The sequence below is a fragment of the Hyperolius riggenbachi genome, chromosome 6 (genome assembly GCF_040937935.1).
Source record: "Hyperolius riggenbachi isolate aHypRig1 chromosome 6, aHypRig1.pri, whole genome shotgun sequence".
Taxonomy (NCBI): Eukaryota; Metazoa; Chordata; class Amphibia; order Anura; family Hyperoliidae; genus Hyperolius; species Hyperolius riggenbachi.
The window spans coordinates 314484854-314556942 of record NC_090651.1 but is presented as its reverse complement, the minus strand read 5'-3'; the positions used below and the strand labels follow the sequence as shown (position 1 = coordinate 314556942).

The following is a 72089-nucleotide window of genomic DNA, read 5'->3' as shown; positions in this document are numbered from 1 at the left end:
GTAGAAAATCGGTGCTGCCAAGTGCAGGCCCGATCGATAATACAACCAATTTCTGGCCGAAATTGGTCACGTTAGTTGATGGCGCCTGGTGCAAGATGTCGGGCTGAAGTTGGTTGCTCGGGTGTGCGGCGGTACGGCGGCCGATTTCAGAACAAGCGATGAAACGATGAAACCCCTGCCACCATAATGTATAAATGTGCCCCCTGTGTGTACATTATACATTACCTGTCCAGTGTCAGCCTCCACGCGGCATCAGTAACCTCTGGGCGGCCTCCGTACATGCCACTTGCGCATAGCGTCTAGCATCAGTGCATAGCATCTGACGTCAGGCGCTATTGGCCAGTGGCGTGTACAGAGAGCCGCCCGGAGGTTATGGACACCGTGTTGAAGTCTAACACAGGACAGGTAATGTATAAATGCACACACTTTGGGGGGCAAATTTATACATTAGGGGCAGCGGCAGGGCGGACGCGGTGGGCACAGCTGAATCCCTTAAAGGGGAACTTCAGCCTAAAACATACATATTGTCATTGATGCTGGGAATACACGGTTTGTTTCTGCCTCAGATAGATGGCTCGATAGATAATTTCCGACATGTCCGATCTCCCATTCGCTCGTTTTGCCACTTGATTTCTGATAAAAGTGAATGGAAAAAAGATAAGAAAAACGAGCGGAAGATAAGAAAATCGAATGGCAAAAACGATCTAGCGGGGAATCGAGCGGGAGAAACGAACTGTGTATTCCCAGCATGAGTTACATTAGTTATGTTAAATAAAATAGATAGGTAATATAATCTCTTATCCACCCTGTTTTAAAAGAACAGCCAAATATTTGTGATTTCATGGGGGCAGCCATCTTTGTCATGATGGCAGCCATCTTTTTGGTTGAAAGGAGGTGACAGGAAGCATGAGACACAGTTCCAACTGTCCTGTGTCCTGATCATCCCTCCCAGCTGTGTGCGCTAGGCTTCAAATCTTAAATTAAAAATTAAAAAACAATTGTGCCAAAACAGCAGAAGGAGAACAACAACATCAAAAATCCCATCATGCTTTGCAGCGCATCAGGGGAAAAATGCCTGGGCAGTATTCTTATGTGCAGCTAAAAATGAAGCTTAGGTAAGAAAAACAAAGTTCTGATGCTGTGAAACTGTTGAAGAAACACCAAGCCTTTTCAGTACTGCTGAGTAGATTTTTAGTCTGGAGGTTCACTTTAAGATTTCATGCTGAAATTGGGCGGGAATCGGCCTGCAGTATATAGGCAGCTTCGACAAACAGACACAATTATCTCTAATCAGATTAGATTAGAGATACATTTGTCTCTCTGTTGAATCTGCCCATAATCTCCTGATGTATGGGCACCTTTAGGGGGTGTGTAGATATTGAATTAGCAGTACACTTTTGGGATGCGAGAGGAAATAATGTTGAGAAACACTGCTGTAAGCTACACAGTAGCTTGTAGCTGCAATTGTATCAGTTATATCATTATGAGATCATGTTTGGTTAATCCTAGATACATGGCAGTGCAATAGGCACTATAGGAAGCCCATTGTTCCATCACTTGACAAATGTTTGTAGATAGTCTGTGATTATAATACTTATTATTAAGATACAAGTAGCCCATGCAGATAAGGACTGATACAGCCATTAGATAATAGTTGGCTGTGCAAAGCAACTACTGTACAGCTGATTAGCAAGTGCTATGTGACATGCAAACTTAAAGAGAAACTCCGACCAAGAATTGAACTTTATCCCAATCAGTAGCTGATACCCACTTTTACATTAAAAATATAATGATTTTCACAAACAGACCATCAGGGGGCGCTGTATGACTGATTTTGTGCTGAAACCCCTCCCACAAGAGGCTCTGGTACCGTATGGTACTCTGGGCAAACTGCCACAATGTAACAATGACACACACAGGAAATGGCTGTTTATAGCTGTCTGTTAAAGCCAGAACAGCTACATAATCTGCCCACAGTAACAATGTCACCATGTAATACATGTCAGAATGTGAATCTGGGAGAGGAAAGATTTTACAATGAGCAAACTCTGACTAAATCATGTATACATAATTATTGTAAAAATTAAGCACCTTTTTATATTAAATTATTTTCACTGGAGCTCCTCTTTAAAAAGGAGATGTCAGCCATACTATGTCAGAAAAAAAACACTCATATAAAAAGATAAATACTTGCTCTACTCTAACATATGTATTGCACTGTCCATGTTTTGATTTTAGTGATTTTTCTACAGTAAAAAAAGAAAAAAATCATTTAACTGTGGCTATGTTGAAGCCAATCCTGCTGTCATTTCCTACCTTACTCTCCTCTGCCCGATTTGCCTGCCCCTCACTATAGAAAGAGCATTGTCTCAGCATGAGAAATATTGGCCAATCAGAGAAGAACAGAGGTGTGGGAGGGGAAAACAGGAGGGAAAGAGGCTTCAGCCAATCAGGCTGCATTATTTAAGTCTGAGGAGAAGTAGAGAAGCAAAAAAGGACAACCCAGCATACCCTGCAACTTCCTTTTTGTGTACAAAATAAGAGTCAGGTAAACTGGGGAATGATCATTTACCAACAAGAAAAGTAATAGTGAAAAGTCCATAGAATATGGCACCAACGGGGATCACCTGATGCCGGATACATTTGCTTGCCGGTTGCTTGAGCAACCCCCCCCCCCCCCCCCCCAGCCCGTGCGCCGAGCCTTCAGCAATGTCTTCTAACCTTCCTGTGGCTCCTAGGGGCTTTCTGACATCCTCCCTGCGCGGTTCTCGCCGTGTCACCTGATATGTGTCGGGTCACATGACACGTTGGGAGCCGTGCACGGATGCCGGAAAGCCGCTAGGAGCTTCAGGAAGGCTAGAAAACATCACTGGAGACTTGGTGAGTATTTTATGCCCCCTCCCAAAAACCAAAGCACCATCCTTGTTATCACCTCAGGCATGCTGGTTAGTTCAGACGTCCAGTTGCCTGAATTCTGGATAATGGGGACTTTCCTGGACATTGAATCAGTGTCATCTCTCAGGACTGGGTTTGATCCAGTGCAAAAGCGGTGTGCAAACAAATACCGTAGCTACAGCCAAAGGATGTGTCTGATGGAGAAGGCAGGAGGGAAGACAGTGGGCTTGATTCACAAAAGAGTGCTAACTGTTAACACTGCCGTTTTCGCGTGAATTTTCGCATCGCGAGCGATCGCGAATTTTCACGCGAAACGATATCGGTTTCACGCGCAAACGCGAATTTTACAGCAAAATTGATAGCGTTTTCGTTTAGCGTGAAAATTCGCGATCGCTCGCGATGCGAAAATTCTCACGAAAACGGTCGTGCTAACAGTTAGCACTCTTTTGTGAATCAAGCCCAGTGAGGTGGACAATGGATTGGTGTACAGTGGGTGCGGTGAGGAGGAGGACAATGTGCTCTGGCGTGGCTCGAGCATCGCTCTTGCTAGAGATTCAGCATGCTGGATGTTGGGGGACACCCATACTCCAGATTCTTGACCAAGACAGTCCTGAATGGTCGCCTTAAGCTGTGTTCCTACTTGAGCTGAGAACTGAAACTGAATTTGTCCGTTCTCTGCTCATCGCAAAACTGACAGTGAACGGCTCCTATTTTATATATTACTCCATACAGCCTATGGAGGTAACACATCTGCCCAGAGCAGGGACAAGGTCCTCCAGCACCCAAGGCTGAGACACCAAAGTGCGCCCCTCCATCCCTCCCACCCCAGCCGTCACACACTGATTGCTATTAGACTAAGAGGGCCACAGGGCCCACAACCTCCCCAACACCTTAATATCTAGTTATCTGGCTTGCAATCACTGCTATGTATCCCCTTTTCTTATTTCTTTCTGCTTCATACACAATTAGGAATGAAAACTGAATGAATTGTGCGCCCCTCCTACACTGCGCCCTGAGGCTGGAGCCTCTCCAGCCTATGCCTCGGCCCGGCCCTGCATCTGCCCCAGGCTCCTGTCAGCCGGGTAGCAGGGGACCATAGGAGCGAACACTACAATGTCCGCTCCCGCTGGCCACACGTGATGCAGTGGCGGATGGAAAGCCTAAGTCAGTACATGGCTTTAGGATTAACAAAATAAACCTAAAAAAATGCAATGGAGATCTAATAATTGCTAATTGCTATTCACCCAAACAGGGTCAGCTAAGGATGACAGACATTTCATTGTTGCCCCATCTGATTGTAAACAATTGGACTGTCTGTCAAATATGTGACTGTATAGAGCTTAACCCAATGCATGACCTCTTTCTGTGTTAGCTATGTACACACGCTATACTAAACTCGCCTGAGGTGGCCATTTCGGAACCTCTCAGCCGAGAATCTAGCATCTTTAGAGGTGTCCCTTAAGGTCTCTTAAAGATCCGGCATGTCTGATCTTTAACTGGCAGCATCACTGTCATAGCTAGAGATAATGGGGCCCCATAGCAAAGCTTTCCTCAGTTGTAGCAATGTCACCTGCCCCTACCTTATGTATATGAGTTAATGGGGCAATTTACATTGCCATGCAATCAACACTGCACATAGTTCATAGGCACTAAGACAAAGTTTGAGGGTGGGGGGGACACAAGAAAGTTAATGGTGAATACATTGGCCTCGATTCACAAAGCGGTGATAACCCAGTTATCACGCCTAAAAGACTTTAGGCGTGATGACCTTTTCACCACTGAGTTATCACCGATTTTTCCTGCTCTTCGCGCGAAGTTACCGCGCGTAAGCGCGTTCGCGCGTACGCGCGTGAGAGCACGCGCAAAGTCCCATAGGGCGTAATGGGAGCTTCGCGCGAAGCGTCGGGTGTTGCGCGCGCACTTCGCGCGAGTTTCTTCTTATCATGCCTAAAGTGACTTTAGGCGTGATAAGGGCCTTTTCACCACGGTGCTAACACTTTGCACCGCTTGGTGAATCGAGCCCATTAAGTACCACCTGGGCTTCCTATGCTCTGGGGCCCCATAGCAGCTGCTATGGCTATTGCTACACCCCTGGATAGCATTATTGGGCGCATTGTTCCCTTCCTTAGCCCGCCGTGGCAGCCTGGAGTAACGAGCACTACTTGATGTACCTTAGCTTCCTAGCTTGTCATCTGTATATGCTCCTCCATATTCTCCAGGGAGACCCATAGCTGCAGAAGTTTGAAGTGCTTGCGGTGGTGGTGGTGGGGCTGCATTTCCCAGCAGGCATTACAGTGGTCGATGGAGCACAACACTGCCGCCCGACCTTGAAACTATACCACCTCAGGGTCTCTCTAAGGCAGATGCAGGAGATGGGGGGGGGGGGGGGTGATTGGGAGCAGCCCTACCAGGTAAGTAATGCCTGCCATCCCCTCCGTAGGACAGCCAGGCAACTGGTATTGTTTAAAGGAAAAGATATAGGGGAGCCTCCATATTCCTCTCACTTCAGGTGTTCTCTAAAGTGTACCTTAGACCACCTAAAAGAAAAAAATATACACCCCCCATCACGCTCCCGCAGCCACCACACAGAGACAACAGATGCCCAAATGATGCCATAAGTAGTAGCACCAGGGGCATTGCTAGCGCCAAACATCAGTTGCACATGCTCCAGATCTATTCTGTGATGCCCCTGATGTCCCCCAGGCAGAGTAGAGCCACCACAGCACCCAGCATGGCACCACACTGTACCCAGCATGCCCCACAGAGGCACCACAGCACCCAGCATGGCACCAGTGCACCCAATATGGCACCACAGCATGCCCCATAGAGGCCCCATAGCACCTAGCATGACACCATAGCACCCAGCATGGTACCAAAACACACATCAATGGTGGGTATGCTGGTGCTATGGTGCCTCTATGTGACCATATTGGGTACTGTGATACCATGCTAGATGCTGTGATGCCTTTATGGGGGCATGTTGGAAGCTGTGGTTCTTCTATGGGAGCATGCTGGGAGTTGTGGTGCCCCTATGGGAGTCCCGTGGGAGCATGGGAGGGGGTCCTCTAGAAGCTCAGAAAATGCTATGGGGGGACTGGCAGCAGACCAGCTCATTCAGCAGAAAGCCAGACCAGACAGCATAGATGTCAGATAACTCTGTTATGTGATATGCTGCTTTTTTGTTTTGTATTAATAGAGGGGGAGCTTCAGCCAACATTTTACAGGGTAGGCCTACTTAGATCGCTGTTAAGTTCATGTAAATTTGGCTCCACCCTTGACCACACCCACATTTCAGTGCATGGCCACACCCATCTTTCAGCTGGAGTGCCCAAAGGTGCCCAGATCTCTTAGAATCCTAGGAACGCCCCTGCGTAGTACTCACAAAATTTGGTTGCAGCAAGGGCAACCAACTGAGCATGCAGGTAGAGATTATGGCTGCATCTCCTCTTGGGTGATCCCAGATGTTCCTGGCATGTTGTAGAAAATACACGGAGTAAGTCACCTAAAATAGTGTGTTGCCTAAAATAACCATTCTTGATCTTTCTTTAGTGGCAGTGTAGGGTACAGATATGCTGCTCAGAAGATATTGAGGGGAAGTAAAAGTGAACGGTGTGCTACTATAGAAACTGAAAGTACAAGACAGTCCAGTCCAGAGACTCTGATCTTTCCCACTGGATCTGAGGTCCACCAACGTCAGGGCCTACCAGTACATACTTTCGATTTTGGCTATGATGATCAAAAACAATTACGGTAATACAATACGGCCAAAAAAAAAAATTATATTGTGCTGCACTGCCAATAAGCTAAAATAGTTTCTTCTTCGCTTATTCAAATGAAAGGACCACTGTCGCAAAAATCGTAAAATTTAAAATACATGTAAACAAATAGAAATAAGAAGCATGTTTCTTCCAGAGTAAAATGAGCCATAAATTACTTTTCTCCTATGTTGCTGTCACTTACAGTAGGTAGTAGAAATCTGACATTACTGACAGGTTTTGGGATAATCCATCTCTCCATAGGGGATTCTCAGCATGGCCTTTATTCCTTATAAAGACATTCCTTGAAAAAGATTTATAAAAACATGCTGGCCAGCCTCCGTGCTCGCTGCACACTTTTTGGCATTTGTACAGAGCAACTGCCATTTACTAAGTGCTTTTGAAAGTAAAGAAAACCCTGAGAATCCCCCATGAGGAGATGGGCTAGTCCAAACTTGTCAGTTCTGTCAGATTTCTACTACTTACTATAAGTGACAGCAACATAGAAGAAAAGTAATTTATTGCTCATTTTATTCTGGAAGAAACATACTTCTTATGTGTATATGTTTACATATATTTAAAATTTAAAGATTTTCACGACAGTGGTCCTTTTAGTCTGCACCTTTAAAGTGTACCAGAGACAATACTTACCCGGGGCTTCCTCCAGCCCCATAAGCCTGTCTGAGTCCCTCGCTGTCCTCCCGTGGTATGCTGTTCAGCCACAATCAGCCCTGGTAATTTGATCATTCAGGTCAGTCAGGGTCTTCTGAACATGCGTGGACCTCCCACGCAACTGCGGACCAATAGTAACTAAGAAGCCAAAATTTGTGAACGGATGTTTATGGACTAACTCTGCTCCACATCAATACTACAACCTACCGTGGAAGCTAGGCCCCCTGCACCCCATCTAAGGAGCAAGGCCCCCCTGCATTCCCTCCGCTTTTACGACTATGTATGGACTGTTGCTGTTACTAGCATTGCCCCCATTTCCTGCGCCACAGAAATACTCCAAGGCCACTGCTTACCTTGACTGCAGCCCGTCCTGTCAGCACCAGCTGCACTGACTGGAATCTAACTGACTGTGCCCTGCCTGCACTAGTGGTTCTATCCCTCTGCCCCACACTAGATGCAGCCCCATCCCGACTCCACGCAACCTTGGTGCACCCTCACCTACACCAAAGTGGAGCTGCTGGTGTGGGAACACCGGGCCCCGGGCACTACCTCTGTGGGACATAGTCTGAGCTCAACTTGATAAATGGGCCCACTGGAGTAGACACCGGCCGAGGGGGAGGAGAGCGGGCGCTCAAGTGAGACTTAAAGGGAAAGGACTGCGGTCACCTATACCAGCCATTGTGCTAGCGAACGTTCGCTCGCTCCCGAACAGGTTAGGCGAGCTGTCTCTACTGCTCGGCAGCAAACCCTCGCTTGGCAGTAACTCCCCTGTACTCTGCTTCACTGAGACCTGGCTGCATGAATACATCCCAGACAACCCCCTCCACCTACTAGGCTTCAATCTCTTTCGCGCAGACCGTGACCAGGCACTCTCGGAGAAAAGCAAGGGAGGAGGTGTCTGCTTCTACATCAACTCCTCCTGGTGCTCCAACACCACCATCCTTCACAAATGCTGCTCCCCAGACCTCGAACTCCTACTCATTAATTGCAGGCCTCCGTATTCTCCCAGGGAATTCAGCTCCTACGTCCTTGTTGGCACCTACATCCCCCCAGATGCCGACACCAGTAATGCTCTGCGCACACTCAGCGATGTCATCTCAATGTGGGAGACATCCCTCCCAGACTCCTTCTTCATCATCCTAGGAGATTTCAACAGGGCAAACCTTCGCCAGGAGCTGCCCCGATACAAACAACACATCACCTGCCCTACAAGGAACCAGAATACCCTGGACCACTGTTACACAGTCCTCAAAGATGCGTACAAGGCTACCAGCCGAGCTGCTCTAGGCAGCTCGAATCACTGCATAATTCACCTGATTCCCACCTACAGAAGGCATCTTGAAACCTCGAAGCCGTCAGTCAGGACCATCAAAAAATGGACGGAGGAAGCCAAGGGGCAACTTCAGGCCTGTTTCGACAGCACTGATTGGTCAGCCCTGGAGTCTTCCTGTCTGGAGGAATGGTCAGAAAATGTCACCTCCTACATTAAATTCTGCGAGGAAACATGCATTCCAGCGGCGACCATTAGGATCTTCCCAAACAATAAGCCCTGGTTCAATGGCAGACTACGCAAGCTACGCAAGTCAAATGAGGAAGCCCACAAACCTGGAACTCCAGAGGAGTTCAGGGAGGCCAGGAACACCTTAAAACGAGAGCTGAAGGCGGCAAAGAGAGAATACTCAAACAAGCTGAAAATTAACCTTCAATCCAACAACGCTCGAGAGGTTTGGAAAGGCCCAAGGGCTGCCACAAACTTCAGGCCCACTCCTCAACACATACTTCCAAACACCGCATTAGCCGAGGAGCTCAATAAATTCTATTGCAAGTTCGAGGCCATACCAATCCACCCCGCAGATCAGGCGTCCACATCCTCTCTCAGGCATCCACTACCCTCCTCTCCTCCACACTCTGGTCTGCATGCCCCCCTCCAAGCACTGGCTACAGTCCAGGAGACCAATGTTCTAAAGCACCTCCGGAAGCTAAAGACAAGGAAGGCCTCAGGCCCGGATGGCATATCCCCATCCTGTCTGAAAATCTGTGCGGGTCAGCTAGCCCCGGTCCTCACCTCCATTTTCAACAGATCCCTGGAGCTGGGCAAAGTTCCTTCCTGTTTCAAAAAAGCTGACATCATTCCAGTCCCTAAGAAGCCAGGAGTCACGGATCTAAACAACTTCAGACCCAGGGGCGTAGCAATAGGGGTTGCAGAGGTAGCGACCGCATCGGGGCCCTTGGGCCAGAAGGGCCCCGAAGGGCCCTCACTCAACTACAGTTTTAGCTCTCTATTGGTCCTGTGCTCAAAATAATCACTTCTATAGATACTTTGAATAGCAGTAATCATTAACAAGCTGTTCCCCATCCCCTACTTTCACCTCTGACTCTGTAGTTGCCATTGGCAGGTTTTGGTGCGCTGTACCAATTGTTATGTATAGAGTGCTTGGGGGGCCCCAATGTAAAACTTGCATCGGGGCCCACAGCTCCTTAGCTACGCCACTGTTCAGACCGGTGGCCCTAACTCCAATCATCATGAAGACCTTCGAAAGACTGGTCCTATTCTATCTGCAGAACCACACCGATCCACTACTGGATCCTCTCCAATTCGCATACAGGGCCAACCGATCTGTGGATGACACCATCAACATCATTCTTGCACACATCACTGAACACCTGGATAAACCCAAGTCATATGCCAGGATCCTCCTCCTGGACTTCAGTTCCGCATTTAACACCATCTGTCCGAACATTCTGCATGACAACCTGGAATGTCTTGGTGTTGATCCCACCCTCCGTGCCTGGATCAAAGACTTTCTCACTAATAGGACACAGCTAGTTAGACTTGGCGACTGCTCCTCCAGTGCAAGAACCACCAACACTGGTGCACCGCAAGGGTGTGTACTATCGCCGCTGCTCTTTTCCTTGTACACAAACAGCTGCACCTCATCTGTGGACACGATCAAGGTCATTAAGTTTGCGGACGATACCACCATTCTAGGTCTCATCGGCGAAGATGGCGAGCTTGAATATCACCGCGAGATTGAGCGGACCCTCGAGTGGTGCTCAAACAACAGACTTGTACTAAATGCGGCAAAAACTGTGGAACTGATAGTGGACTTCAGGAAGAACGCTCCACCACCCAGCCCAGTCTTCATCAATGGCACGGAAGTCACCAGGGTACAAACTGCGCGGCTCCTAGGCACCACCATCACCGAGAAATTGAAATGGGATGTAAATACCTCCACAATACAAAAGAAAGCCCAGCAGAGACTGTTCTTCCTGAGACAGCTGAGGAAGTTTGGAATGCCAAGGGAACTACTGACCAGTTTTTACACGGCGACCATTGAATCTGTCCTTTGCTCCTCCATCATCGTCTGGTACTCGGGTGCAAACGCAAGGGACAGGCTCAAACTCCAGAGAGTTATCAACACTGCAGCGAGGATTATCGGGTTCCCCCTGCCTCCACTAGACCTTCTCCATACTTCCAGAATGAAGTCCAGGGCCAACAGGATCATACATGACCCCTCCCACCCTGGAAATCACTTCTTCACACTCCTCCGCTCAGGGCGTCGCTATAGGTCTATCCCCACCAAAACCACCAGGCGCAGAAATACATTCTTCCCACAAGCGATTACCCTCCTCAACTCAGACCATCTCTCCTACGCCATTTCCTAGCACCCTCCAAGATCCTTGGCACCCCAGAGCACGAGCGCATGCCCAATGACTGATCCCCATATGCTCACTCTTGGCATAATGACAGTTGCCACCAGTACTAAGCGTTGCGGTGCAAGGATGCGGCTGTATAGAATGTAGCTACTCTCACTATGTATTGTTTTCTGTGTTTTTTGCACCATGTTGTTACAATATTTGTATTTTAATTTGCTTTATTTTGTTGTGTTATTTGCACCATGCCATCTTAGCCTATTGCCTGTGTCCACAAATAATTCCGGGTGCGGCGCCTGTCGCACTTGGCGAATAAAGAATTCTGTATTCTGTATGTTTAACTCACACACCGACGTCCTCTATTATAGCCTATAGTGTTCTCAACTTCTAAAGTTCCATACGCTATATAGAGTTTATAAAGAGGCAGTCAGGCTAATCAGGTCAATCAAGTCATTTGGGCAGCACAGTGGCGTAGTGGATTACACTCTTGCCTCGCAGTGCTGGGTCCCCAGTTTGAGTCCCAGCCAGGAAACTATCAACACAGAGTTTATATGTTCTCCCTGTGTCTGTGATGGTTTTCTCCTGGCATTTCAGTTTCTTCCCACATCCCTAAAGCATACAGATAAGTTAACCACCCTGGCGTTCTATTAAGATCGCCAGGGCGGCTGCGGGAGGGTTTTTTTTAAATAAAAAAAAAACTATTTCATGCAGCCAACTGAAAGTTGGCTGCATGAAAGCCCACTAGAGGGCGCTCCGGAGGCGTTCTTCTGATCGCCTCCGGCGGCCAGAAGTAACACGGAAGGCCGCAATGAGCGGCCTTCCGTGTTTTGCTTACTTCGTCGCCATTGCAATGAGCGGAGTGACGTCATGGACGTCAGCCGACGTCCTGACGTCAGCCGCCTCCAATCCAGCCCTTAGCGCTGGCCGGAACTATTTGTTCCGGCTGCGCAGGGCTCAGGCGGCTGGGGGGACCCTCTTTCGCCGCTGCTCGCGGCGGATCGCCGCAGAGCGGCGGCGATCAGGCAACACACGCGGCTGGCAAAGTGCCGGCTGCGTGTGCTGCTTTTTATTTCATCAAAATCGGCCCAGCAGGGCCTGAGCGGCACCCTCTGGCGGTAATGGACGAGCTGAGCTCGTCCATACCGCTAAGGTGGTTTTAATTGGCATCCCCCTAAAATGGCCCTGGACTACGATACATACACCACGCGACACAATACATACATAGACATATGACTGACTCTGGTAGGGATTAGATTGTGAGTCCCTCTGAGGGACAGTTAGTGACAAGACAATATATTCTGTACAGTGCTACAGAAGATATTGGCACTAAATAATAATATAGTAAAACCTTGGATTGAGAGTAATTTGGTTTAAGAATGCTTTGCAATACAAGCAAAACGTTTTGTGAAATTTTGACTTGATGTACAGGCAACGTCTTGATATACAAGCAAAAAAAATGTCATCACAACGGAGCCGATAGTTCTTCTACCTTTGGCGCGGCAGGATTGTACTTAATTGTACTTAACTGAGTGTGAAGACTGTGTAAAGTCACATTTCCATGAAATCCTCAAAAGTAACTGTCCTTGTTAAAGCCCCAAAAAAAAAGAAAAAAAAAGAAAGAAAGGTTGGCGCGATATAAGTTCTTTGAATTTCTTTTTATAGTTTTATTTTTACTAAAATTACAGCACTTCTTCTAAAGAGGTCCCTCACTATAATTTTATTATTGAGTATTTATAAAGATATTTATATAGTGTATATCTTGTCTTGGGGTCTTACCTATTTAGTCAGGCCACTAACTTCCTCAGAGGAGTTCGCAATCTAACCCCTACCATAATCAGTAATTGACTTATGTTCCTATTCATATTGTAGTCGAAAGCATAACACACGGGACTGTGAACAAATAAAATGAATGAGGGGCAACAGATTGATCATTCAGGGACAGCTTCTACAAATGATGGAGGTACACCGAATACAGAAGACTGCAACCAGTACAGTAGTTTCAGAAGGGATAGTTATTAGTTAATGATGGCTGATGCAACGTTAGAAACAACTAAACAAGCAGAGAGGAGGCAGTTTCGCGGGTTGTCTACCGGAAGTGATCAAGGGCGCATGCTTCCTGCCCATTTGCATGGTCGCTTGCCATCTGCTGAAGCCTGTGCACACCATTGAGTATGGATGATAATCCTTTGTCACTGTCCTTTGAGAACAAGCTGAGGCTCCATACTACAGCGCCACCAGCTGCACTTGGCAATCATCTGTTATCCCTAAGGAGACATAGAAGAGTGAGGCAGAGGAAGGCAAAGATTCAGCTGTGATGGCCCAGTTCTTCATGAAAGAAACCAGTGGCGATGGCTGATGCTGTTGAAAATCCAGATTCCTTGCATGCGGCAGTGCTGGCCCAGGTATTCCAGTTCAAAAGGTGCAGTAGTGTTTATTTCAGTGGTGGGTCCCGACTCCTGGGCAGCATTTGGCAGAGCTGGTCAAGTTAATCAGGCTGTCACAGTAGCGTCTGGCCGCGGTGGCCCTTACTTCCAGTTCCCACGACCCGTACCAACATACCAGGCTACACCGCATCACGCTGCGCACCTTCGGGGGGGGGGGGGGGGGACAAGATGAATTAGTAGAGAAAAGGGAAGAAAAACAAGAAAAGTCCAGAATCCTGTGGCGTGGCTGCCAATTAAGGCACCATATTCCTGAACAGCACTTTTAACAGTTTTAGATTAGAGTCAAAGAACATGACAGCATGGATGCATCCTACCTTGCTTCAACAGTTCAGGCTGGTGGTGAAAATGTAATGATGTGGAGGACATTTTCTTGGCTCTCTTTCAGCCTCTTAGTACCAACTGAGCATTGTTTAAATGCCATACCCTACCTGAGTATTGTTGTTGGCCATGTCTATTCCATTTGTTACCACAGTATATCTGTCTTCTGATGGCTACCTCCACCATTTCACAAAGCTCACATCATCTCAAACTGGTTTCTTGAACATGAAAATTAGTTCATTGTACTCCTGTGGCCTCCATAGTTACTGGATCTCAATCCAATAGAACACCTTCAGGATCTGGTGGAACAGGAGATCCGCATCATGGATGTTCAGTCGACAAATCTGCAGGCACTACATGATGCTATCATGTCAATAAGCCCTCCACTGGCTTCCTATCCAGTCCAGAATCAGATTCAAGATACTGTGTCTGACCTACAAATCTACCCAACCTACATTTCCAATCTTACCCAGAAGCACAAGCCTAACCGCTCACTCCGCTCCTCCAATGAACTTAGCCTGACTGCCCCCCACATCACCCAATCCCGTGCATGCCTCCAGGACTTCTCAAGAGTTGCTCCAACACTATGTAACTCCCTACTTCCCTCCATTAGGGTTTCTCCCTCCTTCAACATCTTCAACTAGGCCCTCAAAACTCACCTTTTCACTCTGGCCTAAACCCCTCACTAGTGCTCTAAACCTGCAGCTGAACTCTGGTCCCTTACCTTTCGTGTCCCCACCTTTCCCTCTAGATTGTAAGCTTTCGGGTAGGGCCCTGCTCCTTATGTCTTCTATCTGTTCATGCACCTCCATCACCATACACCCATCCTATGGATCTGAGTGAACCTGACTTGCCTAATCTCCATGCTCCCATCCAGTGACTGACTAAGCATTACCTTGTACAGTATAAAGACTCTGTGCGAAGCCTTGGGGTGATCCTGGATAGAAATTTAAAACTCAGACAGCAGGTATCAGCTGTCGTCAAGTCTTCCTTCTTCCATCTAAGAAATATAGTGAAAATCAAACACCTTATCCCAGCTGAAGACCTACCTGCCCTGGTTCATGCATTTGTATTCTCCCGCCTAGACTACTGCAACGCCTGTTCATCGGATCTACAGGTAAGGTTCTGCGCCCCTTACAGCTAGTACAGAATGCGGCAGCCAGACTTCTAGCCAATGCCCCCGCAGCTCACACATCACCCCAGTACTACTGCAAACTCTTCACTGGTTGCCAGTAAAATGGAGAATCCATTTTAAGATCTGCCTGCTGACATTCAAGGCTCTAAACCACATGGGACCCAAATACATAGCAGATCTATTGGAACTTTATGCCCCTCCACGCACCCTCCGCTCTGCCAACAAGATGAAGCTGATTATTCCCAGGATACACTTAACATTTGGTGCTCGGGCCTTTTCCTATGCAGCCCATACACTATGGAACTCACTCCCACAATCAGTACAAGAGGCTTCCTCTCTGGACAGCTTTAAAAAAAGGTTAAAAACTCACCTCTTTTCCCAAGCCTTTGAGACTGCATAATACAGGGTCACATCGCTTTGAGTCCGTAGGGAGAAAGCGCTATAAACATATTATTGTTATTGTTATACAGTGCTGCGTAATCTGGTTTGTATGTATGCCTGTATTGTCTTGCTGTATGTCCCCCCTAAATATTGTCTGTAACCTTAACTAATGTCCAGAGTTGTGTAATATGTTTGTGCTTTATAAATGCAATAAATAAAATAAATAATAAGAACCCAAACCTCTGAGGAATGTTTCCAATAGCTTGTTGAATCTATGCCAAGAAGAATTAAAGCTATACTGAAGCGAACCTGTAAAAAAAGTTAGAAACTCGTCTATGGAGAGGGAAGGCTCTGGATCCCATAGAGCTTTCCCAGTCCTTTCTCCATGCCCTCGGTCCACCGCTGTTCACACCTTCGTGACTCCTCGGAAAGGTTTAAGAAGCACTCGCGTCCCAGAGTGCTTCCAAAGACGAGTGAGTCTGCGTGCGCAATATGCAGCTGCTCATCTTTGGAAGCACTCTTGGACATGAGTGCTTCTGAAGCCTTTAAAAGGACTCTAGAAGGAATATTAGACCATTTGGTCAAATATCTTTCATGAGGGGGACAGCAGGAGGGGAATGAGGACAGAGAGAGAGGACCAGGAAGGCTCTATGGCACAGGTATCGAACTTCAGTCCTCGAGGGCCATATCCATGCCAGTGTTTAAGATGGACTGAAAAATGGAGAAATATCTTCTGCCTGATGAGCCACACCTTTCCTGACTCCCATCAATTATTTTAAGCTGTACCAAAAATGTGTGAGGACCTCGGACTGCAGTTTTACATCCCTGTTCTTTGGGATCCAGAGATTTCCCTTCCCATACGTGAGTATCTAACTTTTTTCAGGTTCACTTCAGTATTGCTGAAGACGGGGGCATACAAAAAGAATTATACATACCTGGGGGCTTGCTCCAGCCCTCTCCAGGCTGATGGATGATCGTTCTCTCGCTGTCCTCCTGCTCCGCCTGGATCCTCCGCAATCCAGTCCTTCAGTTGGAACATGCACAGTCCGGATGAGTGCTCCCCCCATCACCGGGAGCGTTTTACGACTGCATAGTAGTACTGTGCATGACGCTCTCGACGATAGGATTGAGATGGAGGCACGGTCACGCATGCGCAACAAGCCCCAGAACAAAGGATTTTACAGGCCAAAGGATCCAGATGGTGCAGGAGGACGGCGATGGAGCGATCAGCCTGGAGGGGACTGGAGGAAGCCCCAAGTTTTGTATTTTTATTTTTAATATCCCAGGTATCAGGTTCCCTTTAAGGCAGTACTAAAGTCAAAACGAGGTCCAAACCAGTTCTGGTAAGGTGTACCTAATGAAATGACCAATGTATATATATGTACAGTAATAATATAATAAAAAATATTTATGAGCTGCATGGTTGAAGATGCGGTAGGATTTTTTTTTTCACCTACCGGTAAATACTTTTGTGTTACCCACTGTCTCTCTATCTCATATCAGAAAGTTGGAATGTGTAACACGCACGGTTAAACAGTCACCCGAAATGGTCTGGTTTGCGCACGTTGTGCAATCCTTTGCAGGACGAGTGAACGCGTTTTACTTTTAGGGGCAAAGAAAGATGGCGCAATACATGTCACCGAGTGCAGACAAACTACATAAACTTGTTTACAAAGTCAGAAAACTTCAAATGTCTCATGTAAGCAGTCTCAACACTTTAGTAGAAGGGGAAAAACACTACCATTTCTACAGCATAAACTAAATTCTTTCAGGTCAATTAGTTCAAAACTAGAACAAAATAGAAATTAAAACACATGCTACCACTTAACAGAGAGAAAGAAGAAAAAAAAAGAACTTCCTTAATCATTCACAAATGTTGAGTACATGTGATTTCTCCAGCACACAATTTTAAACTCTAAAAATGTGTTATTTATTTTTTGTTTCCTTGTTAGTTATCCTCCCCCCTTTTCTCTCTGTCTGCTCATCCAGTTGATTTTGCAAGTTTGAAAAATCTTCAATCCCTTCCCCCCCTTTCTTTTTAGCCTCCTTGCTTGCAGCACTTCAGTGGTTAAAAGTGATTGAAGGCTCTTTGAAGATGGGATGAAAGGAATAGCTTGCTGGAGACTCTGCGCGCTGATTGGTCCGGCGGCCTTCAAAGGACTCTTTTTCTTAACCAGAGGGGGGAGTCTGGCTTTAAGAAAGGAATTCAGAAATGCCAGGTCCTGGCAGGGAGACGAACACAGACAAGGGCTTTGGTCGCTTGGCAAAAATCCCCCGACGCCCCTGACATCAGAAAAAACGAGGCAGCTTTAATAGATCTCCCCGGGAAGGAATGGGGAACCGGAATGAGATTTTTTGAAGCGCTTTTACTCGGCTTTGCTGTTTAGGCGCTAGTAGCGAGCTTCCAGGACGCAGCTCTCAGTGATCTCCACTGATGTTTCATTAAAGCCATAACACCCCTTTGTTCTTTTGGCTTTGTCCCCAGGGGGAGTGAAAAAGGGCTTTTTGGTTTTGATTAAAAAAAAAAAAAAAAAAAGTTCAGAGAGGAGAGAGAGGAGGGAGAAGGGAAAGAAATCCTTCCAGTTCTAACTGACTCAGGAAGGTGTGAGCTCTGCCTGCTTTCTCCTGCTTCTCCCTTCCAGCCTGGATCATGGTTTCTCCGCCGCAGCTCGGACCTTAGTCGGGATTATTTCAGCAAGAATGATCGGATTACTGTGGATCTAGGGGAGAACGCCGGACCAAGAGGATCCCCCCCCCCCCCCCCCCAACCACCACCCCGACAGCTCAAGGTAAGCGCTGATCTCTGGTGCTGAGAACTTTCCAGGCAGCCCGGGGGGAGGACAGGCGGTGTGTGCCATGGGATCCCCGGCTCGCAGAAGTGCCCCTTCTGCACCCCCTGCCCACGCTGCCCCTCCAAACTCGCTGATCGGGCTCGGGGAGCCGCGGGCTGGAGGGATCCAGAACATATGGTTATATTTAGCAACTTTGTGTTTTGTATCCGTGCCGCACTCGAGGACATATGGTTTATATTTAGCAACTTTTTTTTTTCGTTTTGTTGATGCCACTTTAATGTTTATGCCTCTTAGGCGTATACACTTTATATGCAGTTTTGTTCTGTACGTGTGTGTCTGTGTGTGTGTGTGTGTGTGTGTGTATATATATATATATATATATATATATATATATATATATATATATATATATATATATATATATATATATATATATATATATATATATATATATATATATATATATTCTCACTGCCCCCACCTCAGCCCACTTGTCAAGGGCCCTGATTTCCTGATTTGCAGGGACAGTGTCAGGTTTTTGTAGCTTGGCCAGGGAAGGTTTGTGTCAAGTGCCATCTTGTAGGGTGACTTTGTTTTTGTTGATGCCACTTATTTTGTGTCTGATTCTTGTGCAGATATACTGTTTTTTTTTTTTTTTTAGCTTTTTTTTTTCAGTTTTTGAGTTTTGCCTTGAAGTTATAGGGCGACTAGAGGAAGATTTCATTATTTATTTATTTTTGTTAGTATTGTAGAGAGTTTATTTAGGGTCTTTACTGCTGTTTATTTCCCCGCTGGGGGTGATTTGACACTCCTGTCTGAGGGACTTCTGTAGCCCTCACTGGTTTTAATATAAGCCCCGGTGGCCCTTGGAGCAGGCATTTGACAACCTAAAATCAATTGACAGGGCTTATAACTCTTCCCCCACTTACTTATATATAGAAAAAGTTAATTTGTTGTTGTTTCTAATCCTGTTGGAGAGTGATTCACTTCCTGTTAGAACAGGAAGTGATGATTATTCTCTCAGATGGAAAACCAGATAGCAGTAAAAACCCAAGGGGGTTCAAAAACGTTTTTTTTCCACACTGTATTTATACCAAAATGAATATTTTTTTTTCCTGGATCTGGCCAAGGGCCCTCATGTGCTATTCTGTCTGTGGAAGTTTAGCATTCAACAAATGTCATAATCACACTGTGGCAAAAATCTTACAGTGAAGCTTTTCACTACTCCACAGTGATTATAGTTAAAGGTGTTGGGCATTAGTATTACCTTGCAAGTCCTTGCAATATGTCCTAAATTGTTGGTATTTGGGGCAAAAACTGATGAGATTACCAGTTTTACTTCAACTGATTACTGTTTTGGTTGGTTAAAACTTTTTTTGGAAGATTGATTAAACTTGTTAATAGTTTTTAATGCGTGTACTAGTTTTGTTTTTTGTTTAGTTTTATATATTTTCTTGAGTCTAGTATACTTTTGATTGCCTGTGTTAGTTGTACTCCATGTGGGCTGTAATAGATACTAGTGTGGAGTAAGATACTCTTCCTCCCCCCCCCCCCCCCCTGCTTGATGTGAGGTGTAGTCAAGTCCTTTCTAAACTAATGAGCTGTTTTTGTAGTGTGCTGTGTTGTGGCCTAGGGGTTGTGATTATATCAGAGCTATTCATTTTCTCCCTGTGGTTCCAAAGAGTGTTGAAGATGGCTTAAAATACTACTTTTTATTTTTTTTTTTTGTATTTTTTTTTATTTTTTTTTCTTAGCTCAAGCTAATGCAATGCCACACATCAATATCAAAGTATGTTGTGAGGGTAGTACACCCACATCAGTCTAAATATTTTCAGAAAGGTCGTTCTCACCTACCCCACTATGGGAAATGAGAAGCATCAATTTGCAAAGGGGCTTTCATGCCCTGTGCAATCCAAAGCTTGCACTATGTCACAGCAGGAAGCTAGGGCTGCAGCCCTCAAGTGTCACGCTTTGAAATTAAGTTAACGGGACACCAAAGGACTATTTACTTGGGGGCAGATGGATGTAAATTGTCTCAATCACAGTATGCTGAGGAGATCTGAGGCTTTAATCTGCACACTTTAAATACTGATTTATTATTTTAAAAAAAAAGTACAGAAATTTTTTTGTGTTGCTGTTGACAACTAGAAACCTGTAACTTTTCCAGTGCAGATTACAACTGACGTTGAAACTCCATAGTGTTGATAGTGCTATGAACATTCTTACATTAGCACATGTAAGTCTCGCAAAATGAAGTTGTTCCATAGACCTCAACAGGATTGGGGTTTTTCTATAACTTTTTAGCCATAGATGAATAACACTGAGTAACCCTGCATTAAAAGATACTTAAGTTGCCCCCTTGTTGCAATGGGGCATTAGAACTTTTATTCTATTCCTCTAGTCCAGCTTTTAAGAAGCTGCTGTTTAACCTGCATCACAGCTCTTGAGCTGTCTGTATTTGAGGGGGCAAAGTGGGCCTCAACTGTATAGTATTTCATGAGAATTGGTGAAATACTTCTAGCTTCCCTTATCCGCAAATGTCTGTGAACTTCTACCTATAAAAGTCTTCAAACATCTGGATATATTGGACACGTTCGCTGGTATGTTGGGAAAGAGAGAGCCTTTGGCCCACCTGTTGTGAATAATTTCTCTTGAAAAACTCTACAGGGCGACAGGGTATGGCGTAAGTCATGTTGAAAAAGAATAAAATGGATCCCAGATGGCCATTTACTTGTAATAGAAACTCGCAGTTCCGGAATGGTTATGGGCTTCAGTCTAAAGTGGATTTTTCCCCCTAATGCACACTTAATGATTCCTGATAAACTTTATGAAAGCAAAAGCAACAAAAAAGAAAAAACAAAAATAAGTTTTTGTTACTTATTCTGTAGATCTAACCGCTTTCATATTTAGACCATAGTGTGCAAATTTGCCCCAAAGTGTTAAACACACGCTTAACATGCTAGATACAGAACCTGTGTATTTTCAATGTTTTACCATATTTATATAGTGGTGACCATGAATTTGGTTAACTTGAGCCATACAGAATACATCTTATTACTGGGTCACTGAGACCCTAAGTTACCCCCAGGCTGGTCACTAGTTACACAGGGGCACTGAGGAGCACATATTGCATAACTAGGTGGACCGTTTAGAATAGCTATATTTACCTTATCAGTAAGGAACTTGTAGTTGATTGGAGTTCTCTTTTTTTTTTTTTTGACCATTTCCTGGTGTGTAGAGACAACTGAAAGGAGTCACGAGAGTCTCCATAACTGAAGTAGCATGACATAATCTTACCTTCTCTGTAAATTGGCCTCTGATTGCTAGACTCTGTAGTCAAGTGATAGGCTTGTCGGTAACATCATGGTTCCTCCAATGGGACATTCATGAACCATAGTTGATGTTAACAGGGTAATGTTTGCAGAGCCGGGACAAGGTCCTCCAGCACCCAAGGCTGAGACACCAAAGTGCGCCCCTCCATCCCTGCTTCCCCAGCCATCACACACTGATTGCTATTGACTAAGAGGCGCCACAGGGCCCACAACCTCCCCAGCACCTTAATATCTAGTTATCTGGCTTGCAGTCACTGCCATGTATCCCCTTGTATTATTTCTTTCTGCTTCAAACACAATTAGGAATGACAGCTGAATGAATTCTGCGCCCCCTCCTACACTGCGCCCTGAGGCTGGAGCCTCTCCAGCCTATGCCTCGGCCCGGCCCTGAATGTTTGAAACATTCTAGTTTGTTGTTCTTGTGTGACAGAGTACAACCTAGAGACCACTTGTATTATTACACTTTGATTAGGCCTTTTGTTTTTGTTTCACTTAGCTAGACTGGAGTCTGTTCACATAAATATTATTAAATTTCATGTCACACAGGTTGCAAGTCCTTTTCTCATGTCATTTTTCTTTTTCATCAGATAGTTGTCACAGCTTCTGGCAGCCATGAGTTCTGCTGGGCTACTAACCTGCATGCCAGATTCGGGTCGAATCTTCCGGGAGACCTCTATGCGCCCACCAGTACCAGGCCAAGAGACTAAGAACTTCAAGGTAAGTCTTGATTATCCTCGATGAAAGCTGGGACAAAATTATTGCAAGTGCCTCAAGTAACCAGTGAGAACACTACAAATTCAGTGTTGAGCTGAGGCCTGTTGTTTTGAAGAGCTACTTTTACTTTATCTCAATTATTCATTGCACATGTCTTAATAAATTCACCCCACAGTACTTACTCCAAACCTTTGTATGTTGAAAGCTTGACTCTTGCATTAGTTAATACGTCAAGTCAGAATCAGAAACCCCTTTTTCGAAAATGATGAACATGGGACACATCTACTGATCCTTCAGCATGGTTTCCCAATGATCATTTTATTACTGGACATGACATGGGCAGTGTGTTCAACTTTGGCCACACCATCTTTGTTTTAGTTTTAATTTTTGTAAATGTCTCCTTTGTAAATGTTTTTTTTTTCTTTTTTTTTTTTTCGATAACTTAAGACGGAGAAGTTCACTATGGAGTCACAATACTTTGAACCACAAATGAAACACAAAGAAGAGTTTCTTCGGGAAGCAGAAGGCTGTGTTGCCCAGGACACCCGCTTTTCAAGGTGGGGAAGATCCCTCAATCTCTTACTGGATGACCAGGATGGGGCAACACTTTTTCGCATGTACCTGGAGGGACAGGGCCTTGTGGATCTTCTAAGCTTTTGGTTTGCCTGCAATGGTTTTAGAGCAATGGACCCTATGGAACCCAAAACCTCAAAGACTGCCAAAGCCATATACCGTTGGTATGTACAAAATAGTCAAGCTGTTTCGGGGCGTTTAAAGCCAGCTACTCGGGCCCAGGTGAAGGAATCCGTTAAGAACCAGCAACTGAACAGAACTTTGTTTGACCTGGCTCAGCAGGAGATTCAGAGGGCCATGGAGCAAGAGGCCTTTCCTGCTTTTTTGCAGTCTGAAATATGCAAGGAGTATGCTCATGCTGTTGAGGACAGTCCCACTCCGGACAGCCCTGGGCCTGGTCTCCCAACTTTGACAGAAGATGAGGAATTTGGTGGTCTACATAACTATAATGCTGGCTTGGGAGCTATGGGGAAACTAAACCGTGCCTTTTCACGCATGCCACCTAGAAACCAAAGGTGAGTTGTAGGACAGTAATAATTTCATAGTAATGACTTCAGTACCATGATCAACTAATTTAATAACTATAAAATACTTTGTTACTTTTCCATTTAATGATATCTTTTTACAGTAATGACGGGTTAATTTTTTTCCCCCTTTTTTTTTTCTCTTTACTTCAAGCTATTTTGTTTGTTCTCGGGCACTTTTTCTTCATTTTCTTTGTTCCTCCCCTCCTTGTGTTAAAGGTTAACTTAGCTGTTATTCCTTTCCCTGAGCTCACATATCTTTGATGTGTACAAAATCTCTCCCTGCTCCAGAGATCAAAGAACCATATCCATGAAGCGGGCCCTTTTCCCCCCCTCTCTATGCTTTTCCCCCTCCCTCCCAAGATGCCTTGCTGTTTCAAAGTCTTCTTATCTTATAATGATTGTATTTTTTTTAAAATAAGTTATTCTTTTTTATGGCTTATCCTGGATTAGATAGTAAATCTGTTAGAACCATCAGTTCGGAAGATATATTTGAACTACAGATTTTTTTTTTGTTAACTTCATTCGATTAAAGCAAACTATGCCATGCCAAGATCACTTTTATAAACTAAAATGTAGGGTTTTGTATGGTTTAAATAAAATAAGTTTGACAGCAGCTACAGTACTCTGTCAATAAATCTATTGTAGGCAATAAGTAAAACTGAGTGGGCAAAATTCCAAAAGCAAGGTTACTAATATAACTCAAAATTTGACAACTAAGATCTTTGTGTCAGGGCACACATACAAACTGATTATTATTAGTTTTTGTTACCTTGAATAACTTTTGAATAAATTACTTTTTTATGCCATCCGAGACTTGCTGGGAGCTTCAAAACTGTCCTTTTTTCAGTTAAAGTGAACCCGAGGTGAAAATGGTACTGATGAGATAAACAATTGTCTTTATCCTCCTACTCCTATACATTACTTTTTCTAGCTATCCCATGGTTTGATTTTCTATTTAAACATTTACAAAGTAGATTAAATGTTTTGTTGTCTCTGCTCAGTGGCAGCCTATTAAGTGTCCCAGCCGTGGCAGCCTATTAAGTGTCCCAGGCGTAAAATACTTTATCTCCTCCTGCTTTTCATAGTTGTATTCTGTCAAGAAAACTTTTATGGTTGTGATTTGCTTATCTGTGACGTTTACTATATCCTGACAAGACAGAAGCTGTCACTTCCATGCCTAAAACCTAACTTTTTCAGGCAGCAAAATAAAACAAGTAAAACAGCCTGGGTGTTAATGTTTTGCACTGTACAGACACATGTTTATCTCATCAGGTCACATGTCGCCTCGGGTAAACTTTAAAGGGTACTTGGAGGAATTTAGGGTTTTTCTCCTTTATTAATTATTCCTGCAATAGTCTAAAGCTACGTACTCACTTTGAACCCATTTCGCCCAGCAGTGATTGGGACTTGATCCCTGGGGTAAGTTTTGGGGTCGGATGATGTACGTAGGCATCAGTACTCAGTAGGCTAGCAGGCTATGGAGGGGGTGGCTGGCTGGATGACAAGCAGTGCACATCGGAGTGGTTGGAATGTATGGGGGCTACAATGGGCATGGGGGTCACAAAGTTGTCAGATAGCCGCTGTACACATACTGTATTCATGCTAGAGTCTTGTCCGAGGCTGACCTTTTATCGGCCGCCATAGCAAAGTTTAACTTGGCGTGTGTAGTTAGCTTAAGGACAGTTTTGGGGAAAACTAACTAACTCCATATGTAATTTGGGATTTGGGAGGAAAACTATGCAGATCCATGGGAGAACATGAAAACTCTATGCCAATAACGTCCACATCAAGAACTGATCCTGGTAATCCAGCACTGCAAGGTAAGAGTGCTATCCACTCTGCCACCCTGCAGCCTATGCAGATGCCTCATATACATATACTTATGGGTCAGAAAGTACTACAGGCAAAACGGCAGCCAGGAAAGTATCATTTTCAAATGGAAGCCAGTGGTATAAGACATACTCTTAGTTCACATTTAGGACTCCAAAGGCTAAACTGTGCAGCCCAGCTATTTATAAAATGGGTTGTTAACCCTAATTTAAGATTATACCACTGTGTTTCTGAAGGGGTATAAAAACTGGGTTAACTTTCAAATTTTGGCTCCAAAATCTCCTCCAAGGTTTAACCATATATATCATATTTGCAATTGCAATGTGGTTGAAGCTGGTCATAACCTGAGAATAGTCTGATACCAGCCAATATTCTGGAATATGTATGATAATTCAAGTTCGCCAAGAGGTACACCCCTTTTTTTTCACTATAGAATATTGTTCAAAGTGACCAAACCTGTGGTTTTTTTTTGTTTGTTTTTTTTAAGCCTTGTACACGTGGTAGATGAATTTCTGCCAAAGAGCCTGGTTGGGGCCACCTCTGCTGAGAATCTAACATGTGCATGGCACCCCCCCACCCCCAATACTCTCCGATTATGTTGGCGAGAGACCCAGACTGGCGGATTGTCTCAGGCTGAGCGCATTCCTTTCCTATTGTTCTCCTACTAACCCTGCCTGCTCCATCGTGCACAGCAAAGTCGACCCTCCTCCCTGGTAACAGAATGTGTCAAGTCCCTAGTCTTTATGCTAGCAATGCGTCTGTACAGGACTCCGCCCCAAACTGTTGCTTGAGGGATTGAGTCTTGATCCTTGTGGGGGACAGTCATTTTGTGTTTTCACACGCTTTAAGTCAGGACAGTTGTTTTGTCTGTGGGCTTCTGAAGACTTCCAAAATGATGTCAAAATAGTGGTCCTACTACAGTACAGAAATAGGTCAGAGCTTGATGTCTTGGGCGGAAAATTGTTCCCATTACTTCTCTCCCTTTACTTGCATGAACGCTCAAAATGTTCATAGTTTAACATAAGCTCTTAATCTTTTTATTGTAGATCCCATTTGCGGAAAAATGAACCAGCCTACCAATACTTTGCCCCTGCGGCCAGTATTAATGATAGCGAGATTTCGAGCGATGCCCTGACTGAGGACAGCATGTCTGTGACAGATGGTAGTGTGTAAGTATCTGCTCATTATATAACATTCCAAAGCCAATGAAACCCTCTCTACCATGACCTGAATTACTCAAGTGAGGGATATAACATCCGGTCCTTGTTGACATAATTTCCAGTATTAACCGCCATGATTTACTACATGTGCTTGTTATAAATCAATAACTTCAATAGAGGAAAAATTGAAGTATCCCAAAAGGAAATGCAAAACTTTGAAGAGAAATAAAAATTCCACATGCTTGGACTCGTTTAGCCGTCTTTGGCAGATGGACTTGCAGGCCTCAGTTCTTTCAGCATGTAGACCGCCAGAGGGTACAGGTCAAGAAACACATGGCCTCTTGCTTTTTATCTTCCTATTGTTAGAGACAATGTATGGAATTTTGTGGCTCACTTTGATGAAGTTGCCAAGTGCATTGCTCCCAAAAGAGGTGATGTCTATACACTTGGCTTTTGGGCTCCTCCATGGATGAAATAACCTAATATGACTGCAGCTTTTGCATTTTGATGTGTACATTTGGAGCATTGTTCTTGGACTTGCTGAAAAATCCGTTTGTTTCTAGTAGCGTTGTGTGAAATGTGTATCATTCTGAAAACCCTAATGTCCCGAAACTTGACTTGCTGGGTGGAACTGGAGCTTCTTAAACAGAAAAAGAAGTTTCCCAGAATCCTAGTAGTGCAAAGAGACGCTCCTCTGTTAGGTGAAAACACAAGTCTATATTCTTTGCTTGCAGAACAATACAGTTTTGACAGTGTAACAGTTCTGACTATAGCATCTGGTAATTATCTAGTTGGTTGTAAGGTGCTCCAAACAGCTCTAGGGGGAGATATTCTGAGATATCACAACAACTGCTATGACTACCGGGAGTTTGTGGGGCACTGTCTGCTCACTTATATGAATATCTGCTAGAACAGAACTATGCTGCATGCACACTGTACAGTTATTGCCCAAAGTCGTTGGCCACCTCTCTTGCCATCCACTAAGGTGGATTGCATCTCTAAAAGTCTCTAGTCTGTCCTAGAACTTCAGAGAATTTTTCCACATAGTGGTGCCTCTTGCCCCTCTGCCTTGTTCCCCTATCCATAGGGACAGAGACACTCATGCACATAGTGAATTACTAAGGCACAGTTTTTACAGACCTGAGGTAATGTGTGTTCATAGTGATAAGTGATAGAGAACTCTTATGCTGGGAATACACGGTACATTTTTGCCGCTCGATTGAGCCATTTAGATGGCTCGATTGATAATTTCCGACATGTCTGATCTCCCGCCCGATCGATTCGCATTCGATAATGCATAGGGAACAATGGAAAAAGATAAGAAAAACAAATGGACGATAAGAAAACCGCCCGCATAATCGAGTGCAGAAAACTATCGGGTGCGAAATCGAGCGGCAAAAATGTACTGTGTATTCCCAGCATAATAAGAAGCATTGAGATAACAACATTGTCTCCATCCCAGTACTAGTTCCCTATCCACAGAGCTTTTTGGGCAGGAACAAACAGTGTGTTTGTACAGTCCTCATTCAAAAACTGCCATCCAAAATTATCTGAAAACATTTTGGGGGGAATAGGAGGCTGCAAATGTGGGCACTACAGTACATAGAGGGATGCTGAGGCCCAAGGCACAATACATCTGAGGGGGAGGTGCTTTATACGTAGGCTGAACATGAAGGAGGGTTTGGCTGCGCAGGTTGTGTTGACCTACATGAGGAAAGCGTTTATATCTGCCCCTGACTATTTCAGCTTATGGAATGTACCATGTCTGTAGGTAACTTGCATATCTGATTAGTTTGTGATAAGGTGCCATTGCTGAAAATGTGCTTTATTTCGCACATCAGCAAGTTTATGTCCTAAAGAAAGCAAAAAAGAGCAATTTATTGTAGTTTTGGTGTTTGGATGTGAGCTGTTTACTATGATGTTGCTCAAGTTATCGCTCATGATTGGAGAAGTAGAATGCTAATCATTTTGAGTGGATTATTAACTTCATATAAACCTATGTAGCTTGAAACTCGGCTAATCAAAATAATCAACTGCTGCGTTTGATATTTCCAATTACAAGCTGTGTGATTATACATAAAAGTAACAGAAAAAATGGCTTTGACCATCTGTGTTGATCACTTTGTAAGAGATTAAAGTGTACCTGTGAGAAAAACAAGTTTGCTTTCTTAAAATAGAAAGAATTTGCGATAATTCAGGTTGGAGTGAGCTTGAGATGTATCCCAGTGCATCACTGCTGAATATATGCAAATTAACCATTGTTATGTGAGAAAAAGATACTAAAATACTTGAATAAATAAAACTTACCTCAGTAGAGGGAGGCCTCTGAATAGTCCAGAGGTTTTCCCCAACCTCCTTCACCTCACCATTACAGTGATGGGGCCTTCTGAACATATTTGAGTAGAGCTCGCCTAATCTGACTGCCCGGCTGCGCTTTCATCCCTGTAGTGTGGTCGTGCTCCACATGTGCAAGAATTGCCTGCACAATAGCTCAGAGCCGCTTGTGCACAAGCGAGTCAGTGCTTTTTCGCAGACGTGGGCAGCCTGTGCAGTGCAGTCCCGCTCCTACGTGGACGGGGGCATGGCCGTGATAGAGAAGAGAGTCCCAGTTAACATTGGTGGGCTGCAAGACTATCAGATAACCCTCTAGATCATTCACAGGCTTCCCTCTACTGAGGTAAGTATCCGTCTGCTTGTGTTTCTCACAGGTTTACTTTAAGGTCCTTATTTAATTAACTTTTTCTTCACAGTTTTCTCTCAGTAGTTGTCTGCACACGTTCAATAAAATAAACCTTTTAAGTCTCCGACAAGCAAGAACATTTTTTTTTATAAAGTTTTTTTGCATGCCATTTTTTAACTTGCTCTTCAAAATGTTTTTAGTGGCTGCAAGCTTAAAAGTTATTTTAAGATGACTGTATTATTTGCTGGAAGAAAACTTGGGAGAGAGCTTACCGGTAATTGAATAGGGGCCTGCTTCTGCTATAGAAGTATCATAATGTGACACCCAGGAAATACATGTGGATTTATCATTTTGCATGACCAGAAAACTCTTCTTTATTGACAGAGATGGGGTACCACCATACCGCTGTAAGAAACAAAGGGAAATCCATAGAAGTGTTAGTGCCAATGGACAAGTGCCTCTACCCTTTGTTCCTGTAAGTATTTTATTTTTTGTGGCGTGTTTTTTTTATTTTTGGGAAAAGTCCAAAACCTGTCAGATTTGTATTGCCTACTGTAATGCTGGATACACACGGTGCGTTCCCGCACTCGATTTTCCCGCTAGAATTCCGTCGTTTTGCTTATTTCCAACATGTCCGATTTGCATTTCGATGGATCGTTAGGTCGATTCGCATGTAAAGTATGCCAAATCGACCTAACGATCCATCGAGATGCAAATCGGACATGTTGGAAATAAGCGAATTGACGGGAATCGAGCGGGAAATCGAGTGCGAATAATTTATAGTGTATTCCACTCTGGAACAAACCTACATTTGTTACATATGTATTGTAAATGTTACAATTTGTCATGATAGTTATTCTTTAAATGATTATCATAAATCGGTACAAGTTGAGCAAATGCTCAGTGGGCGACTGGGCATTATTTTAATAGCTCTTTTCACCAAACAATGCAAATCCAGCGCAGGAGATTTGGGCGCAGCCGGTGCCACCATAGACTGCAATAGGAATTATGGCTATAGCGGAGCACAGAGAGTAACTTCAGCGCCATCAGAAGATGGAGCTGAAGTTACTTTTAAAATGTAATTCGTCAGCTACCAATAGCTGGAAGCCGACTTACATCATTCCCCACTACCCACTACCCACGTGGACCTGGAGGGGGAATAGTAATTAATGCTGCCGGGACTTGTGCAGCAGCAGGATAAGCCATATACCGCCAGTATCATGCGCCGATTCATCTCGTACGCCTTTTCACCCCAGAGGTCCTCCTTTTCCCACCCCTTTTCTGCCACATATACAATCACTGAAGCGTGCACAGGGCAGAAGGGAAACATAGAGAAATGCACCCTGTATGTATTTACAGAGTTTAGCTTGTCTGATTCCCCCCCCCCCCCCCCATCTGTGTCTAATCACAAGTTGTAACTTGATCCCTCAGCTGTATCAGCTGACTGCCATGGCAGAGAGGTAATTGGTAAACACAGGATGTTAACAATATGTCTGCTTCTATGAAAGCAGGAAGTAGACAAACTGCAGATTTATTGCAGGATTTGTATCGGCTGTAACAAAGGAATATTTTTCTGTAAAGGTTATTATGCTGTTGTGTATCTTTTAGAGCAGGGGTGTCAAACTCAAATACAAAGGGGCCGAAATTCAACTCTGGGACCTTGGCCAACTTCAATGTCAACTGGCCACCTTCGTCCCTTATAAAGTTCCCTGGTGTCTAATGCCTCCATTCCAAACCCTATACAATTCCCCAGTGTCTAGTGATTCTCTTCCCTTCCCATATACAGTTCCCTGGTGTATAGTACCCCCCCCCCCCATACAGTTCTCTGGTGTTTAGTGCTTTGCCCCTACCTCCCTCAAATGGCTTCTCTGGTGATCTAGGGCTTCACCTCCAATATAGCATCCCTGGTGGTCTACAGTGGGGCCAAACATAATGCAAAGTGGGGAAACTACTTGGGGGCCAAATTTAATGGCTCTGATGGCCAGATTTGGCCCACGGGTCAGAGTTTGACATGTAAGTTGTAGAACAAAGCGTAAGTTCTGAGTTCAGGTCTGCCTTAATATGCCGAGTGTTTTCCACAATGTAGCCTGTAGAATAAACCGCAATATTTTTTTCCTGAAAGCTCTCCTCTAATTTCTGCAGAGAACTCTGCGCCCACCAGCTGAAATGATGCCAACGAACCCTGCAGAATTTGCTGCAAAGCTGACGATGGCTTTGGAAAAAGTAAAAAAACAGAGAGACGCTGAAGAAAAGCTGGAAGAGAAGTTGCAGAGGTTGAAAGAGGTAAAAAAATACTTTTGTAAATTTCAAGTAGAGAGGCATTGGTTAGTAGCACCAGAGGAAAATGAGTGTTTGATTGTAGCATGCACCTGGCACTATGACAGGTTGACAGGCTGAGGCATGCAGAAGTTCAGAATGCTACTAGAATAGCCTCTGGCAAGGTTCTGGCCTTGAGATACAGGAGTAACTTTAATTACTTTGCGCTCTTCAAAAGACATAGTAGACTCGGTGGTGGTGTAGCTGGGATTAATTATGAAAGAATATCTTGGACTGGAATGTTGAAAGAAATAATAATTTTAAGACCTTGGACAGAATTTTGAGAAAAAAATGTTATTTGCTTTTGACAGGAAGAAGAGCAAGCTGAATATGATATCCCGTCATCGAACCATGAGGCCTTGCCAGCTGCTTCCACAGAAGATGACCCACAGTCTATCCTGGATGACCATGTATCAAGAGTCTTGAAGACTCCAGCTAATCTGTCGCCTAGATCACAGTCTCCATTCATTCAAAGGAAAGTCAAAGGTCAAGCGTTATTTGGCAAAGCTCAAAGCTTAACTTCCTATCACTTAAGGCCTAAAGCTCCACCTGGAATGGAAGCTCCTGTCACACAGAACACAGAGATGCGTGGCTCTGTTAGGTATGTATATATCTGCCAATCTTATTGCCTCTAGTATAGGCCCATACCCACTAAGCAATTTTTCCAAACAATTTTGTGCAATATTTTTTTAGCTATATCATGCAACATTGTGCACGCCCGGATTACACAGTTCTTAACGTAATTTGGGCTCTGGCTATTGTCGGTGGGCAAATTACACACTAAGGCAATGCTATAGCTACAATTAACATTGTGGTCAATGGCGGCGCCCAGATTACCAGGTGCCGCGGGGTGCCTAAATTACCTTTTTCCTGATTTGTTGCCAAGAGATTCAGAGTGCTGAATCCTCTCGGGTGATCACATCATTCTTCTCCTTGTTTCTCTAAATGTATGCTGTTCTGCCATGCATTACTCTACCGTCTGTTCAGCAGTCGACCCTGAACTGTCGATCTGAGGGATTGAGTCTTGATCGAATCTGTTGGGAATCATCAGGAAAATCAATGTGTTTGGCCACCTTTGCTCACCAAAGATTTCTTAAGTTATTGTTATTTTCATATTAGTTTACCTTTAGCTAAAATTCTTTATTTCTACAGCTTGTTAAAATAGTTATGTGCCAACAAAGTTTGACTATAGATGGAACACAAAATCAAACTTCCTCTTCTTTCCTGGCAGCTTCAGACATAGAAACACCAAATAAAATGTAGTATTTGCTCCATGGAATGGGTTATAACTTTCTGTAAAATTTAATTTGAATGTGGTTAGGTTATGAAACCAAACCGGGAACAAAACAGGACTCCGTTGAGTCCTCCGATGGCTTCTAGTTTGTTGTTTTTCTGATTCACTGTTGTCTACCTTTGTAACTCGTCCGACAAAAATGCTCATGTTATAACTCTTCAGTTCCCAAGGTACAAAGAATTCCCGAAAGCCAGAAGGCTGTGCGCAGTCACAAAAGGTGGAAGAAGGACACGCCTCCGTTGGGCTGACTACCCCTCTTTCTGCCGAGCAGGAGGTTGAACGCAGCCATAGTGTCTTGCAGTGGGTTATTGAAAGTGCCAAAATGATGAAGAAACATCATCGGGATGGTAACACTAGGTGAGTCTAGGGACACATGTAGGCACAGCAAGTCTTTGTTGTAACACATGGATGCCAAACTTGCATCATATGATGTCAATTGTTTGTTTGTTTTGGGGCAATAATGACTTTATTGATGCTGATCTATTCTGAAGTGGTAATGGAAATCCATTTTTTTTCCAGCAGTGCAAACCACTGTCCAGAGTTAAAGAGGCCAACTCATCGTGCAACCTCTCAGCCAGCACATTTGTTCCTGCAGGACACGTCCATGCCACCTCTCAATGCTCCAAATACACTCGACCAACTGGAAGAAGCCCGTAGACGCCTGGTTGAAGAAAAGAGAGTTCCTAAAGTTCACAAAAGCAGGTAAAAGTCAGAAGGTTTATCACTGATGGGTTCTACGTTGATCCAGTAATATAGAAAAGTAAACATATTTTTACTGCTTTGTGCGGCAAATGAGGGGCAAGCTGTCCTTTTTGTTGCCATTGTAGTTTAGAATGTAATGGCACAGTGGCTAATTGCCTTGCAACCGTGCGTCAGTACTGGAATCACAGGTTATCAAATTTGGTCAGGATACTACCCAAGGGTAGCTTACATTTTTTTTTTTATCAGTGTTTGGCATACCGACACTTTAAAACACGGCCCTACCACACCTCTAACCACGCCCATCACACCCCTCACCATGCATATCACAAAGAAATCCGAACCAAAACCTGTAGGTTATCATGCAAGCCAAACTCGTCCTTTCTATCATCATTCATTTTTCTTTATTTTAACATTTGAAAATAAGTAATATATCAATTTAATTGCTGGGGATAAAGTTTAGAGTCAGTTAAACACATTTTTCAGTAGAAAAATACATATATTTACACAGATCTGTACATCAGTCCTGAAAGAAGGACAAATAAGGAAGAAAGGAAGAGATTTGGTTCCCAAAGAGGGACTGTCCCTCAGGAAGAGGAACAGCTGGGAGCTTATGGGGTTTGGGGGTTTTCTGGTCTACTCCAGTTCATTTTATGATCCCAAAAATGTACAGATAAGGTAATTGGTTCAGCCAAATATGGCTCAAGCAATGTAAGGATATTAGATTATGACTGTGTCAGAGACTTCATTGTGGGGTGATTCAACGAGGAATGGTATTTAAAAGGTTAAAATCAATTTTCATTAGGATGATGCTGTTTATTTAGCAAATCATAGAGTTCTTATTTAAAGTAACATTGAAGCGAAAAATAAAACTTATGGTATAATGAATTGTATGTGTAGTAGGGATAATTAACAGAACATTAGTAGCAAAGAAAATAGTCTCATATTTTTATTTTCAGATCTGATGACCCTTTGAACTTCCCTGCAGTAAAACCTTATCTAAAGCAGTCTCTCGCTGTTTCTTTGTATAAGTGCTTCAGAAAACAGGACTGTCTTTGACCCAAGTTGGGTCAAAGAGCTCAGAGAAGCTCTTTTGCATAGCTAACTGAAGTTTAACTCTTTCTGTACGGGAAAACATGAGACTCCTTTCTTTGCTACTAATGTTCTATTTCTTAGCTGTACTACACACACAATTCATTATTTCATAAGTTTATTTTCGCATCAGGTTTGCTTTAATAAAACACAGGTCAGATTTGCTAAACGGCTGCCATTCTCCATGCTTGGGGAATCTTGGTAAACCAATGCTACCGTGGCTTTCATGACATTGCTGTATTGCGGGCCGCTTCCCCTACTTGACTTTAGTCCTACTCTAAAGTTGGCAGCTGAAAAGCAAGCAGAACTTGTGAGTCCGGGCAAAAATAATACTTTTATTTTGAACAAAGCCTATCTTGATGACAAACTAAGCACCTTGGCAAATATGAAAATCAAATAATGTCAGCCAGCTGTTTGGTTCACACTCTTTAATGCTGCTTTTTGTTTGCACTGAAGGTGTGTGCAGTCTGCAACGCTTAAAGAAAGAAGCAAAGCCACCGAGAACGTCGCCTCTTCTGGCTTCTCCACGCTGAAACTCTCTGAAGAGTAAGTACTGTACTTCTGTCTCTTCTCACCTCTACTGTTCCTGGAAACTTACATTTCATGGCAGTTATCCCTGCTCTGCAGAGTCTGGTATTAGTTTCTCTGTCTATATATCTCGGCTTACTTGAAATCTGTTTGCGCTGCTTTCCTTTCTGTGCAAGTTATGTCTTCCTGTGGCATTCATAAGTCCTCATGATAGTGCTGCTTCTTTCTAAAAACATAGGAGATCAGAGATTGCCGTGAGCACAAGGCCATCACAGGAGCTTATTTGAATAGCTGTTTTTTTTTTTTTTAACGTAGGACTCTGGTCTGTCTAAATTTAGATTTACTGTACAACGACAAAACATTTGTAAAGTGCTTTTCTCCTGTAGGATTCAAAGCACATAAGCTTGTCTCAGATCATTACATAGTGATGTGTACCGGGGGAAAGTTATGTGATCATAAATGCCAGACTAAACTGGTGGCTGTTCATTTTTGATTTAAACGTATCCAGCGCTGGAACGGTCTTGATTAAGTTTGGCAAGGCAATGGTAGGTTTGGCTTGTTAAGTCTTGCGGCAGCATTCTTTTCTAGCTGTAGGTGGTACAGGTCTTTATTTGGAAGGCCTGCATAGAGGGCATTGCAATAGTCCAGCTGTGATGTAGACTGGTAATGGTGGCCAGCAAAGGGGCATTAAACACTTCCCTGATGCACTTATCTCCACTCTAGAGGCACTCCTTCAGTGGGCTCCACTGCAAATTACCCTTGGTATCCTTAATTTATTTTGGTTTTTATTGTGTCTGCACAAAAAAATGATTTAACCACAAATTACATTATTCTATTGCATTTTTTTTATTAAATGGAATCCGAATTACAATTCCTTTATTTTTATAGGCTTAAGTCTGCCAAAAAGATGAACAGTGATCAAGGACAAGGAGGTTTGGCGATCGTCTACTACTTCTGCGGAGAGAGGATCCCGTATATGATCCGGACGAAGGAGCCTAGTTTGACGCTACAAGAGTTTAAGGAGCTGCTGAGCAAGAAAGGAAGTTATAAGTAAGTACCGAACTGAGTTTGAGGTCTTGGGCTGGAGTCACAGTGGTCAGTTGCATAATGCCTGCGTCGTACTGTGAGTGAACTGCAATGGAGGCTGGACATAGACTTTAAAGGGTAACTGAAGTAAGAGGTATACGGAGCCTGCCATATTTATTTCCTTTTAATCAATACCAGTTGCCTGGCAGCCCTGCTGGTCTATTTCTCTGGAGTAGTAACTGAATGACACCAGAAACAAGCATGCAGCTAGTCTTGTCAGATCTGACTTTACAGTCTAAAACACCTGATCTGCTGTATGCTTGTTCAGGGGCTATGGCTAATAGTATTAGAGGCAGAGGATCAGCAGGGCTGCCAGGCAACTGGTATTGCTTAAAAGGAAATAAACATGGCAGCCTCCCTATACCTCTCTCTTCAGTTCCCCTTTCATACAAAGCCTGCATGCGGCAAATTAGAATAAAGGTGCCCATACATCTCTCGACTTGGCGGCCAATTAACCATCCGATTCGAAAATTCGTATTGAATCGGATGAAAATCTGTGCCGCCAACAGCATGCCCGATTGACGATGTGACCAATTTCGGGGGGAACTTGGTTGCATGTATCGATCAAACATGCTGCGAGATGTCGGGCCATTGTGGTCTTTCGGGTGCGCTTTTGGTAACGACGAGTGATATCGGGATGTGTATTTGTATATCTGTCCTGATTTGCCCACTGCGTGGTTCTCATCCGTCTTCAGAACCACCCGCTTTCCATTAGCGGTATACACGCTGGCGGTGCATAGCATGACATTATAACGCACATGAAGTGTGTTACTGCTAAACACACGCCTTAAAGGGAACCAAGCACCATTTTTAGCACCCAGGGCATCTCCATAGCACATTAAAACAGCAATGTGGCTCATTAATAATAAAAAAAAAAATCAATTTTACCTCTTTTTATATTTAAAAGTTTAGCAGAGGCTTTTATAACCCTACTTCTGAGGACCACAGAAATTTCAGGCAGATAAGGACTGATGTAATTTTATTGCACACATTAGCAATTAGCAAACAAAAGCTTTAATCAGCAGGGGGGTGCGTAGATATGATACTTTTTGCTTTAAAGAGTTTAGAGAAGTCACAGATCCTATCTTCACACCTGCACCTGAATAAATAACTAAATACTCACCTGAAGATGCAGGAAGATGAATCACAGCAATGTCACCGGACAAGAAGCATTCCCGATCAATCCTCCAGCCCGTGGGAGCACGTGGCCACACACGACAGGAGCGAACGAGAGTTCAAATGATCTCGGCACAATTGCGTGGGAGTTGTCGGGGATCTCAAAGACCTGATCTGCCCTGACTGTTATCGCAAAGCATCGTGTGCCTAATCGCACACTTGTACTAATGTCGCAATATTTCGAACAATCACTCGTCGTTAAAGTCACTGATCGTTGGAAGAATCACACTCAAAACTGGGACATGTGCCTTAAGGGCAGAGAGCAGGGGAGGGGGGGAACAGGGCCGATCCTATAGCCATTAGAAACTTGGAAAAACTTCAGGAAAAAAATGGTGGATGGTTCACTTTAACAGAAAAAGTGAAGCATACTTTTCATTGACTGTTTGCCTTGCTGTACCCAATGCAACGCAAGCAAAACAAGCGGCGCCGCTGTCCCGATCCATTGCGTTTTTTGCTGTCACGGAAACGCAACGCTTATTGTGAACATAGCCTTATTGTTATATGTTTTGCAGCTCACTTGTGTTTTGAATCTGAGTCTAATATCCTGCCTATTAATTTCAGATACTACTTCAAAAAGGAGAGCCAAGAGTTTGAGTGCAACGCTGTGTTCCAAGAGATCTCCGAGGAGGACGCTGTGTTGCCTCTGTTTGAGGAGAAGATCATCTGCAAGGTGGAGAGGGCATGTTGAATGTACACTTGATGCAAGTGAATAGTATTTTAGTGCTGCTCAGTGGAAGAAAGTCTTGCTGCGTTGTGGACAATGTAGCAAGCCGAAGGAGATGGAAGCAGAGTTGGATGAAATGGAAAGTGCAAAGCGGGGCAAGTCGAGCTTGCGGAAATGAAGGAAGGCCTGCACACTGAGAAGAACCCCGGGAAGTCGTCCAGTTGGTGTTACGTTTCAGGGTGCTGTTTATTAAGCAGTAATGTGAAGTTATTTGGCTTGATGGAGAACAGTATGGATTTCTGCTACAAAGAATGAATTTAATCTGGAAGTGGATTTTGTTTGTTTTTTAATTCCTTCTTTCTCCCAAGTTCTAAAGGCAACGTCCACTTCCTGAATGTTTAAGACCACTAAGTGTATTCAGGTACATTTTTATGTACATCAGTGTATTTTTATATGCACATAGCTTATTCTAATTACTATTTATGGACAAGAGTGAGCTTGCCCTAGAACACAGAGCATTTCCTGCCATGTTGAGAATTACCACTATGAAAGCCAACATGGCGGATCTACGGATACTCAAGCACCCTTACTACAGACCCTGAATAGCTAGCTGAATGTTGGTGATCAGTTGTGTCCTCTTGAAAAAGTTACTGAAGCACGAAAGGACTCAAAGATGAAGAAAAGCAAAAAAAAAAAAAAAAAATTGACCATCAACATTTGAGTCAAACGTTTTTCGACCTATTCAATTGTGCTGGATACTGTTGACTTCGGATGACAGCTAATTTTAGGACATTCTATACGTTTCTGGTTAACAAGCTATGCAAAACAATTGATCCAAATGCTGCTAATTGAGACTGATGGTGGCATTCTTGTCTTGCTTGGAAAAACAAGAATTCACAGCCATACTGATCAGAAGGATGTTGTCTTCTGGCTTTTTTTATTTTTAATTTAAATCTATTTTGAATACCATCCCCTCCCCCTCTTTCCCCCAAATTTTACATGTGGTACTAGTTTAATATAGGGGTATTCCAACCCTCTGAGTTCTTTGATTGCCATCAGAGGGATTGCTTAAGCTTTCCATAGCTATGTTCTGTTGTAGGAACAGATTGGTTTGTCACATGAAGTGGTCTTTCCAAAAGACTTTTTGGATTAAGCTCAACAGGTCACATTAGGAACAGGTTACAGGGCAATAAGGCTTCTGTATATATATATTTTTTAATGTGATCTCGTTGAGCTGTACATATGGGCAAATATAACTGAAGCCATAGCAACTAATTCTTAAACTCTGTTTTAAGGGTATATTTTACCCCTTGATTATCTTAAAGGGTTTGATTGCCTTTTTGTACATATTGTAGAAGTACAGAGAGAAAACAAAAATGCCTTTTTATTTAAGCAATAATTGACATCTGGGCAATAAATTGGTATGCAACCTCTTATGCTGGGAATACACCATAATTTTTTTCAGCAGATGGTTCGATGGATAATTTTCAAAATGTCCGACCTTATTTTCAATAGTTTTTCTGATCGATTTCTCATAGAAGTGAATGGAAATTGATAAGAAAAGATAAGAAAATTGGTTGGAAAATCGATCGAAAATAAGATCGGATAGTAAATCGACTGAAAAATCGTGTATTCCCAGCATTACATACTTGAGGTCTTTTATTGTCTTTATTTAAATAAGTCATCCTGATGAAATGTATAGTATAGTACATAGCTCTCCTCCCTAAAGACTTTGAGGGTTGCATCTAGATGGAATTTTTTTAATAGATATATTTGTATCTTCTATAAAAGCACAGGAGAACTTTGCCTTACAAGTGCATTCATTCCTAAATTCCAAGTCTGACAAACACATTAAGCAGTGTGAAACTGCAATGGAGATAAAATTTGCAATGAGGATGATAAAAATTGCTTTCACTTTTCAGATTTTTCTGAAAAAAGTGCTGGGCAGGAAGTGCCTGCTCCTGTATCTCTCCTAGGCTCAGGAAATAGAAGAGTACTCCACAGCTGCATTCTAGCCAGAGAATGTGACCACAGCTAAGCCACCACCACTGTTTCTATTATCTGCATGTAAGAACTTGCTGTGATCATATTGCCTGTCTATAAAGTTTTTGCTGTGACGCTCTTTTTCTTTCCTCTGCTTAGACTAGATTTCCTATTTAGCACTTTTTTTAAGCAAGCTAATGCCATGGCATACTTTAAAAAAACGATATTTATTTTTAGCTGCAATTGGCTTGGCTAAATATTTAGGGGGCTCTTTTGACTTCAGGTCCTTTTTGAGTAATTGCTTGCATATCTTCCTACTGCATAGCAAGATCCACTAGTCGAAACCGATAATATATTTATACTTGTATTTGAAAACGTGCCTGTAGTAGAATGCTTCCCATATCGACAATAACTAACGGAAATAACTCTGGGAGAGTTGTGGCTCCCTTGGGTTGAGTTGATCAGCACTGGTTTAGTAGGTACAGATTGCCTTTCGATTTTTAGTTCATAGCGTTTTGGAATTTTCACTCTAGACCACTGTGTATTTAGTGTTATGTAAATGTCCATATTAGTGGTGCCTAGTGGACCTTCCAGATGTATGGGAAAGGTCGGAAGTTTGGGGGGGTTCGGTAGAACTTATGCCTAGTTGGTTGTAGTCTAGTATCTGCCTTGTAACCAGTGTCAAATCTCCGATCTTAAACCAGAGGAATGCAATGATCCCTAACAGTATGAAGACTCTGGGGCCTATAAGCAATTCAGTTTTCTCCTAGGTGATATATTTACGACTTGTCATGAAATGCCTTTTAAGCCACCAGCAAGCTAGAAAATACTTAAAATACATTTTTCACCAACTTTTGGGTACTTTTTCAATTGTAAAATGCTGAAAATTTAGTTTACAGAGAAGATGAAAATGATCTCCTAGGAGATAACTCAGGTGAAAAAAAAAAATTGCATATGGGCCTATGTGTTTCCACAACCCTGCATGAGGTATACAACTTACAACAGCCGTGATTGCAGATGCGGCCAGCTGGATCGGGGAAGTGATCGTCCAGCGGCGATCTCCGATCCATCTGGCCGCATCTGCCGGACACTGCTACTGTTTTCTGCAGTGGTGAGACTCCATTGAGGGACTGCTGTCGTTTGCCTTTTAATTCTTCTTGTGCCTTGCCCAGACTGCCATTTTTAGCATTTTTTTTTTTTTTATATTTCAAAAGCAAAGGTATGATAGTCTATTCATGCTATATGAATAATAGGGTCAGTTTATCGAGCCCGTCATGTGAAAAATATGGAACTTGCCTTTGCTGACTCCCTAAAGATATTTTGAGGATAGAATACATTATTATCTGCAATAAACATCCAGATTTGGCATCAACATTGCTGATCTTCATAATTATCCACATGAGCAAAAGCATTCTAGTCAGAGAATAGTGATGGCCATGTCTAGGAGAACTCGTGGAGAAGCATGTTATCACGTGATAGATTTGTAAGTCTCTGATTTGCTGGTCATTGTCATGTGCTAAAACGGGATGTGATCACAGCAAATCAGAGCTTTGCAAGTCTGTCAGCTGATCAAACTAATCACATGCTTCTCTATAAGTTCTCCTAGACATGACCATAACTATTAGAGAATCGGAAACAAAGCCTACTGGCATTTGGTCGCAATTTGCCTTATAGAAACTAGAATTTTACTATGAATCTGCCCCGATTATGATATTTTAGTATCAGGAAAATGCAGTTCTTCAGTGCGATGTGGCGTCTTTAGCAGTAGTTAAAAACCCATGTGTACTCGGAGCCAAAAACTTTTAACTGGACAAGCGGGGCCTTGCATAAGAAGTCACCCCGTCAGTTTTTGCATGCTGGCACTGTGTCTTTGCTTAAAAGCTGCTCAGACCTAACCAGTGTACCTCGTGGACCCCCAATAAATTATCAGGTTAGGGATGCCCAGTTGCAAGCTTTTGGTGTGATGCTTCATTGCAGTACTGCCCCCTAGCTGAAACGGGATGTGAGAAGGTGTATACAGTGCCAGAAGGGATTTTTTATTTATTGTTTTATGTTAGGTAGTACAATAATATGTTCAGATTATTCCTAGTTGGAGGTGCAGGAATGTTCAGGAGCATGCAAGTGATAAAAATAGAATGATTGTGCAAATGGATGTTACAACAGGGGAAGCAAAATTAGATTGCTATTATATTTCTAACCTGATCTTACTGCACTGGTTTGACATCCAAAGGCATCTGGTCTCCCCCCATGAATGGTATGTTCATCTGTAACCCTAAACTGATCTTCAGGTCATAAAGCAAATTTCATTGGTTGAGTTTCTTCTACCGCCCCCTCCCCCAATCCCCTCTCACTTTTTATATATATATATACCAGCGTACATATATATATTTTTCTGGAATGCAATTGTAAATGTTTTATAAATATAAAGAATACTATTTAATTCCTATTAATAAAGTATTGTTATCATCTTGGTAGTATGGTTGCCAGGGTAGTTTTATACATTGCAACACCTGTTTTAAAGGTGTTGGGTAAAGGAAATACAGTCAGTTGCTGCAGGAACAGAATTTGGAGAAGAAAAAAAAAATTCTATTTAATTCCTGTAGCCGTAGGTGGCTTTACGGTAGCCGGTTATTCGCCAACACTTTTATACAGTAATTCATATTTTTATATCTAATTATATACACATGTATAAATATAAATACATTGTTTTATATATTTCAGAGTGATTAAAAAAGTTGTATAAAATTGAAAATGTTTTTTTTCCTATTCTACAAAGTGTAAAAAATAAAGCTGAAATAAAATTTATATTTTTTTGAAACTTTCTTCTGCTTTGATTTTTGTCATTTTGAACTCTCATTTGAATATTTTAGCCTGATCAGTCTCTTCAGTTTAAATTTATACACATTTCCCTTTTTAAAGAGACTCTGAAGCGAGAATAATTCTCGCTTCAGACCTCATAGTTAGCAGGGGCATGTGTGCCCCTGCTAAAACGCCGCTATCCCGCAGGTAAACGGGGGTCCCTTCACCCCCAAACCCACCCCCGCAAGCATTGGTCGCAAACTTGGTCGTATATTATCTTTTCCTGGAGGCAGGGCTAACAGCCGCAGCCCTGCCTCCAGTCGCGTCTATCAGCGGCGCATCACCGCCTCTCCCCCGCCCCTCTCAGTGAAGGAAGAGTGAGAGGGGCAGGGGAGAGGAGGAGATACGCACTGACAGACGCGCGTGGGGCAGGGCTGCGGCGGTTAGCCCTGCCCCAACCAGGAAGCGCTCCCCCGCTGCACCGAGGGGATTTTGTGGTGAAGGGACCCCCGTCAAGCCGCGGGATAGCGGCGTTTTAGCAGGGGCACACATGCCCCTGCTATCTATGAGGTCTGAAGCGAGATTTATTCTCACTTCAGACTCCCTTTAAAGGAGCCGTCAAATGTAGGTATCATGGCTAGTGGGCAATCAGGTGTTTAAAGGACAACTGAAGTGAGAGGGATATGGAGGCTGCCATATTTATTTTCTTTTAAACAATACCAGTTGCCTGACAGCCCAGCTGATGGCGGCAGTCGTGTCGGAATAACACCAGAAACAAGCATGCAGCCAATCTTGTCGCAATGTCATAAACACCTGATCTGCTGCATGATTGTTCAGGGTCTATGGCTAAAGGTATTAGAGGCAGAGGATCAGCAGGATTGCCAGGCAACTGGTATTGCTTAAGGAAATAAATATGGCAGCCTTCATAGCACTCTTGCTACAGTTGTCCTTTAAAGAGAAACCGTGACCAAAAATGTAACTTCATCCCAATCAGTAGCGTATTCCCCATTTCCCATGAGAAATCCTTTCTTTTTCACAAACTGATCATCATGGGGCTCTGTATGACTGATATTGTGTGAAATCCCTCCCACAGTGGGATGTCAGGACCACGGTCCTGACAGTTTCCTGTCTGTGAACCTCATTGCATTGTGGGAAATAACAGCTGTTTACAGCTGGGTCCAACTGCCAAAAAAGCAAGCAGCATCTCCTTCCACTGAGATCATCCGCCAGTAGTAAAAATGTCACCATGTGATAAATGTCAGAATGTAAATCGGGGAGAGGAAAGATTTTACAATGAGCACTGACTAAATCATGTATACACAATTATTGTAAAAATGAAGCGCTTTTTTTATTACCTTATTTTCACTGGAGTTTCTCTTTAAAGCAGAGTTCCCCAACCCTCAAGGCACACCAACAGTGCATGTTTTGCAGAAAACCACACACAATCACAGGTGAGGTAATTAGTGTCTCAGCAGAGCTGATTAACTACCTGTGTGGATTTCCACAAAACGTGCACTGTTGGTGGGTCTCGGACAGGTTTGGGGTACACTGCTTTAAAGTGAGTAACCAGGTAATTAATCATGCAGCAAGATGGCATTATGGGCAAATTATACTTCAAAACAAGTAGATGCCATGCTTTCAAAGAAATGCAATACTGGCCTATGTTAAGTTTTTTTGCACGTGCATTTGTGGCTGCAGTTATTATTTATGTGGTGCAGGCATCCTTTGCAGTGCTTTACAGGATATAAATGTATATTCTTGTCACATGTAATCCCTACCATAGTCCTATGTCCATTGTAATCTAGTCCAGTTGTAAGAGGGAAGACCATTAGCTTACATATACGTTTTTATGTATGTGTGAGGAAATTGCAGTGCCCGGAGGGAACCCACACAGACATGGGAAGAACATACAAACTCTGGGCCGATGGTGCCCTGGCCGGGATTCAAACAAGGGACCCAGCTCTACAAGAGTGCTATAAACTACACCACTGTGCTGTATAACATCACAATAACCTCAAATTACTGGTTTTATTTTTTATGAAAGGATTGATTGTAACAAAGTAAATGTTTTTTATTATTATTTTATTTAGTGTTTGAGAAAATTGATTCATGAATTTTTCATCCATTTAATCTAATCCCTACCATAGTCTTATGTCCATCGTAATCTCGGGCCAATTTTTAGGGGGAAGCCCATTAAGTTATCGATGTAGCAGGGTGGCGTAGTAATTAGCGCTCTTGCCTTGCAGCGCTGGGTTCCCGGTTTGAATCCCAGCCAGGTCAACATCTGCAAGGAGTTTATATGTTCTCCCTGTGTTTGTGTGGGTTCCTCTGGATACTCTGGTTTCCTCCCACATCCCAAAAAAATTGTCTTCCCTGAAAATTGGCCCCAGACTATGATACACACACTACACAAGAGTTCCCCAACCTTGTCCTCAAGGCCCACCAACAGTGCATGTTTTGCAGAAAACCACATATTTACAGGTGGGGTAATTAGTGTCTCAGCAGAGCTTATTAACTACCTCTTTGGATCTATACAAAACATGCACTGTTGGTGGGCCTTGAGGTCAGGGTTGGGGAACACTGCACAATACATAAACATATGACTATGATAGGGACTAGATTGTGAGCCCCTCCGAGGGACAGTTAATGACAAGACAATATACTCTGTACAGCGCTGTGTAATATGTCGGCGCTACCAGTATATAAATATTGAAATAAAGTGTTGCCATGACCCTCCATAAGTAATGGCATTTCACCCCATAAATCTAGTCAGGCCACCCCTTAGAACAAGTGTAACTGTGTCCCCTCTGCAGGTATAGCTATGACCGCCACAGGTATTGCTCCTCTTGCTGGTCACCCAATGCACTGCAGGGAAGTCTATTAGCACAGGTTATTGTTACCTGTTACATTGTGGTCTGCACAGCAACTCTTCCTGCGTCATAGCCTTTCTTCCATCACATCCATTTTACATTGCTACTTGTGAAATGTCGCACAAGCAGTGACGGGAGATTATGTGGATGTAAAGGGAACCTATCAGAGGGCAGGACAGATGGGACTGAATCAAGAGATTAGCTTCCCACACCTGGCAATTATAGTTGTGGACGGAACGGAAAGCTTGTGAAAAAATTGCACCTAAATCTGGAAATAATCATAACACCAGGGAGGTTAAATAAAAGTAAAGTATTCACCATTCCATATCGTAACCATCCTTATTGTAAAGGACTCTTTTTTTTTCTCCTCGCCTTCTCTAATCTCAAAACAGAAATTGGAAAGGCAGGCCAGCCAGGATATAAGAAAAACACTTCCACTTTAGGAGGCCAGATATAGGTGCTTTCAATATAGGCAGCCAGGAATAGTTGCCCCCACTATAGGTAGCTAGATGTAAGTGCCCCCGGTATAGGTGTTTGGCTACCTATACCTGGTATAGAGAACCAGGTATAGGCAGCCTGGAGAGGGGATCAGCGGACACACACAACCATAGGTAGGGGCCTCACTCCCCCCTCCCTTACCTTGGGCCCCCTTCTAGTGCTCCCTCCTCCAGAAATTAAAGCAGTGGCAGGGCAGGGAGACTCACCACTTCCGCACTCCATGCGCTAAAGCTCCAATCGCTGCTGGTCTTCTCTGTCTTCGTGCTCACTGTACTTCCTGATTAGCAGGCGTAGAGTGAATGGCGGAGACCGAGAAGACCAGCGGCGACTGCAGCTCCAGCGCAGGGAATGTGGAAGAGGTAAGTCTCCCTGCCCGGCCACTGTTCTAATTTCTGGAGGGGGGAGCGCTGGAGAGATGGGGGGTGCTGTGTGTGCGCGCTTATCGCCCCTCCTACACTGTGCCCTGCCCATATAACAGACCTGTGCGGGCCCCAGAGCCGCTGGAACCCCCCTCCCCCGGCTTCTCCCCCAGGGCCAGGTCTACAGTTTCCTGATTCCCCATCCTGAGGCCTCTTTTCCATAGACTGTTAAGCTGTGTGCTAAGCAAGCAGTTACCAGGCAGCAGTGAGCAGTTACCAGGCAGCAACAAGCAGTTACCAGGCAGTAGTGAGAGTTTGACAGGCATTTCACTGCTTATCAACTGCCCTTGGGAAAGAGGCCTAAAGGTGGGTACACACATCAAAGTCTTTGGAAAATGAAAGATCACAGACCAATTTTACCCCCTTCCATGTAGTATGAGAGCCATATTCTACACAGTCTATTCTATTGAGCTGAACTCCTCATCAGAAAAAAAATCTTTGCAGGATGCTGCACACAGATGCTGTACACATGCAACAGATCAGTATCTGCAAAATGCATCCATAGTCTATGATATCTGCAGATCTCATACACACCTTGTTTAACAGACATTCATCTGCAGATCAGATCCACCAGAATGGATCTTCAGATCTGCAGATAATTGTCTGATCTGCAGATGAATGTCCGTTAAACAAGGTGTGTATGATGATCTGCAGATATAGACTATTGCTACATACACACTTGAAAGATAAATAAAAGATATCAGACCAATTTTACCCCTTTCCATGTAGTATACAGTATATAGCCATACTCTAAACCAGCCATGGGAAAACTTGGCCCTCCAGCTGTTAAGGAACTACAAGTCCCACAATGCAATTGCCTTTATGAGTCATGACTGTGGCTGTCAGACTCCTGCTATGCATTGTGGGACTTGTAGTTCCTTAACAGCTGGAGGGCCAAGTTTGCCCATGCCTGCTCTACACAGCCTATTCTATTGAGCTGAACTCCCCATCAGATAAAAATCTTTGCAAGATGCTGCACACAAAGATGCTGTACACATTGAAAATATCAGTATCTGCAAAAGATCTCTTCCTGCAATAGATCCGTTCCTGCAAAATGCATTCATAGCCTATAAAATCGGCAGATCCTCATACACACCTTGTTTAACAGACATTCATCTGCAGATCAGATCCACCAGGATGGATTTTCAGATCTGCAGATGAATGTCTGTTAAACAAGGTGTGTATGAGGATCTGCAGATCTCAGCCTATGAATGCATTTTGCAGGAATGGATCTTTTGCAGGAACAGATCTTTCATACTACATGGAAGGTGGTAAAATTGGTCTAAGATCTTTCATTTATCTTTCAAGTGTGTACACACCATAAGAATGCATTTTGCAGGAACTGATCTTTTGCAGATACTGATCTGTTGCATGTGTACAGCATCTTGCAAAGATTTTTATCTGATGGGGAGTTCAGCTCAATAGAATAGACTGTGTAGGTATGGCTCTCATACTACATGAGCCCGTCCACTGGAGCGGAAACCGCACCGAATCCGCAGTTTCTCCTTACACAAATCGCACCGGGAAACTTTGCCATAGGGGATAATTGCGCTGTCGGCCGAATCGCTTGCGCTAGCGATTCGGCCGGTACTGCCCGCAGAATTTGCTCGGGAGGCTGCCATGCACGGCTATGGGATCCCGCACACCCAAAACTGCTGCCGCGCGTCTCCCTGACGCGTGCGGCACAAGTGGAAAGGGGCCCTTAGGGGGACCATTAGCTGTGTGGAACTGACCCATTTGAAAACGAGTCACAGAAAACAAATAGTTAATTTAACCTTTTAAACCCTATACCATGGTTTCTAAACATGTTCAAAAATAAAAATAAAAAAAAAACTAAAAGAATGAAAGCTTTGGACTGGAGTTGAAATGTACTAGATGTTTATACGACACATTTATTTTTTACCTGAATTTAGGTTTTTACCTGGAATCCTATTCATGTGTGTAATCTATGCAAAACAATGAGAGGCTTGGCTTAATGGAATTCAATGGAGTCTGTAATGGACCAGCTTTACTCCGCTGCACAGGAATACAAGGTCTCATTGTTCGGAACTTAAGCCACTCCTTTGTATGAGACATTATTACAGTAAGTTTCAAAATTAGCTTTCCAATATTACTGTATCCATTACGCATCAGTGGATTCTGACAGCTGTCTGGTAGTGAGGAATGCAAGCTTTGATTTGATTGGCAGCCCAGACCTCTCAGGTACGAGTGACTGTCGATATAAGCAGCTTATGCTAAAAAATATTCTCTACTAAGTACATTAGAAATAAAAGGAAATTAACTTACACCCAGGCCCAGCCTAAACAATCCTCTTTACTAGTGAAGCTGAGAGAAGTGAGCTTTTACTTCTCTGGTAGTCATTACCAACAAGTGTGAACGTATGTATTAATAAAGGATAATTTTACAAACTGTGATAGTTGGGTGCTAGGCGGAGTCCACTACACACAATGATGTCATGCTTAACCAGCTTGCTCAAGTGCCAGTGGTTGCTGTCATGTAAAACAAACCCCATTCTTCTAGGATTTTTTAATGTTTTATGTGGTGCAAAGGTAGTTCCTGGCTGTTTTATTTATTCAGTTTTTTACAATAATAAAAAACAAAACAGCTTGGCACCTCCCACCATTTTTAATATTTATCCCTCTTCAGCCTCGTAACCACACCTCACTTAAGTCAGCTGAGGCGGCCGATAATGTGTATGGCGAGTGGCGACACCCAACCTGCGAGCAATCCACTGGGCGGATCTACTCACCCCCCGCGACGCCAATTCCCAGCTGATCCCATTGTACATGACACTCCCCCACGTCATGCAAGCGCCACCTGTCGTCTCTCCGTCATACCCCTCCCCCCACATAGTAACACAGCGCATTGTCAGCTACACAGTTGACACACATCCTGTATGTGCAGCCCGGCCCAGTGATGTCCCCCAAGGGGATCAGGTCATAATCCTCGATGGGCAACATCCGTCAAAGGTGTGCATGGACCTTTACAGTTTGGTATGCATTGTGGATGGGGTGTGGGGCCGGTGACTGGACAAGAACAGCCCACATGGTTCTTCACATCAATGGTACTCTCAAACGGGGGCGGAAATCCTTCCCTCCTCATAACTCGCATGTCACCCCTAAATATTGTCTGTAACCTAAATTAATGTTCAGCGCTGCGTAATATGTTGGCGCTTTATAAATACAATAAATAATAATAATAATAATAACACATTCATGTTCACTTTCTAATACAGTAACTAACTAACTAAACTAACAGGATATAAGCCAGACGAAGGCTGCAAGGCCGAAAGCTTGCTTATTTTATTAATTTTTAGTTAGCCAATAAATGGTATCATCCTGATTTAAAACTTCTTACTTTCTAATACAAGAGACTCATCTCTACCACCAGTGCCCAGGAGGGACTTCGGGGTCTGTGCATTGATTCGATCAGCTCTTCCTTCAGAACCAGCCGCTCTGAGAGGCTTCTTCTGCGATGGCCATCTGGATGTAAAGCGTACGAGAGGTATCGGCGCAGGAGACTTGGGCACAGGATACAGCAGGTATATGGATGATCCTGCTGTTGCACAAGTTCCTGGCCGTGTTAAATACTATTCCCCCTCCAGGCCGCCATGGATGGCGGGGAATGAAATAATTTGGCTTCCAGCAATTGCTGAGGCTCTCTTCAGCCTCTGCTGCGGGTGCTTTGGATGGGCACTAATCCCACAGCCCACTCCACTGGTCCTCACCCACAGAACAATGGACCTGGTACTCAAAAGTCCTGTTACCTCCTTCACCTATTCCCAATGTCTTTATATTGTTGTATCTGCTTGTAGTTTTGTTGCTGATTCTGAAGAAATATTAATGTAGCTGTGATTAGTGGTGCTGATTAATGGAGCTAATTAATGTGGTGGGGCGGAGGGGATAATGCCCACAAGACATTTTTTCCCTTATTTTTATCCTCAGTCTAAACCTAGGTGCGTCTTATATTCTAGAGCGTCTTATATTCCAAAAAATACGGTACTGTTCTGCCCATTAACTTTAAAGCAAAAATTGGTGAAAATATATTTTCTCATGCCAGTATATTTTTGTGAATACTCGTATCTGCGTGAAAATATGGAACATTTACGAAAATTATGGTAACAAAGGATATGGTCAAATTGACTGATCACTACAAGCACTTAATGTTAAAAACTATTGAAATTACATCTGGCTTCTTGTGTGGATTCAGCTGTCAATTTAGCTGTTTTGAGGTCCAGATTAAATGATCAGAACAAAAGTTTCTTTAGACTCTTACGTGAAAGTCTTTTTAACTTGTTAATGTTACCTAGTATGTAGTATGCAGCCCAAGCAGACCAGATTTATGCATTTTCCTGTGTGACCTTGAGGTTTCATCCTGCTTATATTCAGCAGGGGCATGTGTGCCCCTGCTAAAACGCTGCTATCCCGCGGCTGAACGGGGGTCCCTTCACCCCCAAACCCCCCCTGCAAAATCAACGACCAACTTGGTCGTAGATTTTGCTGCTCTTCAGGCAGGGCTAACGGCTGCAGCCCTGCCTCTCAGCGCCGTCTATCAGCGGCGCATCGCCGCCTCTCCCTCGCCCCTCTCAGTGAAGGAAGACTGAGAGGGGCGGGGGAGAGGCGGAGATACGCACTGACAGACGCGCGCGAGGCAGGGCTGCAGCCATTAGCCCTGCCTGAATGCGGAAGTGATCCCCCGCTGCACGGAGGGGATTTAGGAGGTAAGGGACCCCCGTTTAGCGGCGCGATGGCGGCGGTTCAGCAGGGGCACACGTGCCCCTGCTGAATATAAGCATTGAAGCGAGATTTATTCTCGCTTCAGTGTCTCTTTAAGCAATCACACTTCACATGTTTTGGTATTAAGACAAAGATCCAGCAGGGGGCATACCTGTACTGGAATGAGATCTATTCTGCAAAGGCATTCTGTTTCAAACCACTCACTATGATTTCACTTGCCTGTGAACAAAAAATATACTGTATTAGTGAAAAAACGAGTTTTAAGGACTGTATAACTCACTGTCTAAAGCTATGTACACCAAGGTATTGCTGTTTCCCGGCAGGGATTGGTACACAATCCCTTTGGCGACAGAGCAGTGCCGACGCGGTACAGCTGTGTCACTAGCCTCTAGGCTAGCAACGCCTCTCTTGCTATAGAGGGTGGTCAGAGGGACATTGGGCGACACGTGACAGAGCAGCTTATTGCAGGCCGGGTGAGTATAGAGAACAATGCCTGCCCACTCAGGCAACAGAGATTGGTAAAGATCCGGTATGCTGGATCTTTAGGAGACATAGGGAATCCATTGTACACACACTGGAATCATTTACAATTCTCAGCCAAGGCGGTCTTTACCGCCCACCACGGTCAAGTTCAATCCAGCATATGTGTGTAGCTTAGAGAGTACCTGAGCCGACATGTGACATGAGATAAACATGTGTAAGCAGGGGCATAAGTAGAGGAGAGCAGCCCCAGTGATCGCAGGGGAGCCCAGAGCTGTGTGGAGGCCCCAACTACTGATCTTCCCTTCCTCTGATACAGGGGACTATTATTATTATTATTTATTTATATAGCGCCAACATATTCTGCAGCGAAGCACAGTAAGACGGGGAACACAGGTACAACCAAAAAATGTGCAGCAGAGTCTCAAGCAGCACAAATATTGCAACAAAAACAGTAACATTAGTAGGATGACCCTGCCCTTGCGAGCTTACAATCTAAAAGGTAGTGGGAGACACACTAGGTAAGGAGACATGTGTTCAAAGCGCTAGGGTAATAAAAGTCTATGGGCCCGTTATCATTTGGCCAATTTGCCGCAAATCGCCCAAAAATGCTAAACGCAAACACTTAGCCTGCACCATTTTCAGGCGATTTCCCGGCGATGGCGTTTCAGTGCTATAGAAGCGCAAAACACGATCGCTAAAAAATCGCCAGGTGTGAATAGTAAGTTTTTGCCGTTAATCGCCAAAAACCGCCAGAGCAAAATGCCAGCAAAATCGCTAGCGTTTTGCGATCAGCAAGTGTGAATGGGCCCTTAAGAGTGTGTTTGAAAATGTCCAGGTTTGGAGCATGACAAACAGGCTGGGGAAGAGAGTTCCAGATGAGGGGTGATGTTCGTGTAAAGTCCTGGATGCGAGCATGAGAGGATTTGATCAGCTTAGAGGCCAGGTGAATACTTCAGATCAGATGTGTTTGTGGCTACACTTGTTATGGGTGTGAAGATCATGATGGCCACCCTTGTTTTATGACCCTTGTGAGATGGGCCCCCAGACTGTGAAGGGCACCAAGGGGAGGCAAGGGAACGGGTGTAAACATTGGGAGGGCCATCAAAGTTTTGTAGTTCAACTTCCATGAACCACTGTGTGTAAGTACAGTGACAAGCCATTTAATACCTAGGCCAGAGCTGGGACAAGGTCCTCCAGCACCCAAGGCTGAGACACCAAAGTGCGCCCCTCCATCCCTCTCACCCCAGCTGTCACACACTGATTGCTTTTAGACTAAGAGGGCCACAGGGCCCACAACCTCCCCAACACCTTAATATCTAGTTATCTGGCTTGCAGTCACTGCCATGTATCCCCTTTTCTTATTTCTTTCTGCTTCAAACACAATTAGGAATGACAGCTGAATGAATTGTGCGCCCCCTCCTACACTGCGCCCTGAGGCTGGAGCCTCTCCAGCCTATGCCTCGGCCCGGCCCTGACCTAGGCAGTGTTCCTTTTTTATGCCTGAAAGAGTTAAACCTTGAGGTATTCAAGTGACAATATGACTGCCAACAGGGCTCGTCACACTATGAGCGTTGGCAGGGTTTTTTTAAGCGCTGGCGATTTTAGAAATCGCCCAAAAGTGCTTGTGCAATGATTCCCTATGAGATTCCCTATGAGAGTGTTCACATGTAAGCGTTTCGATTTCGTAGAAATCGCAAATGCGATACATGTACCATTATCTGAGCGCTTTGGCTCAATGGAAGGTATAGGGAAATCGCAAAACGCTTGAAAAAGCGCTTTGTATAGCGATTTCCCGAGCACTTCTATGAATAAATACATTGATTTCTGGGTGAAAGAGTTCGCTTCCTGACTAAGGTCAGGAAGTGAAAATCACAATCGCTCATCAAAAGCACTTAGAAAAGCGTTTTTCTAGCTCAAAGCGTAGGGAAAATCGCTTTAAAAAGCTCATTGGAGATTTATAATGTGAATAAGGCTTAAAGCTACGTAGACATGCTGGTTTAAACTCCGCTGTTGTGGATGTTAAAGACCGCCTCGGATGGGAATCACGAGTCAATTATGAGTCAATACAGCGTGTGTACAGCAGCCTTGTGAGGTCTGCCGACTCTTAAAGGTAACCTTAAGTGTGGCAAAAAAATGACATTTACTCACCTGGGGCTTCCCTCAGCCCCCTGCAGCCGATCGGTGCCCTCGCTGTGTCTCGGAGATCCTCCCGTCCTCGCCGGCGACCACTTCCGGTTTGGCCGTCACCGGCCGACAGGCATGGGAACGCGAGTGATTCTTCGCGTTCCCAGCCACAATATCGCCCCCTATGCTGCTATTGCGGCCTCCTGGCCGCAATAGCAGCATAGGGGGCGATATTGTGGCTGGGAACGCGAAGAATCACTCGCGTTCCCATGCCTGTCGGGTCCTGACAGCTAAACCGGAAGTGGTCGCCGGCGAGGACGGGAGGATCTCCGAGACACGACGAGGGCACCTATCGGCTGCAGGAGGCTGAGGGAAGCCCCAGGTGAGTAAATGTCATTTTTTTTGCCACACTTAAGGTTACCTTTAAACAATCCCCATCATAGGGAACCGCCCAATTGCATTGTTCTCTCCCCTGACCGCGGGAATCTGCTCTGCCATGTGCCAGTCATTCTCCCTTCACCTCCCTTCATAGCAACAGACACATCGCTAGCCTGGAGGCTGATGATGTTTCTGTGCAGACTCAGCTGTGCACTGTCACCCAAAGGATTAAACCTCTTTCCTGACAGAAAACAACTTCTGAGCGCATCAGATGGATATAAGGTCTAGTTTATAGATTTATCTAGTTTATAGATTTTAGGTCTGTGACACTTGAAAGACTGTCATTGAGCATATACAATAAAATATTATATATTCTCTTTAAAGTGGATCCGAGATATACTTTTACACATTTCATAATTGTGCCCATACTGCAGGCACCTACCTATCTAACCTACACTGCAGGCACCTACCAATCTAACCTATACAGCAGGCACCTACCTATCTAACCTATACTGCAGGCACCTACCTATCTAACCTACACTGCAGGCACCTACCAATCTAACCTATACAGCAGGCACCTACCAATCTAACCTATACAGCAGGCACCTACCTATCTAACCTACACTGCAGGCACCTACCTATCTAACTTACACTGCAGGCACCTACCTATCTAACCTAAACAGCAGGCACTACCTATCTAACCTATACAGCAGGCACCTACCTATCTAACCTATACTGTGGACACCTAGCTACATAACACATACTGGTGGCACCTACGTAGCTAATCTATACTGTGGGCACCTTTACCTGGCTCCACGGTGGTGGGGGTTAGTGTTGTCCGGATCATGAACGATTCGGATCTTTGATCCGAATCTCTTTTGTGAGTCGAATCATCAAAATGAGTGATTCGGATCATAAAGGGGGCGGGGCCAGGAGCGCCATGCCCCCTCTAAGCGGGCAGCGGGGTCCTGGAAGCAGAGCAGAGATGGATCGCTCTGTTGGAGGGGAGCCAGCCTTGCAGGGACAGGTAGATGGGAAAGAGCGGAGATCGGTGCCAATGTCAGATATGTGTAGAGCACACATACTGGCTATAATGTGCTGCTCATTATAGGCTGTCTGTTCCATAGTTGTGTACATTGAACAAATTGGAACCTTTTGGCACAGCTCAGTAACTGCAGACAGCGTGCTGGGCTAGGACAGGGCAGGCACTGTGATTGCAGGGCAATATGATCCTCCTGCACTGCTCTAAACAGCTGCACTTCACTTCTGGGAATGCTTTGGGGAATGCTTTCTTTCACTGTGCGACGTTTGCATTCAAAGTATACAGATGAACATATAGGTGAAATATATGTAAAGCATATGATTGAAGCATGTGGGTATTGTGTGCAAACAAACATTTCTGCTCTCTGCTCGTCCCTCCTCTGTCCACTCCCTGCCCTCTGTCCATCTTCTCCCCTTCTCTGTGTGTCCACCCCCCTCACCTTCTCCTGTCCTGCTAGTCATTTCACCCCCGAATGCTTCCCTTGTAAAATGATCCGAGATTCGGATCAAAGATCCGGATCTTTTCAATGATCCGATTCGAATCATTGAAAAGATCCGAACTTCGCATCTCTAGTGGGGGTGACTTTTACACTCTCGCCCTGGGTGAAATTTAGCCTAGAAACTGCCCTGTTGGGTCGCACTCCAATTGAAAAGGGTGGGAGGAGGCACCACAGTATGAGTGTAAACTACCAATTTGGGAGTTAATAAGGAACAGTCTTACCTCAATATGGAGGCTAAAGAGTAATTTATTGGACACCAAAAACAAATGATGTTTCACCTGCTTCTTCAGGTTAATAGCACAGTGTCTTTTAATCTGTGTAGCATGGGCGTTCCTTTACTGTCCATCGAGTTTAACGTCCATTGATTTCGACCTGAAAATAAGGTACAACACTAGCCTGCACATTCACATATCTCAGTTGATCCAGAAGAAGGCAAATAAAAAAAAAAACCTTACAAGGCTTCAACCAGTTAGCCTTAAAACGGAAAAAAATCTTTCCCTACTCCAGATGGCAATCAGATAAAATCCCTGGATCAACACCACTGGGACTTACCTAGTAATTATAACAGTGGAAGTATTTCAATGCAAGTAAGGCAACTAAGCCCCCCCCTTAAACAAAGATAAATACATACCACATTTTAATAACTCTTAAGCTCCGTTGCACCCCTGCCGCAGCGGCCATTAATCTCAGTGAGACTGGCCACAGTACCCATGGTGCAAGGCCATGCGACAAAATTGCTTTGAACCACACAAAGGCGACACTGACTCGGCAGTGCATTTCCTAGTGTTATTGCTCAACATTGCTCAACATGCAATTGCAACAAACTATTTTAAATGTTGTGGTAGCATGCACACATGTACTGATCAATCAAAATTCAGTGACGTACTTCCTATCGAGCAGGGAGCATGTCACTGAAAGGGGGCGGAGCTAAAAAAATTACCCTATCGGCACACTTTGCCGCAGGGTGTTTAAAATATGAAATGATGCAGTGAGATTGTCCTGGGGTGGGCTCTCCTGCTGCAAAACAATCGCACTGCAACATGTGTGCAATTAGCCTTAAGGCCCATACCCACATTGTTATTTTTCCGATGACCCACTATTTTTTTGAACGAACAGTGATCTTTTCTGTGATCTCACCATGTGGGTACAGGCACGCGATTACATGGACAACATTTAGCAATAGGTGACAATGACGACTGCTGTCATGGTGGATCAGCTCTTTAAGATCCCAGACGACTCATCGCAAAGTACCGTGATTGCTTGACTTCCCTGTTCGTGCCCATTGTGTGCCGTCATGTGTACCCGCCCACAGGAAGTTTGATCAGGGAGCACTCATCATGGGGGAAAGTCGCTGGGGTCCATCTTCCTGGATCACGAAGTGAGTATCCAGCTTTACTGTGAAGAAACCTTCCCTAAATAAAAAAACATTTTATCTCCATTCGCAGATCATGTCCCCCGGTCCTTTGCACAAGCTTAGGGTCAAAACGCTCATCTGCCAAGCTTTTATAGTTCCCTCTGATGTATTTATACATGTAAATAAAACATCTGGCATCTTTTCTCCAGACTAAATAAGCCCAGTTTATCTAACCTTTCCTGGTAAGTGAGACCTTCCATTCCTCTCACAAAATCAATTTTGTTGCCCGTCTCTGCACCTGCTCTAAGACTGAAATGTCCCTACTGTAATGCGTGCCCTAAACATAATTCCATATTCCAGATGTGGGCTTACTAGAGAGCTAAAGAGGGACAGTGTTATTCTAGCACTTCAGGTTTTTTTTTGTTTGTTTCTCTTTATGCATCCCAAAATGTTATTTGCTTTAGCTGCAGCTGCTTGGCACTGAATCCGATTATTTAACTTGTCAGCCAAGACTCTCAAAGGTGCCCATACATCGGATAATATATGGGCAGATCGACCAAGAGACATCTCTCTCTGATTGAATCTGATCAGAGAGAGATCCGTTGCCTGCCCCTACACCGTAGGCCGATTCCCAATCTATTTCAGCATGAAATCTCTTGGGAATCGGCCTAGATATTTAGACGAGATGGTTAACTGTAATGTTCATGGATGAGCGTTAAAATAAATATATCTGTACTTTTAGGCACATAGACTTTTTTGTTTGAACTGACCTGAGTAAAGGTGGTCATACATCTATCGACTTGGCAGCTAATCGACCATCTGATTTTTTACATTGAGAGGACAGCATGGGGGAGGCAAGGCACAGATGCAGCGTCACAAGGCTGATTCCCAAGAAATTTGATGCTGAAATTGATTAGCAATCGGTCTGCGGTGTATGGGCAGCCAACAGATCTCTCTTCTATCAGAGCAAGATCTGTCTCTTGATCGATCTGCCCATACATCCAGGGCCGGTTATAGCAACAATGGGGCCCCAGGGCAAAATAAACCTGGGGGCCCCTCCAACAGATACCCCGGAACAAAAATCAGCATTAAGTGACCTTTTTTTGCAGCTGGTATAGTCAGGGTGTGAAGCCCCAATCAGTTGGAGCTCCACATTCTGGCTATCCCAGCCTGCATGGGGGACAAGGGGTTAAAAAGTTTCAGGAAGGGCGACCTCACATAATTAAAAAAAAAAAATTCCCACACTCTAAACATAAAAAAAAATGGCCAAAGCGCTGTGGCTGCGGAGGGGTTTCCAGGAGGTCCATACGTACTGTCTACCCTGGAAACCCCGTCAGGAGATTTATTTCTCTTTCTTTTGATACATGTAAAATTACACTACCGTTAGGTTTGCTACTAAAAGTGACATTTACCGCATTTAAAAGTATACTTTTTTCCTTCGAAAACTTTAAAATCGATTTTCTCAAAAACTATAACTTTTTGAAAAATTGTTTTTTACTCTTATTCCCAATTATCTCCTTAAACAATCCTGCAAATTTGGGGTACTAGCATTTAAGGTGGATTTGCCATCAACCGTTGAAGTCAGCGGTTTTTTAAATGTGTATTTTTTTCCTTTGAAACTTTAAAATCAATTTTCTCAAAAACTATAAGGTTTTTTTATAAGTTTTTTTCCCCCTCTTGTAGCCACTGGGGGCCCTTACAGGCTCTGGGGCAATTGCCTCCTTTGCCTCTATGGTAGCGCCGGCCCTGCATACATCGTCTGATGGGAACCAGGTGAAGCTGCTAGTAGAATATCGGTAATGTTACCAATATTCTACTGTTGGGTGCTGGCTAATGCCTATAGTAGAGTAAACTATCAGTAAAATTGACTTAACCTATCTTGCACAGCAGCCCTCCCCTCTACCTACGTCTAACACAAACCTACGACTAACCACGCCTAACACTAACCTTCCTTACCTGCTCCTAATGCTAATCTACCAACTTCCTACTTCGAACACTAACCCCCCCTCCCCACCTAACACTATTATTTCTATTGTTTACAGTATTACTACCACTGCCACTATTTGTTGTTCCACTGCTATCCGCCCCGTCCATTCGCCGGTATTTTTCATTTACACGTCTTCGATGCCCAAATAGTATGTAGTCACCACTATAGCTGCAAAATTACATCGCGGCCTATGAAGTGCCCAAATTAACTGTACAATAGTATGGCAACCCACGCTACATCGTTGTCCCCAGGCAATGATTTATAGACCACTGCTCTAGAGCTCGATGGACAAATGTCGTTTTTCAACCCAACTAATTTTGTAACTATATGGGATGAAATCTGTGAATTCCATTCATTGACAAATTCCCTGTGTTTATTATGGTTGGGAAAAAACATTGGCCTATATGCAATTATTTTTTTTCACCTAGGAGTTATCTTCTAAGAGAAAATGTTCATCTTCTCTTTAAACTACCGTAACTTTTCAGCACTTTACAATTAAAAAAGGACCCAAAAGTATGTGAAAAAGTACTATCAAATTTATTTTGAGTACTTTCTTGCTTGCTGGTGGTTTAAAAAGTATTTTATGACAAGTTATGAAAATATCAACTAGGCGAAAACGCAGGAGAAAAAGTGAATTGCATATGGCCCCCCTTGGCGCATACTTGGGGGTGACCTTTTCACTGGCCAAATTTTTTTGAAGTGGTCGGTGGTGGCATACAAATGTAGTAAAAATCTAGGATTGTTTTGTCCAGGCTAATTATCAATCAAACCCAGTCAGAATAAATATAGGAAATTGGGGCCTCCCAAAGGTATATTTCCATGTAGCCATTGTTAACTATGTCATTTTTTTGTCTAAGGGTGGACCCTTTCACTTATCCTCTAACAGGGAACTCAAATCATCTGTTCTACAAAAAAATGAATCTATTTACTAAAATGTGTCTGTGGATTTGGATATGTGAGTCAGATCATGAGGGAAGTGCACTTGCATCTCTGGTATCACCGTAGTGCCATTACGTGTGGTGACATTCAGTCCCCAGTCACAAGACACGTCCTCACGAGAGATCATCAGGCCTGGAGTTACCATAAGGCACGTGCCTACAGGCTCCTGATGATGGAAAGGTGGCCCCCCTTCCCCGAGTGCCTCCCTCCCTCTTTGCCTATGAAGAGTCCTGATGAGATAGTAAATGAGAGGTTACTCACCCAGCTCTTGGCATTCCACTGACGAGATCTCCCTTCAGTTAGGGGCACCTCTAGCTACTTTATATGGAGGTTCCTTTAGCTACTTAATACTTGGGGGACACCTCTAGCTACTTAATGTTGAGGGTATGTCTGGCTACCTAATACTTGGGGGCACCTGTAGCTACCTATGACAGGTAAGGGAAGTAAGGGAGAAATGACAGCTGGGACAGGCAGCACACTTGCGGTGCGGTTCGGCAGGTGTTTGTAGATTCCTAGAGGGCAAAGTCTAATGTGCCAGGACATCGGTGCCTATAGGCTCCTCTGATGTAAATCCGGGCCTTCAGATCATTATGTATCCCAATTACACTTTATTGTTATTGCAAAGGTGGTCCCATACAAAAGAGGTGAGGATTACACTCACTCCGTCCACCTCTGATGGAGCAGAACTGGCTCTGCAGACTTCTTAAGCATCACTACAATACAGAGCACTTGGGGAGGGGTAGAGAGCCTGCTGTACATTGAATAGGGGCCGTCAACAAATCTTTGTTTGCTAAACTTTGTATGATTCCTTATCAGTTGCTGAGCAGATGCAGTCATTAGAACAATTGTGCAGAGAGCAGAAAGTTTTTACTCTCTGTGCCCTTAGTCGTCAGTCTCTCAGGACAGAGGAAAGAAACTTCTCCCCCCCACGGGCCTCCTGCAGCTTCTGGCCCCCCCTGCAGTTGCATCCTTTGCAGGGTCTATTGTTACGCCCCTGCCTTTCACTCATTCTCTAACATGAAATAGATTTGCCCTCAGCTCAATTTACAACTATTCTACAAAAAATTTAATCTTTTTACTAAAATTAATTTGTGGATTGGGATATGAGAGTCAGATCACAAGGGAAGTGCACTTGCGTCTCTGGTATCACTGTAGTGCTATTAGGTGTGGTGACATTCAGTCTCCAGTCACAAGAGACTTCCTCATAAAAGATCATTATGTATCCCCAATTGCGCTTTATTGTTATTGTAAAGGTGGTCCCATACAAAATAGGTGGGGATTTGAAGCGTTATCCAAGACAGAAGTATACTGGTTCTAAAAACTACCGACTTTAGAACATGATGGTACGAAATAACAATGGGAATTGTCAGTATTTGGCTGGCTGGATGGTGTAATGGTTAAGGGCTCTGCCTCTGACACAGGAGACCTGGGTTCGAATCTCGGCTCTGCCTGTTCAGTAAGCCAGCACCTATTCAGTAGGAGACCTTGGGCAAGTCTCCCTAACACTGCTACTGCCTATAGAGCGCGTCTTAGTGGCTACAGCTCTGGCGCTTTGAGTCCGCCAGGAGAAAAGCGCTATATAAGTGTTCTGTGTTTGTTTGTTTGTTTTTGTGTAATTGTGCCCAAATAGGCACTTTTTACAGTATATTTTGTAATTTCATCTTAATAGGCTGTATGTATATTTAATACAAATGAAATAAGATGCCCTGAATAAGTTATTTTAATTTATATTGCTATAAACTAATTCGGTATTTTATACTGTATTTATTAAAAGAAGTGTTGCTAATCGCAGTGGAGATATGGGTGTAGCAGTTTTGTCATTTAAACACTAGATGGCGATGCAGGATCGGATTTTGGCTAGTTCTTTCTAACTATGTTATACAGCAGTTCTTTATTTTATAGGAATAAATGGCTGCATGAGGATCTTCCATTTGTCCTCCAAAACACTGGACAGGCATGGTATAGTTTGAACCTGTTGGGACAATAAAATAGAAAAAAACCGAGAGCCCAATATGGTGTAGTATGTTAAAGACAATTAGTAAGTGGTTTAGTGAGAGAATTTATACTCACAAACATGGGTTACCATTCAGGCAACCACTCAATAGGCAGATGAGGAGAATAGACCTGTCCTCATTCAGGATTAAGAAGTCGCTCTCTGTAGTAAAGAAACAAGAAAGGGGGTATCACTCCCCTCCACCAAGAGTGGACACAGAGTATTTGTATGTAGAACAGAGGCGCCAGCAGAATAAAAGTCAATACAATTTAAAAAAATTGCTTGGAGGAAGTGGTGGGCTTGCCTCCCAAAAGCAGACACGAGATCATGTCTTCATATAAATCAATACATTTATTATGCGGTACCCCAAAAACAGTGCAACGCATTTCGCAGGCCCAGCCCGCTTCATCAGGCAATAAACGTGGGGACAAAACAGAATTTCGGCACTAGCAGGTGTAGCGCCTCAGTGGGGATTATGTATGTCTCAAAGGAAAAAGCTGCATGTAAACCAAATACCAGACTAAATGTGAGGGCTTTCAATCTGGATTTAAACTCATCCAGAGATGGTGTTGTCCTAATTGAGTGTGATAAGGTGTTCCATAGAGTAGGGACAGCATGCTTTTTGGTCGAAGGGCCAATTCATAATTGCAAACGCAAAACGCTAGAGTTTAGCACTAGTGTTTTGCAGAAGCGATTTTCCTGCAGAAAAATCACTGTGCTCTTTCATGATTTTTGAGCAACTGCGATTAGCGCTTTCTTTTTTAGCTTTGTTATCGTGATCACTCTAAAATTGTGGAAAAATGCTGCAGTTAACACATTTATCGATCACTGCTAATCGCGGACCGCCCGAGATCACGGCAGTGAGCTCACTGCCATTTAATTAATATTGTGTTAGCCCTTTAAAAAGAGTCATCGATCGCCAGCAATTAGTGGTAAACGCCACAGTGTGAATGGGCCCCTTAGGGTTTTAAAGGGATACTGTAGGGGGGGGGGGGGAAATGAGTTGAAGTTACCCGGGGCTTCTAATGGTCCCCAGCAGACATCCTGTGCCCGCGCAGCCACTCACCGATGCTCCGGCCCCGCCTCTGGTTCACTTCTGGAATTTCAGACTTTAAAGTCTGAAAACCACTGCGCCTGCGTTGCCATGTCCTCAATCCCGCTGATGTCACCAGGAGCGTACTGCGCAGACACAGACCATACTGGGCCTGCGCTGTGTGCTCCTGGTGACATCAGCGGGATCGAGGACACGGCTACGCAGGCGCAGTGGTTTTCACTTTAAAGTCTGAAATTCCAGAAGTGAACTGAAGACGGGGCTGGAGCATCGGTGAGTGGCTGCGCGGGCACAGGATGTCTGCGGGGGACCATTAGAAGCCCCGGGTAAGTTCAACTCATTTTCCCCCGACCCCCCTACAGTATCCATTTAATGTGGAGTGTGGGGGTGACTGAATTAGACCATTTTCAGCTGAGGTTGTAGTAGTGGTTAAGTTACAAGGAATCAGATATAGCCAGGGCATAAACTGTGTAAAAACTGTTTATGTGAGTTCTCATGTTTTTTTTTGTATAATCTTGTCCTGAGCAGACTTTACTTTGAAAAATGGGACCATGTGCGGTCCTGAAACATTGGCTTTATTAACCATTTCTATGAAGCAATTATAGGAAGTGCCAGCTTTCTCTTGTGGCAGGAGAGGGTAAGTGACGCCAGGGATGCAAGGTTGCTGTGATAACAACAGGGCTCATCTCCAGAAGGGGAAAGTGACACCCCGGACACATTCAAGAAAGAAATCCTGATTTACACGTATTAGGGATGGTCGGAAATGCTATTCTGACAGAATTCCGCATTCAGACGAGTGTCTTTCTGATTTCGGTAGAATTCCACGGAAATCTGAATTTTCAATTTTCTGCACAATTTTTTTTGTTATTTTAGTCAATAAAGTTAATTAAAAAAAAAAGTTTTTGTGGACATATGCTATTAAGTGTAATCCGCATTTCCGAATGACAACTGCAGTATACTTCCACATCCTGATTGGCCTAATACTTCTGAGTCTTGTGATTCGCCTAAAATTTCCGAGACTTGGCAATGTGGTTTTCTTCAGAATTACGTTTTCTGCATACCGATTTCTGCCATGGAAAGCTGATTTGTTATTGTAAACTTGGAATTTGTAGACCCATGCCTAGTAATAACTGCAGATGAAAATCTATCTGCTGTAAATTTAAATTATTATGATATACAGTAAGAGCCCCTTCTGACATGATTAGGGGTAGTCACAGAGATGCAAATACCGTAATTCCGAGTTGATGCAGGATTATGCAAATTTTTGGATAGGATTGGTCCATTTTTAAGATGCATAAATTTGTATTAAAAAAAATAAAAAAATCACATTATCCTCTATCGATTCAGAATAATTTGTATGTCATTAACCATCACTATGCGCGATATAAAATAATTTACAAAGCACACACCAATTATACATATTGTTTTTAAGAGGCAAGACCCTCAAATGAATATTTAATTGTCTTTAAAGTGTTCCATGACAGAATATATAACAGTCAATAAACAGACATGATAACTATACAATAAACAAAATTTCCCCAGTATAATCTCTGAGTCATATAATGACTTAAAAATAGACACTAAAAATAAAGCAAAACTATGTACATTTCTGAGAAAAGATGAAACAGATAATAGGATTTCAGTAACAGACGTTTTGTAACATAAACTGACAGCAAAATGAAGATTAGATTTTTCTTTTATAAAAATACACATAAAAAATAGTCACACACTCCTCCACAAAATAAAATGGTATATTTAAAATACCACAGATAGAAGTCATTTGTGTTTTATTCGTTAATGGTCCTAATATTTTTCTATAGAAAAGTCAGGAAATTTTGATCTTTAATAGAATAAGCATTGTACAAAGGACCTAAACTCAAAATTCAACAAAACTTTATTTTACAACCAACAAACTGTGGCATATGAACAATATGAAGTGTTATTTGAACAAAGGCACTGGTCCACCTGTAGTGTGGATCAGAATAAGTAATTTAGTTTGTCGTGAAATTTAGTGTACTTTGCGCAGACACTAGTGGTGTAACAGACCCGGGGTTCTCGATTTCTTGAAACTGAGTCCCTTTTAGTCTGTTGGAAAAAGGAAGACCAGGAGCCCAATAGTGCAGTATCGTTAGAGTCTTGGGGGTTCAATTTGTAAGCAATTGGATACTCACAAGGATGGGTTGCAGTCCTGCAACCACCATGTGTGTGTGGGAAATTCAGACAGTTCCCACTCAGTCAACCGGCCTGCTCGGGAGCTGGCCGGTCGCTCTCCTCCTCTGGTCTTCTCCACTGATGGAACAGGTCCCAATGTGGTGGAGATTGGCACCTCTGAGAGAGGTGATGGATGCTTGCAAAAGGTTGTGGGGAGGCACAAGGTGTAGATACCAACTGTGTAAGAACAATTAATATATATATAACAAGAGGTTTCTTACCTCTAAAGAAGACTCGCTGGGATGGATAACAGGGAGTCTTTATTACAAAACGGTTATACTGTTGACAACGCGTTTCATGGGACGCAGCCCGCTTCCTCAGGTCATTAAAACAGAAAACCTTAACTTCTAGGTTTGTTGTGCGGGGGCGCATAGATCATAAGGTTTTCTGTTTTAATGACCTGAGGAAGCGGGATGCGTCCCATGAAACGCGTTGTCAACAGTATAACAGTTTCGTAATAAAGACTCCCAGTTATCCACCCCAGCGAGTCTTCTTTAGAAGTAAGAAACCTCTTTATATATTAATTGTTCTTACACAGTATCTACACCTTGGGCGCCTCCCCACAACTTTTTGCGCAGATACGATCCTCATTGTAATAATTTCGTGGGTAATCTTGATTTTGCCCAAGTTTGCATAATTTCGTGGAATTTTTGCACAAATACACTGAAGTCTATGAGGCCTAAGAAAATCAATTTTTGCATGAGAAAATACGTTTTTGTATGAATGCATTTAAGTCTATGGGCATAAGAAATACATTTTCGCGTAGGAGAAAACAGATTTTTGCATTTCTGCATACCGTAAATGCATTAGAGTATGAGAAAATTATATTTTCACGAAATGACACTTTAATGCGCAAAGATCATTATTACAATAAAGTGCTAGATTAATTTTGCAATAGTTTCAAATTTCACATCATAATTAAAATGTTGCCATTTTTTCAATATTTCTGTGAAAAAATTGTGTATTACACAAACTTAATTTTGCATAGCGTTTGGAATGTTTGCGTCAGAATTAAGTGAATTCTGAATTTCATCCTCTAACTAGATATTGTTTAATTCCAATGTGAAAATCAGAATTTAGCGAAATGCCTAGATAACTATACTTACAAGCATAACAATTTGACCGGCTGCCACACAAGTTTCTCCTTTAAAGGACAACTATTGCCAAAAATGTTAACATTTAAAATACATGAGTACACCTACCTATAAAACATACATTTCTCCCCGAGTAAAATGCACTATAAATTAGTTTTACCTATGTTGCGGTCACTTGTAGTTGCAAGTGAAAATCTGAGATTTTGGACCAGTCCATCTCCTCATGGGGTATTTTCTTTATATTTTACAAAATGAGTCTATGGAAAGGATCTATACAGATATGCTGGCCAGCCTCCCTTCTTAAAGAGGCAGTACAGCGAAAAACTGTAACATTTTAAATATGTGCAAACATATACAAATAAGAAGTACATTTTTTCCACAGTAAAATGAGCCATAAATTACTTTTCTCCTATAATGCTGTCACTTACAGTAGGCAGTAGAAATCTGACAGAAGTGACAGGTTTTGGACTAGTCCATCTCTTCATAGGGGATTCTCAGCAAGGCTTTTATTCTTTAAAAAGATATTCCCGAAAAAGGATTTAAACAATGATGCTGGCCAGCTTTCCTGCTCGCTACACAGTTTTTTGGCAGTTGGACAGAGCAACTGCCATTCACTAAGTGCTTTTAAAAATAAATAGATCCCTGCCAATCCCCTATAAAGAGATGGATTAGTCTAAAACCTGTCACTTCTGTCAGATTTCTACTACCTACTGTAAGTGACAGCAACATAGGAGAAAAGTAATTTATGGCTCCTTTTACTCTGGAAAAAATGTACTTCTTATTTGTATATGTTTGCACATATTTTAAATGTTACAATTTTTTCGCTGTAGTGCCCCATTAATCTTTTCTGTACCCAACAGCTCTGGCCACTTTAAGACCAGAGCTGTCCAAGCCATTTTAAGTGCTGTGTAGTAAGCTGTGCAGAGGCGCCAAAAGAATAAAAGTATGCTAAAAAGTTTAAAACATTCGGGTGGCGGCGGTGGACCGGTCACTCCAAAAAGGACACGAAGTTTTGTCGCTTGTAAAACAGACAATTTAATTTAATACTCCACAATTAATTCGCAACGCGTTTCACGGGCACAATCCCGCTTCATCAGGCAATAGACATACGGAGTATCACGGCTCGTTGTCCAAACCACGCTTGGCACCTCGTGGTTTGGACAACGAGCCGTGATACTCCGTATGTCTATTGCCTGATGAAGCGGGATTGTGCCCGTGAAACGCGTTGCGAATTAATTGTGGAGTATTAAATTAAATTGTCTGTTTTACAAGCGACAAAACTTCGTGTCCTTTTTGGAGTGACCGGTCCACCGCCGCCACCCGAATGTTTTAAACTTTTTAGCATACTTTTATTCTTTTGGCGCCTCTGCACAGCTTACTACTCAGAATTTCCACCCTGGTGGAAGGGTGTCACACCCTTTTTTCCTTCTACAGAGAGCGACATCTTAATCCTGAGTGGGGACAGGTCTAATCTCCCCACCTGCCTATACAGTGGTTACCTGCGTGGTAACCCATGTTTGTGAGTATATTACTTACTTGTTAATTACACTTCTGGTTCCAATACATACTACACTATATCGGGCTCTCGGTTTCTTCCTGTTTATCTCATTTTAAGTGCTGTAATAACCGCGATTGCTGTGAGAGCTCACAGCAATCGCAGGGTTAAAAGCCAATGAAATACGATATACAGAAGCTCTGCTTGTCAATGTGACAGCAGAACAAGCAGGTACAGCAATGCAGACGGCGGCGGGGATGATTGAAATCTAGCTGGCAGGGATAACAGCTACCAAATAGGGCATAGATTTCAACCAGCAAAATCCAGAAGTGGTTAAGTTGGACTAAGAAACTGCCATTCAGTAACTGTCATTGAAAGTAAAGAAAACACTGCTAATCCCCCCATGAGGAGATGAAAACCTGTGAGATCTGTGAGATTTTAAAATATGTTGCAAGCGACAGTGAAAAAAAATACATTTAGGGCTCGTTCACATTACGTTCCGTTTTGCTTTTTTTGTAAGCAATTTTTTTTCGATTCCCGACACTTGGGTGGGCGTTGCGGTTTTGTGAAAAGTGCTTTTATAAGCGCTTTTCCGGAGCAGTTTTTTAAATTCACTCCATGACAAGTCAGGAAGTGAACTCTTTGACTCGCAAAATAAATCCAATGTATTTATTCTTAAAGTGAACGCAATCGCTGCACAGTGATTTTGTGAGCGTTTTGTATTTTTAATATACCGTCCATTGAGGCAAATTCACCTCAAAAATGGTACAGGCGGTGCTGTCCTGAGTGGATCGGAAACGAACGGCTCAGATGTGAACTCTCTCATAGAGAATCATTGCACAAGCGCTTTGAGGACGATTTTGAAAATCGCCAGCGCTTAAAAATAAAAAAATGCCTCTTGTGTGAACGAGTCCGTAAAGTGCATTTTACTATGAAACAAATGGGCATTATTTAACATATGCATACACGTGCATTTTAAATTGTACAATTTTTTGTTAAAATAGTCCTTTACTCCTATATACCACAACTCACTTAGGTCCTATTATGCGCAGGATGGGCGGATGTGGGTCAGGTGACATGCCGGCTTGCGTGCATGGGGGAAGCTGGATAGCCACCAGGAGCCCGCTAGGTACTGCAGAAAGGCTACTGGACATTACTCGAGGCTCTGTGAGTATTTAGGGGGGAGGTTTGTGTTTTTTAGGCCGGTTGCTCAAGAGTCCCTGGTTGCCGTGCTGTAAATTTTATAAATACAATAATTTTGTGATGAGCATGACGTGGACATCTAAAGCAACAAAGAAACCTCTATCCGCAACTAGTCATTAAAGGATACCCGATGTGACATGATGGGATAGACATGTGTATGTACACTCCCTAGCACACAAATAACTAGGCTGTGTTCCTTTTTTTTTTCTTTCTCTGCCTGAAAATAATCAGGTATGTAAGTGGCTGACTCAGTCCTGACTCAGACAGGAAGTGACTACAGTGTGACCCTCACTGATAAGAAATTCCAGCTATAAAACACTTTCCTAGCAGAAAATAGCTTCTGAGAGCAGGAAAGAGATAAAAAGGGTCAATAGTTCATAGATTTATACTTTAGTTCATACTTTAATGAATGTGTCATTGAGCAAAAACAATAAAACAGTTAAAACTTAAAAAATAGATTTAAACATAAGATAAAGCTGTGGAATATCTTAAAAAGTCATTTTTAGGAGAAGGAAGATAGATACAATCCTTTATTTCATGTCCTTTAACCTGTATGACTTACAGTCATTTATTTAAAAAAAAGTTTCTTTCTCGATCCATATTATGATCATCTTACCTGTCTGGATTTATGTAGCATGTCGCTAAATCTTACTTACACATAAGCAACAGAGTATGGCATTTTGTTGGCCATCAGGTTAAAGAGGTTTTGAACATGATTTAGAAATAGTAATGGACAATACGGCTGCATAGCATCAGCTCCCACTGCTCTTCCAAACCACTAGGGGCCGCCCTCTGGTCTCCTTTACTGGATCCCTCCCTCCCCTTCTGTCTAACAGAAAATGGGAGTGAGCAAATTAATAATTTTAGACAAAAACTGTTGCATTTATAAAGCTAGCTGAACATTGCAAGGGAAGAATAACGGTAACCATTCATCCAGCGATTTGGCTGTACGATCGACTAATCGATTCAATCATTTTATAAACTCGAGAGAGAATCGAATGTGTTTCAGAATTCCCAATTGATGAAAAGCGGCTGATTTCACGTTGAATGCACCAGCTTAGTCGATCGAGCAGGATGCAAGATATCGGTCGATCGCACAGCAATCGGCTGCTGTTCACATATTCGATTTTTGCATTCAGAGCATAGAGACACAACATTGGTCAGATCGATTAGTGAAGATCAATCGCATAGGAATCGCTTGTAGTGTGTGGGTCACTAGTCAATCAACTTTCGATCAACTATACTGAAGTCGATTCCCCAATAAAGTTGATCACTTTGTTAAATGAATCAGAATCGCTAGATGTATGGCTGGAGAGATACGTGTACTTCTCCTGCGTAGACTCGTTCCGACTGGCTGAAGTGACGGGACCCAGAACCGGCGCTCCAGAAGACTGAGGACGGCGGCATGGGAGCGATCCGAGCTTATGGGGCTGGAGGAAGATTTGTATAAATCTTTTATATTTTTCAGGTCTGGTACACTTTAAGTTTTATATTACCTTTCTAACCAACTTTTAGTAGTTTTTCACTTGCTAGCTGTTGATTGGTGTTTTTATGTATACAATTAGACAATATCTCCCGTGATGAAAAAAAAAAAAAAATGGAAAAAAGTTTAGTGAATCAGAGTCACTTAATGTTTACCAACGGAATTACCGGTACATATACTCTCTATGTACAAAAGACCAGTTAACGTCTTACCCAACTGACAGTGCAACGATAAAAGGTAATGAGATTTGCGTATACGGTATTTGTTTTTGTACAGCATGTTGATTACTTGATTTTTATGCTTTAACAATATCATATTAAATATCAAAACTTTTTCATATACAAAAGCGAAAACTGCTACACAAAACCAAACATTATATACATTATACTTATAAAACAATCTTCACGATCGCGCTCTCTTCCCATTTATAGTCTATTATATGTTAAAACTTTGAGCAAATCCATCGGTGTTATAATTGGCCTCTGCTGAATTAACGGTTACATCAGCAAAAGCGTAAAGCACAAGTGCATTTTATATACACTTACCCTATTCCTCTGTGGACATACACTGGAGCAGATGAATGAAAATTGGCACAAATCTCTGCCAAACTGGAACAGTAACCAATAAGAATCTCCTTGATATAGGCATCACTTTATTTTTTGCAACAGTAATCCAAAGTACGGTCCGCACACAGACAGGTTGAAGGAACCAACAATTTATTGTTCCAAGAAGCAAAAATCACATAGGCATATGACAGTCACACAGACGATCATTTCGGGGCCACAGAGGGAATCTCTTGTCAAAGGGGACCCCCTCTGTGGCCCTGAAACGATCGTCGGTGTGACAGTCATATGCCTATGTGATTGTTGCATGGAACAATAAATCGTTGGTTCCTTCAACCTGTCTGTGTGTGGACTCTACTTTGTATTACAGGATTTTCTCTGCTACAAGGTCCATTACCAACAGGTACCTTGCTTAAGGTGTGTTGTCCTTGGGAATCTTGGATACTCCATTTCTGCACCAAGCTTCCTCTTATTTTGCCTTGAAATGGTTTTATGGTTTTGATAAATCGGTCCTAAAGTTTCTGAAGTTTTTCAGGACTTTCATAATACAGGTCCTTTAAGCACTGAGAGAATTCACAGTAAATGGAAGGTCTGATGTTCATGACACCATAGAAAATGGAAAGACCGTCTCTTCTGCTTTTCAAAATAAAAAGCAGTATTCAGTTAACAAAACTATGCCTTCTAGTGGCCATGAAGTTAAAGCTTCCTTTTCGCAATCAAGTTGTCTTGGTGCTAGCAGACCCCAGATGATTTAAGAAAGGCAATGACTACTGCCTCCGTTTCTCCCTATAGGTAGTCTGGTCAATAGGCATAGAGTAGGTTTATTTAAAAGTACACTTGTCCATTACCGACGGACTCCAGAATCCCATATTAAAAAACATATTACACATTAACCATATTAAGACACTCTGGGCTATATGCAATTCACTTTTTCTCCTAAGTTTTCTCCTAGGTGATATTTTTAAACTTGTCAATAAAATGCCTTTTAAGCCAGCAGAAAGCAGGAAGTTACTCAAAATAGTTTTGTTAGTACTTGTTCACCTACTTGTTGGTACTTTTTTTAGTTGAAAAATGCTGGAAAGTTATTTTAAATCGAAAATGAAAAATTATCTGCTAGGAGAAAACTCAGGTGAAAAAGTGAATTGCATATGGGCCTCTGTATTTAACA

The 72089-nt window shown here is 43.3% G+C and overlaps 1 protein-coding gene across 3 annotated transcripts; it reads left to right on the top strand.

The window, feature by feature from the left end:
- Window positions 1–17771: 17771 nt before the first annotated feature.
- On the top strand, window positions 17772–42487 carry LOC137521697 (axin-related protein-like). 3 transcript variants are annotated; one of them, XM_068241319.1, is made up of 12 exons: window positions 17772–18043; window positions 21970–22095; window positions 22540–23180; window positions 26069–26191; window positions 29247–29337; window positions 31005–31145; window positions 31490–31779; window positions 32635–32829; window positions 32992–33174; window positions 34720–34809; window positions 35680–35841; window positions 37615–42487. In XM_068241319.1, exons 2-12 carry the CDS (start codon window positions 21991–21993, stop codon window positions 37739–37741), a joined length of 2148 nt encoding a protein of 715 aa, XP_068097420.1. In that variant the 5' UTR covers window positions 17772–18043; window positions 21970–21990; the 3' UTR covers window positions 37742–42487. The 3 variants fall into 3 exon arrangements, with proteins under 3 accessions (XP_068097420.1, XP_068097421.1, XP_068097419.1); XM_068241320.1 differs by having other exon boundaries at window positions 21966–22095; window positions 32995–33174; XM_068241318.1 differs by having other exon boundaries at window positions 21966–22095.
- The last annotated feature ends 29602 nt before the right edge of the window (window positions 42488–72089 follow it).

What these genes read in the sequence shown, in the direction of transcription:
- LOC137521697 (XM_068241319.1), top strand. Translation starts at nt 21,991, where the DNA reads ATGAGTTCTGCTGGGCTACTAACCTGCATGCCAGATTCGGGTCGAATC. An exon ending in ATGCCACCTAGAAACCAAAG is followed by an intron (nt 23,181 to 26,068) that starts GTGAGTTGTAGG and finishes TTTTTATTGTAG; the next exon opens with ATCCCATTTGCGGAAAAATG. An exon ending in GAGATGCGTGGCTCTGTTAG is followed by an intron (nt 31,780 to 32,634) that starts GTATGTATATAT and finishes ATAACTCTTCAG; the next exon opens with TTCCCAAGGTACAAAGAATT.